At 46.4% G+C, this 69960-nt stretch overlaps 3 protein-coding genes across 5 annotated transcripts in view; 2 read left to right on the top strand and 1 right to left on the bottom strand.

Annotated features, from left to right (window-relative positions):
• The first annotated feature begins 8097 nt into the window (after window positions 1–8097).
• On the top strand, window positions 8098–8949 carry GJB1 (gap junction protein beta 1). The gene has a single exon (XM_047092609.1). It carries the CDS (start codon window positions 8098–8100, stop codon window positions 8947–8949), a length of 852 nt encoding a protein of 283 aa, XP_046948565.1.
• Window positions 8950–23961: 15012 nt separating this feature from the next.
• Window positions 23962–39470, bottom strand: ZMYM3 (zinc finger MYM-type containing 3). Of its 3 annotated transcripts, none has more exons than XM_047092572.1 (25): window positions 39454–39470; window positions 37367–38052; window positions 36330–36373; window positions 35926–35998; window positions 35222–35516; window positions 34831–35008; window positions 34265–34483; window positions 33822–33972; window positions 33466–33581; window positions 33218–33304; window positions 32932–33082; window positions 32469–32641; window positions 32101–32266; window positions 31338–31435; window positions 31093–31255; window positions 30696–30808; window positions 30373–30547; window positions 30042–30188; window positions 29469–29572; window positions 28974–29142; window positions 28439–28590; window positions 27843–27957; window positions 27081–27335; window positions 25559–25676; window positions 23962–25440 (listed from the first exon to the last, which is right to left on the bottom strand). In XM_047092572.1, the coding sequence occupies exons 2-25, from the start codon at window positions 38031–38033 to the stop codon at window positions 25248–25250; spliced, it is 4122 nt and encodes a 1373-aa protein (XP_046948528.1). In that variant the 5' UTR covers window positions 38034–38052; window positions 39454–39470; the 3' UTR covers window positions 23962–25247. The 3 variants fall into 3 exon arrangements, with proteins under 3 accessions (XP_046948528.1, XP_046948527.1, XP_046948529.1); XM_047092571.1 differs by lacking the exon at window positions 39454–39470 and adding an exon at window positions 38810–39229; XM_047092573.1 differs by lacking the exon at window positions 39454–39470 and adding an exon at window positions 38810–39229 and having other exon boundaries at window positions 35926–35992.
• Window positions 39471–54798: 15328 nt separating this feature from the next.
• The window catches only part of NONO (non-POU domain containing octamer binding), a 16150-nt gene continuing 988 nt past the window's right edge, over window positions 54799–69960 (top strand). Inside the window, exons 1-11 of the mRNA XM_047092565.1 lie at window positions 54799–54901; window positions 62119–62278; window positions 63497–63690; window positions 64873–65174; window positions 66194–66289; window positions 66474–66670; window positions 67016–67100; window positions 67754–67856; window positions 68436–68475; window positions 68702–68811; window positions 69923–69960. The exon at window positions 69923–69960 is cut by the window's right edge and continues 988 nt beyond it. Of these exons, the coding sequence (XP_046948521.1) occupies window positions 62128–62278; window positions 63497–63690; window positions 64873–65174; window positions 66194–66289; window positions 66474–66670; window positions 67016–67100; window positions 67754–67856; window positions 68436–68475; window positions 68702–68811; window positions 69923–69960 (1316 nt within the window). The 5' untranslated portion in view covers window positions 54799–54901; window positions 62119–62127. The remainder of the gene's footprint in view (window positions 54902–62118; window positions 62279–63496; window positions 63691–64872; window positions 65175–66193; window positions 66290–66473; window positions 66671–67015; window positions 67101–67753; window positions 67857–68435; window positions 68476–68701; window positions 68812–69922) is intronic.

The raw sequence follows: 69960 nt of genomic DNA, 5'->3' as shown, positions 1-69960 counted from the left end.
GTTCTGGAGCTACACCGCCTGAGTTCAAATCCAGCTCTGTTACTAACTGGATGACCTCAGTTATGTTACTTAACGTCAGTGTACCTCAATCCCCTGTAACATGGGAATGTTAGTAATGCCTAGTGCACAGGGCTATTTTGAGGATCAAACAAAGCAATACTTGCAGAGTACTTTGAACGCTGCCTTTCACACATTATGTACTCAAGAAGTGCTACTCCTCTCCATCCACTCAGCACCACTGTAGACTCATTCAGCAGGAGCTGCCAGGTGCCGAAGAATGGCAGTCAGCCTCACCCCCATGGTGTGTAGCTCAGTTTTGCCTTATACCAAGTTTGCCAGACACTCACTAAAGGAATTCCCTACTTGACTTTAACTGTCCTTCCTACTCTGATCCCCTTAGCTGACTGATCTTATCTTCCACAGCCACCCTACGAAGCCTTGCCTCCTTTCTGTCCCCAGACGTGCCCTACTCATTCCTTCTCATTCCTTCCACTGTGCCTTTACTCACACTCCTCCTCCCTGCAATGCTAATCTTGCCCTTCCCCTTTCAAACTCCCACACGTCCTTTATTTTTGTGCTCAAGCCTCACCTCCTCTAGAAAGCCTTCCCCGATTCCTTCAGTCGACTCTCATCTTCTTCCTCTTCAAACTTCCTCAGCAGTGAAAGTCAGAACCACATAACTGAACATACATGGATAGTTTTCACGGTGACTTCTTGAGTCTTGGTCTTGTCTCCTCAGGAAGTTGATAACTTCCTTAAAAACAGCTGGGACATGGGGCGCCTGGGTGGTTCAGTCGGTTGAGCGTCTGACTTTGGCTCGGGTCATGATCTCACTGTGAGTTCGAGCCCTGCATGGGGCTTGTTGCTGTCAGCGAGAAGCCCACTTCTGATCCTCTGTCCCCCTCTCTCTCTGCTCCTCTCTCTCTCTCTCTCTCAAAACTAAATTTTAAAACACATTGAAAAAACAGCTGGGATGTTTTCCCCTTTTCTGCCACCTACCCCTTCCTTACTTTTCTCAGGCTGAGTGCACAATAGGTGTCCAGTAAAGATTTATTGGTTGGTGTATCCATGTGCCTGGGTTTGCCCAAGGGAAGCTGAGGTTCTGGCACTCTTTCTGGCAGTGAGCTCAGGCTATGTTGAGGAGCAGAAGCCAGGGAGCCGGTTTCTGTTGACCTTACCCATTTCTGCGCAGCCTCTCAGGACACAAAATTAGCAGGGTCTTCAGGTAAATCGTCTTTCAAACTGTACTGACCATTCAGTTAATGGTTGACACTCTCTGTTTACTTTAATGATTGCCAAGATCTGTTCTGCACATGATATACTTTGCAGTTCAATTGCCTTGGCCCTGAGGGTAAAAGGCAATGTTTGAAGAGGTGTTTGGGTTCTAGAATGGGTTTGGAAATCCTTTGGTCCACCTCCAGCCACTCATGACACAGACAATAAGCAAAAGGTGAAAGAACACCATGGTACTGCCATACGGAGGAAGCACCACCATCCCCCATCTTGACCTCAAGGGGTCAGTAAGCACTGCCCATGTCTTTTTTTCTCCCTATGGTCATATCATTTCAGAAGCTGGGATCTGTAAGGGATGGAAGGGATGGTACCCAGTGCAGGAGCCCTCCTTGCAACTTACCCACACACTGGTCTACATATGGCTGGGGGATGGGGGAAGCCTGAGGGCTGTTGATGAGCCTAGGTCGCATTTAGTCTCCCGGATAGACTAAACATGGACACCTGGGTGACAATGATGCCTCTTTCCCCTTGGGATAGGGCAGTAACTCCAGGCTATGTGATCTGTCTCGCCAAACCCATTGGGAGCTCAGGGGATCAATCTTATTTAATGATTGTGTGCGTGAGGAGGCGGGGCTGGTTAATGTTTGTCTGGTTCCTCTTGGGCTGTGGGCCATAATCTGGCTCTGCCCCTGGGCTCTTTGTCCCTCCCCTGGACTGGGCTGACAGTATCTAGTAGCACAGTGCAGACACGCCTGCAGACATTCCCTAGGAAAGGACAGCAGCAGCCAGGTGAGGAAGCTGGGGACTGGGGGAGGTGGGGCTGGGGAGGGAGAGCTGGTGTGGCACAGGAGGGCAGAAATGGGGGCTGGGGAGAGGCTCGGGCTTTGCCTTCTCTTGGCCTCAGCACTAAGCCACTTAGACCCCTTCTGTGCTTCCCTCTGGGCAGAGTGAGGCCCTTCCTGCCAGGTTCCAGGCTTGCTTAGCCTCTCTCTCTAAGTTTCAACTCTTATCCTCTTTCCAAGCTCAGAGCTGCTTCTCCTGTCCCCCTTTATTCCCAGCCATGGATTTCATTCATCCTCACAGGGAGGGCTGAATTCCCAGGAAGACTTGAGGGGTCCCCTCGGTGCGAGGTGGCCAAGTTCGTCTCTTGAAGATGTTTCGTGCCACAGAGGGTTAGGGTTCGGTGGGACCATTGGGCACTGCCAGGTGCTATTTTCCTTCCCTGATTAGAAGGTACACCAGGCGTGCAACCAACCTGGGGTTGCGCTTGGGTGAATACAGTGCACTTAGCAGGTGCAGAGGTACAGCCAGCAGGGCTGGGATACAGGGGCATGGGATTCCATTTTCTTGAGGGGGTAGGCAGACTCAAGCTGAGCTTGAGTAACTGATGATTTGGAGATCTAAAGGAGGGGTGGCTTCCCAGCTGTTTGAAAGTTGTTCCAGCTGTTGGGAATGGCATGGCAGTATGCACAGACTTAGAAAAGGAGGAGAGGAGAGGAGAATACAGACAAGAGGGGCGTGAGTGGAGAGACTTATGGATGAGGATGCCACAGAGCAATGGGGAAGGGACCCACACTTTGGTGAGGGGTCACCATGAGTCCCAGGTTGAGCTCCAGCACTTGCTTACCAGCTGTGTGATAATTTACTCAGTTTCTTTGAGCCTCCTTTGGTCCATCTGTGAACTGCAGACAGCAAGCCACAGCTCACAGGCTTGTTATGAGGATGAGAGTTAATGAACATACAGCTTCTAGAGCACCATAGGCATTCCATAAATGGTGGCTGTTATAATAAGCCCAAGTGGAGAGCAACAGGAAGTCAGATAGTTGACTGAGGAGTAAGAGGGTGTAGTCCACACAGTGAGTAAGGGAGCTGACATTAACAGTTCTATGAAAAGACAATGGCAGAGAGAGAAGGAGAAAACTGGAATGAGCTGGAGTGGCCTTGACCCAAGTGTGGCCACACAATACATATGGCAGGGCGGAGAAGACAGGGAAGTGACGGGTGCTGTGGGGCCACAGGGTGGAGGCAGGGGAGAGAAACAGAAGAGGGAGAAGGCTACAGAGGTCTGGCCTAAACCACACCAAACTGATGAAGGCAGCCTGAGATTCAGAAAGAATTCCCAAAGAAAGCCCCTTGTCCTTTCCCAGCCACAGACTGCTTGTGAACTGGGGGAGGAAGTGTGGAGTCTGGGGCTGAATATAACCTCCTCCAGTCCAGCCAGGGCCCTCCTCCAGAACAAAAAAAAAAACAAAAAAAAAACACACCAGGATTTCCTGTAGTTGGAAAGAGGGACAGGGAAGAAGTGGGGGCAGAAAGAGAGAGAGACACACTCGATGAACGTGTGTGCTGTGCACACTTGCATGTGCGTGTGTGCGCGCATGCCCATGCATGCAAACACATGTGGGAAGGAGTGAAAGTTTTGAGTTATGGGCCTGGTCTCAGTCAGAATGCTGGCCATCAAAGGCGGTGCGATGTACAAAGGCTTTGAGGTCAGGAGAAAATAAATTTGAAACTTGACTCTACCATTGAGCAGAGCTGCCTTTGAGGCAAGTTGTTTAACCTCTCTGAACCTCAACTTCCTTGTCTGAAAAATGGGGATAATATTACAGGACTGTTGTAGGGACTGAGTGTGATCTCCTGATTTTGAACTGTGCTCGAATGCCTGGGCAAATCTGAATCCGAGGACAAGGCCAGGGCCTGACATAGCCGGAGAAGTCTTGTCCAGTTAAACATGAGAGCAAAACATGCCTGGAGCCACACAGAGCTTATCAATACCTGGACTTTAACCCAAAGTCACAAAAACGGTTTGGATTTCAAAACCGGGTCACTCCCTTGGATGTTTTAAAATGAAACCCTTGAGATAAGGGATAAGCTCTCCATCCAAAAGGGAGAGCAAAATTGAGATCCCAGTGCCCACACAAGGGTGCTTAGGGGCCCCCAAATGGAGCTCCTGGTTATGCCCCAGAGAGTGCAAGAAGAGGAGAGGTGGAGAGCTACAAGAACCTAGAAACCCAGGAGAGGCCAGGCTGACTGAGGAGCAGAGAGGAGAGAACAGCTGGCATTTGCTTTGGAGTTGGAGGAGGCAGCTCAAGAAAGGTAAGGAAGGGAAAACAGAACAGATCAGGAGGCAGTGGAAAGCCCTGGGAAGGCAGGAGAGGAAAAGAGTTCCCAGCTGGTAGGAAAAGGAAGGAGCTACAGGAAAATAAAAGCCAGACCCATTTTTAATCCCCCTGGTTCTAAAAACACTCACAGAAAGAAAAATTATAGGGGTGCCCAGCTGGCTCAAACAGTAGGGCACATGACTCTAGATCTCAGGGTCATGAGTTCCAGCCCCACGTTGGGCGTGGAGCTTACTTAAAATTAAAAAAAATAATAATAATAAAAAGAAAGAAAAATTATAATTCTAGCCAAGGTAGTAGAACTTATGGGAAAAGTATGGGCTCTGGAGTTAGCTTGGCCTGGCTCAAAATCCGAGTTCTGTCACATAATAACTGCATGGACCCATGTGACCCTTGGACAAATCCCTTCACCTTTCCTTACCTCAGTTTCCTCATGTGTGACATGAAGATTAAAAAGAATACCTACCTCACAGAGTTGTAGTGAGGTTTATATAAGGTAGTTCACATGCAAGGCCTGGTGTAACAGGTGCTCAGTAAATGGTTATTCTTTTTTTTTTTTTTTGAGAGAGAGAGAGAGAGAGAGAGAGCGCATGAGCAGGGGAAAGGGGCAGAGGAAGAAAGAAAGAGAATCTGAAGCACACCCAGTGTGGAGCCTGACATGGGGCTCGATCCCCTGACCCTGGGATCATGACCTGAGCCAAAATCAAGCTCAACTGACTAAGCCACCCAGGCGCCCCAGTAAATGGTTATTCTTAAGAATGACCACCTGTTGGGGTGCCTGGATGACTCTGTCGGTTAAGCATCTGACTTCGGCTCAGGTCATGATCTCACGGTTTGTGAGTTCGAGCCCGTGTTGGGGCCTGTTTCAGGTTCTGTGTCTCCCTCCCTCCCTCTCTCTGCCCCTCCCCCACTTGTGCTCTGTCTCTCAAAAATAAATAAATGTTAAAAAAATTTTTTTTCAAGAATGACCACCTGTTTGTGAACCTACTGTGTCTCACCAGATGAAGCATTTCTTTACTAACGCATTTTTTTAAAGTTAAATGAAAAAAAAGACAACCTTGTTCAGAGAAGTAATCTCTGTCCCATGGACCATCCCTCCATCCCCTAGTTTCTTTCACCACCTTCCCCAACTTTTCTGTGGCTAATATCTTCCCGCCTCCTTCCTACAACAGAGAAGAGCACCTAGACCTGGATGCAGGCCTTCTGTCACAACCACTGCCCCTGCATTCGGGGGCAGGAAACCCCCTGCATCTCCTACAGATCCAGGCCTGTGTGCTCTCTTCTCACATCCAGTTCCCTGCTCCCAGCATGATCTACTTTCAACTTAATGGCAGAAGTGCTGGTAGGAGGTACAGGGAGGCCTTCTTTGCCTGCCTAAAGCCTAGAGGGGAATTTCTTCCCTAGAGCAACTGGCAAGCTCAGGAAACCAGGAGTTTACAATGTACACTTGATGTTGGGGTAGGACAGCCACGGAACAGTGTGTTCTATCTCAGGACAGATACTACAGGTCAACATCAGCCTTGGGAAGAAAAAGGGGATAATGGGTCTGGCAGACCACCCACTCTCTCAAAACAACATTGCTTTCTCTTTCTGATAAGATGCTTACTTCCCTTGATTATCAGCTATGAAAAACTGGAGCTGAGCTGAAAACCTTTTGAAGGTTGCTTCATTGATCCTCACAATAACCCTGGGTATTAACCCTATTTATAGATGAGCAAGCAGGCTCAGAGAAGTTCAGTAAGTAGCCCACAGTGGTATTAGGCGAAGAACCAGGATTCAAACCCAAAGGTGTATGACTCCTACCTATTCCATCTTCTAACCTTCTGTTTGCTTGGTTAACTTTTGCTTTCTCCCTCTGGTTTGTACTCACCATGTGCCAACCTGTCCACCAGGGGCTCCTTTCCCGGAAGCTCCAGGAGGGATGGTCAGGGTTTGCTCCATGACACTGGACTTGGAAAGTACTCACAGGTCAACAGCTTCCACTCTTCTCGTGATCTTATGGGTCACATTAGTCCTTGCTTTTGTTGTCGTTCTTTTTAAAAAAATTTTTTTTAATGGTTATTTATTTTTGAGAGAGAGACACAACACAAGCAGGGGAAGGGCAGAGAGAGAGAGACACACACACAGAACCTGAAGCAGGCTCCAGGCTCCAAGCTGTCAGCATAGCATAGAGCCTGAAGTGGACGTGGGGCTCAAACTCACAAACCATAAGATCATGACGTGAGCTGAAGTCAGATGCTTAACAGACTGAGCCACCCAGGTACCCCTGTTGTCGTTCTTTAAAAAGAAAGAAAGAAAGAAAGAAAGAAAGAAAGAAAGAAAGAAAGAAAGAAAAGTTTATTTATTTTGAGAGAGAGAGAGAGAGAGAGAGAGAGAAAGGGAGAGAGTGAGCAAGTGGGGAGAGAGAATCCCAAGCAGGCTCCACACTGTCAATGCAGAACCCAATGCAGGGCTCAAACTCATGAACCATAAGATCATGACCTGAGCTGAAGTCAACTGAGTCACCCGGTGCCCCTGTTGTCATTCTTAATGGCTGGCTTTTGCTTTTGCCAACACCATCTATAAAAGCATAAAGAGTATACCGTGGAAAGAGCCTAAACTTCCTCTTCAGATACTGTTGTGTTTCATTCTATTCTAACACTTCTTAGCTGTGTGACCTTGAGTAAGTTACTTAACTCATCTGAGCTTCAGCTTCCTCATCTGGAAAGACTGGGGGAAAGTCCTTAGAGGTTTGCCCAGTGGGTCCAAAGAGAGCACGTATGGGGGAGAGAAAGCTTAACACAGTCCCTGGCTTGAGAAATATGAGCTCCCTTTCCCCCTCAAGAGCTAAGAGAGCTCACCCATACCCTGGAGGGGATCTCAACCTAGGACAAATCTTGCTGACCCTCGGTTTCTACTAGAGTCACAGGGGAGGGCCTCAGCCTAGAGCCTCCTGGTCCCCTTGGGTCCCCTCTTACATGCACCTGTCTTTGTTCCATCTCTTCCCACCCCCCGCCGTAGCCATTCTTCTGGTGGGGCTGTGGGGCGGGTGCGGCGATGGACCGGGCGGGCACAGAACAGGTGGGTGCAGGCTGGGTGTCCGGCGCTGGGACACAAGTGCTCTGTGTGTAGGGTGGGCGGAAGTCAGGGCGTTTGATCTGAATTCTAAAGGGCGTTGTTCAGAGCCCCACAAAGGTCCCATTGTGCAGACACTGGGTATAAAGCAGCATATGACTCCCCAGCACCGGGCGGCGATGAATTGGGACGCAGGCGCGGACCCAGGGACCACTCCCCCTGCACAGACATGAGACCATAGGGGACCTGTCTGGGTGGCCTCAGGGATAGGCGCTCCCCAAGGTAACGGGCTTTGTTGGGTTTGCCCCAGGTCCAGAGCTAAGGAGCTAGGGGGTGGGGAGCTAAAGAGGATGGCTGATGACAGAACAAGATGGGCCTGGCGAAGAAAGGGGCTGGATAAGAAAGAATGTTGGATGAAAGCGAAGAAGGGAGATGGGGCTCAGGGAGGTTAAGTCAAGTGAGGAGGAGGAGGAGGAAGGGGAGGAGGAGGAGGGGGAGTAGAGGCTGGCAAGGGACATGGGGTGATGAGGAAAGCGATGACCATCCTTGTTCCCTTCCTGTCACTGGCTCTTGGAAGGGGTGACAGGGTGGGGGGTGTGTGTCAGGCAGTGTGATGGTGCCCAGCTTTTCTGCCCCAGCTTTCTGCCAGCTTGCTCTGTGGCTCCTGTTTTGCAGGTGTGAATGAGGCAGGATGAACTGGACAGGTTTGTACACCTTGCTCAGTGGCGTGAACCGGCATTCGACTGCCATTGGTCGGGTATGGCTCTCGGTCATCTTCATCTTCAGGATCATGGTGCTGGTGGTGGCTGCAGAGAGTGTGTGGGGTGATGAGAAGTCCTCCTTCATCTGCAACACCCTTCAGCCCGGCTGCAACAGCGTCTGCTACGACCACTTTTTCCCCATCTCCCATGTGCGGCTGTGGTCTCTGCAGCTGATCCTGGTCTCCACCCCGGCTCTTCTCGTAGCCATGCACGTGGCTCACCAGCAGCACATAGAAAAGAAAATGCTGCGACTCGAGGGTCACGGGGACCCCCTCCACCTGGAGGAGGTGAAGAGGCACAAGGTCCACATCTCAGGGACACTGTGGTGGACCTATGTCATCAGCGTGGTCTTCCGGCTGCTGTTCGAGGCCGCCTTCATGTATGTCTTTTATCTGCTCTACCCGGGCTACGCCATGGTGCGGCTTGTCAAGTGTGAGGCCTACCCCTGCCCCAACACTGTGGACTGCTTCGTGTCCCGCCCCACTGAGAAAACCGTCTTCACTGTCTTTATGCTGGCCGCCTCTGGCATCTGCATCATCCTCAACGTGGCCGAGGTGGTGTACCTCATCATCCGGGCCTGCGCCCGCCGAGCCCAGCGCCGCTCCAATCCACCCTCCCGCAAGGGCTCAGGCTTCGGCCACCGCCTGTCACCTGAGTACAAGCAGAACGAGATCAACAAGCTGCTGAGTGAGCAGGACGGCTCCCTGAAAGACATACTGCGCCGCAGCCCGGGCACCGGGGCTGGGCTGGCTGAGAAGAGCGACCGCTGCTCGGCCTGCTGATGCCACGCACCAGGCAACCGCCCATCCCGCCCCCCCAACCCTGCCCTGAGCCTACCCCTCCTTCTCCCCTGCCGGCGTGCAGGCCTCTACCTGCTAGGGACTGCTCCATCAACATCTTCCTGCCCTGCCATCTCCTTTCCTCCCAGGGCCTTCCGTCTGAGGGGCCGAACAGGCTGGGAGCTGGAGGCCACCCACGGCCAGTGCTCAAAGTTGTGGGGGTGTGGGCAGCTCTTCTTGTCCGTCCCCCTTTTCCCTTCCCTCTCCCTCTCCCTGGGGCCGCTGGGGACAAGAGATAGGATGCTCTGACAGCATCTCCAATTGTGAAACTAATCTTAACCCCGTGTTGTCAGATACCCTATTTCTGGAGTCACATCAGTGGGGAGGGACGTGGGCAAAGTGGAATGGAAGGAGGGTGCCGTGCACATGTGGGTGGAGAAGGGAGGGTAGTGCCCGCGAGGGAAGGAGGAACAGCACTTGCCGGCCACAAGGAAAAGCAGGACACATCTGGGGTGGAGGAATTAGGGGAGGGAGACGCAGGCAGATAAGTTGGAGTGGGGGTTGGTCAGGGCCACCTTTGCCTCTGGTTCTCAAGGCCTCTCTCTGCCTGAAATGTTACACATTAAACAGGATTTTACAGTAAATGAAGAGGTGGCTTGCGTGTTTGTCAAGTTCTTTCTCCTGCAACCTCTGACCTCCCCCCACCCTCAGATGAGCTGGCCTTGTTTTTTTGCTGATCTAGAAAGCAACAGGCAACAGAAATAGCAAGACCCCAAGCCATTCTTGCCTTGTTGTTCCTGTTGTTGTTGTTGTTTTGGCTTTTGGGGGGGACCATTTTTTTTATAGCAGCTTCATTGGGATCAAATTCCCTTATGCCCTTCCTTTAATTTTATTTTTTCTTGTCCATTCTAAGTATAGTTTATGGCAGTTTCAGAGTTGCGTGCAGTTTTGTAAACGTGACCACAATATATTATAAAACATTTACATTACCTCAAGAAGTTTCCTTGGGCCCCTTCCTCTGATCAGAAAAACATTAAAATGACAACTCCATCTAGAGAGACAGGAAATGATAGAGAAATTTCGCAAGTCGGAGAGGGGAGCACACATCCCCCTCCCCCCAACTCCTAGGAGAAATATTCACCCCCCCCACCCCAGTCCTCCCGTGAACCTCAGCACTCACTGCAAACTGATGCCCCACAAGCCACCCGTTAGATTGCACAGTGACTTTGACCCCTCTCCTTTAGACATAGCCCCTAATTTTATCCTCTTCCTCTGTTTCCCTACACCAGGAATCAATGCCTCCCACCCCAGAGATGTCTCCAACACAGGTCAGACATTTCCTAGCCAGGTCTCCTCACTCACATCACTCTCCCAAGCAGCAGGTAGCCTCCCTGCCTTGTATCAACTGTGAGGGGAAAAGCCCCAACCTGGGACTTGACACAGCTGGCTTCGAGTTCTAGTTCTGTCACTTACGAGTAACCCATTCCTTTCCCCAAGCCTCAGTTTCCTTGTGAGCAAACAAAGGGTTGGCCTAGCACATCTCTAAGCTCCCTGTAGCACTCTGGACTTCTGGGATCCCTAAAAGGCTTCCCCAGGCTCACAGGATTTTCCCCATGTCAGAGTCACTGTCCTCACCACTGATTTTTCAGAGTAAAAGTTGCCCCCTCAGCAAGTTTCTCACCTCAGCTCCCCTACCTCTTGACAGAAAAAAAAAATGATCTGCCCCTCCCTGTCAGAGTACATTGACTCTGTGTGAGAAGTACATCAGAAAGGAAGAAGGGGCACCTGAGTGGCTCAATCAGTTAAGCATCGACTTCGGCTCAGGTCATGATTTCCCAGTCTGTGAGTTTGAGCCCCATGTGCTGACAACTCAGAGGCTGGAGCCTGCTTCGGATTCTGTGTCTCCCTCTCTCTCTTTGCCTTCACTCTGTCTCAAAATAAACATTTAAAATTTTTAAGAAAATTTTAAAAAAAGGAAGGAAGAGGAAATCAGGCATAATCGTATCAGAATTGTTCTCTAGAAACAAGAAATTTCCTTTCTTGCAAGAAATGTCCTTTCTTTTTAGAAACTGACATCATATCCTGTGAGAAGACAAGCCCCCACCCCTAGGTCCCCCAAGGTGGGAGAGATTCCTTTTCTTATCAAAATCCACCCCCTGTTCCCCGCCCCCACCCCCAGAACAGAGCACAACAAACACAGAGCATTTCTTCTCTATCCGAAAGGCCATCAAGAAAAAGATTCCCATGGGGCACCTGGGTGGCTCAGTTGGTTAAGTGTCCGACTCTTGAGGTTCATGGGTTCAAGCCCCACACTGGGCTCCGTGCTGATGGTACAGAGCCTGCCTGGGATTCTCTCTCTTCCTCTCTCTCTGCCCCTTTCTCCTGCTCTCTCTCTCTCTCTCTCTCAAAAATAAATAAGCTTTAAAAAAAGAAAAAGATATCCTTTTTAAAAATTTCCTCCTGGTTCCACAAAGGAACCTCCTGCCCTACACACATGAAGAAACACTACATCCATCATCACCTCAGATATCTAGTTTCTCTTCAGGAGGTTCTACAAATCTCCCTTGGAAAGAGGCTCCAACTCCAGATCGAGGCTTTCCTCTCCAGGGGGCAGTGGTGGGACAACAAAGCTATGAGCAGGCTCTACAGCCCAAGGGAGGACACTTAGCCTTGTGTCCTGTGAACCAGATGGGAGCAGGGCCAAAGGACCCTGAGGGAAGCTGGAATACACAGTGTTTCAGGGAGGGGAGAGGGTAGGTAGGGCTAACCCAGGATTGACTTTTTATTTGAGGCTTGTTCCCAGAGTGTCTGTAAGGGAGAAACAGGAGGCAAGTGGGCGTAGTACCTGCCACACAAAGTACTAAGTGACCGCAGTAGTGAAGAGGGCTTTGCAATGAAGAGACCTGATTTGGGGGCACCTGGGTGGCTCAGTTCGTTAAGCGTCCGACTTCAGCTCAGGTCACGATCTCATGGTTCCTGGGTTTGAGCCCCACATCAGGCTCTGTGCTGACAGCTCAGAGCCTGGAGCCTGCTTTGGATTCTGTGTCTCCCTCTCTCTCTGCCCTCCCACTCACGCTCTGTCTCTGTCTCTGTCTCTCTCTCAAAAATAAATAACAAAAAAAAATTTAAAAGAGAGAGAGACCTGGTTTGCCATTTATTAGCTCTATCCCCTTGGACACATTAGGCCTACCCTCTCTGAATCTCTGTTTCCTCATCTGCGATATAGGGTTGATAATAACTTCTCTATCTCTTCTTTCACAGAGCTTTGGTGAGAATCAAATAAGATGTGTTCAGAAGCTGGTCATAAACTGTAAAGGGAGGGAAGATAATATGTCAGAAGCTCAGAGACCACAGCCTGAAGGCATGCTAGAACTTGCAGTGAGCCAGGAGGGAGTGAGGGTGCTTCAGCTGGACCAGGGCTAGTGGGAAGAACTTGGCGATAACAGGGTTGGCTCCCCCACAGAGTGGACAGCAGTCCAAACAGCAGAGTCCAAGACATGTTGCAAAGTCAAGGGATCTAATCTGGGAACAGAAAAAGCCAAGTTACAGGAGTTTCTTACCCACTCTTTCTCACGGTACTGGTGCTTTTAGGGACATTTATGGTCTTTTAGAGGCATCCGTGTGTGGAGGTCCTAGGAGTTGGGGGCAAGGACAAGAGTCAGCTCTTGCATGAGGGGAGTGGCCGGCTGCACTAGGAGAATAGTCAAGGCCCCAGCCAGCTGGGTTGGGATTTCAAAGCAGGCTGCAGTATCCACAGAGAATTGGCATGGCAACCACGAACTGATTCAGATACCCAATCAGATAGCCTGGGTGCACACAGTGGTAGCTAGAGGAGAACGCTTGTTCCATTTACTGGTTCTACAATATGCAAACGCAGACATGACCTATGGTACAGAAGGGGCCATAAAGGTCCACCAAGCTGGGCTCCATTGGATTCTTGGATTAGGCAAGGCTGAACCCATCAGGTGGGGAAAGGATTGTGTTATTCTAGGGAGGGGGGAAAAGGTGGGCAAAAAACACTGAAAGGGGGGGTGGCTGGGTGGCTCAGTCGGTTAAGCATCTGACTTAGACTCAGGTCATTATCTTACAGTTCGTGGGTTCAAGCCCCACATCGCGCTCTGTGCTGACAGCTCAGAGGACCCTGCTTTGGATTCTGTGTGTGTGTGTCTCTCTCTCTGCCCCTCCCCTGCTCACGCTCTGTCTCTCTCTCTCTCTCTCTCTCTCTCCCTCCCTCTCTCTCTCTCTCAAAAACAAATAAACATTTTTTAAAAAGCAACACTGAAAGGGTATGGGTGTGATGTTGTCTCGAGTCAGACAAATAGTCTACTGTGGAGAGTTGGAGAAGTGAGGATTGGCTAAAGGGGAGATGGGAAAGAGACAGTATGACCAGCTTATGATGGACCTTGTGTGTCACTATAAGAGGTTAAGACTGTCCCACCAGTGATGGAAACCACTAAAGGTTTTTTTTTTAACTCTTTCTTGTTTTTTAAAAAAATATTTTTTTTGAGAGAGAGAGAGAGAGGTGGGAGGGACAGAGAGAGAGAGAGTGTGTGTCCCAAGCAGGGGTCCCCACTGTCAGCACAGAACCTGACAAGGGGCTTGAACGCACAAACCGCGAGATGGTGACCTGAGCTGAAGTTGAACACTTCACCAACTGAGCCACCCAGGCACCCCCCACTAAGGGCTTTGAGTAGAGGAATGCCACCTTCAGATTTGTGGTTTGGGAGCTGGCTCTGGCAGCCACATGGAGAGCGGACTGGGGATGGGAAGGGTGAGAGGCAGAATGGCCAGTTGCGGGGCTATTGCAACAGCCCACATGGTGCCTGTAGGATCAGGACGGTGGCAGAAGGAATAAGAGGAGACACACGTGAGAGACACTTTGGATGCAGAATATCATAGGACTTAGATTTCCTTCCCCTTCCTTGACTGGCAGACTCCTAATCATCAAGACTCAGTTCAAATGTCATTTCCTGTGTGAACGATTCACCTCTCTTCCCTCCCCGTCCCCTGCCAAGTCCCTCCGAGAGAATGAGTCCTCCCCTCATTCTGAACTGCAGTACATTGTAGTGCTTATCAAATTGTGTGGAAATTGCATGCCTAGCCTTAACACATAGTAGGTGCTTAGCCTGTTGAATTAAGGGCAGTGGGGAAGTGGATATAGGCGGGGGCAAAGGTTCAGAGTCTTGAAAGAGTAGGGTGTGTTCAGTGTGACTAGAGCAGAGAATGTGTGGGATGGGGTTGTAGGTCATAGTAGGAAGTGGAACTGGCAAAGTAGGTTTGGGCCAGTCTGTGAGGGGTCTCATATGCCATAGCTAAAAGTGTGCAGGACCCTAGGCTCTGAACTATCACGTGTAGGAGTCTTAAAGTTAGCCCCTACTAGACTTACAGGCAATTCACTGCTGCCATAGACAGACTGTGAAGATCTTGAGGAGATCCACGTCAGGGCAGATCTTGGCACAAATAGATGCCTTAAGGGTGATGATGAACTATGGAAGAAAGAGCAGAGTGACCTGAGGGTGCCTGAGTGGCTCGGTCATTTAAGCATCCAACTCTTGATTTTGACTCAGGTCATGATCTCAAAGTTTGTGAAATCGAGCCCCAAGTTGGACTCCGTGCTGACAGCACAGAGCCTGCGTGGGATTTTCTCTCTTTCCCTCTCTTTCTGACCCTCCCCCACTCATTCTCTCTCTCTCTCACTCTCTCTCTCTCTCTCTCTCTCTCTCTAAAAATAAATAAACTTTTTTAAAAAGAGTGTAATTAAAAAAAAAAAAAAGAGCAGAGTGGTCTGATAGTGGACCTCACAGAGAAAGGGGTAATTTACACAGGATGGTTCTCCATTTCTTTCTCTTTAAGTTTATTTATTTAAGTAATCTCTACACCCAATGTGGGGCTTGAACTCATGACCCCAAGATGAAGAGTCACATGTTCCTCTGACTGAGTCAGCCAGGCATGTCAGGATGGTTTGCCATTTCAACTGAAACCCCTCTGGAAAGTCAGTATAGCATAGTGATTAAGAGTGTGCTCCACTTCCTTAGCTGTGTGACTTTAGCCAAGTTGCTTGGCCTCTCTGGATCTCAGTTTCCTCATCAGTAAAACAGTGATAATAATTGCACCTGTATCTCAGGGTCGTAGTGGGGATTAGATGTAATGATTATACATAAAGCACTTAGAACAGTGCCTAGTCGGTAGTAAGCCCTATACAAGTATGTGCTATCATTATTTTCTCTCACTACCTGTGCCATCCTTCAACTACTATTGACCCTCGAACAATGTGGGGGTGGGGGCACTGACCCCCTGCACTGTTGAAAATCCATGTATAACTTTTGACTTCCCAAAAAGTTCACTACCAAGAGCCTACTGTTAACTGGAGGCCTCACCAATAACATAATTGAATAACACATATTTTAGATGTGATATGTATCATGTACTGTATTCTTTTAATAAAGTCAGCTAAAAAAAAGAGAATGTTATTATTTTAATGTTATGTATTTTTAAGAGAGAGAGAGAGAGTGTGTGTGAGCAGGGAAGGACAAGACAGAGAGAGAGATATAGAATCTGAAGCAGGCTTCAGGCTCTGAGCTGTCAGCACAGAGCCTGATGCGGGGCTCAAACTCACAAGCTGTGAGATCATGACTTGCACTGAAGTCGGCTGTCCAACCGACTGAGCCACCCAGGTGCCCCAGAAAAGAGAATACTATTAAGAAAAACATAAGGAAGAGAAAATACATTACAGTACTGTGCTGTGTTTATAGGGGAAAAAATCCACATAGAAGTGAACCTGTGTATGCAGTTCAAACTGGTGTTGTTCAAGGGTCAACTGTATTCACTGACTCTCTCAGATATTGAGCTAAATTCTGTTTCACCAAAGTAACATGCTTGCTTGCTTGCTTGCTTCTTTCTTTCTTTCTTTTTTTGACTTTTACATTAAACTTTATTTTTTTCCCCTGGGGTTGTGTGTGTGTGTGTGTGTGTGTGTGTATTTTTTGAAGCATAATTAACATCGTGTTATATTAGTTTCAGGTATACAATATAGTGATTCAATAATTCTATACACATTTTTCAATTCTCATAAAGATAAATGTATTGTTAATCCCCTTTATCTATTTCTCCCCCTCTACCTCCCTTCTGGTACCCACTAGTTTGTGCTCTGTATTTAAGAGTCTGTTTTTCTGTCTCTTTTTTTTATTTTTCATCCATTTTGTTCCTTAAATTCCACATATGAGTGAAATCACATGGTATTCGTCTTTCTCTGACTGACTTATTTCGCTTAGCATTATACCTTCTAGGTCTGTCCATGCTATTGCAACTGGCAAGATCCCATTCTTTTTTGTGGCTGAGTAATATTCCAGTGTGTGTGTTAAACACATCTTCTTTATCCATTCATCTGTGGGTGAACATTTGGGCTGCTTCCGTGTCTTGACTATTACAAATAATGCTGCAATGAACATAGGAGTGCATATATTTTTGGAAATGATATATCCAATAAGGGGTTAATATCCAAAATATATAAAGAACTTATAAAACTCAACACCAGGAAACCCCCAAACGTTCTGAGTAAAAATAGGCAAAGGACCTGAATAGACATTTTTCCAAAGAAGATGTCCAGATGGTCAACAGACACATGAAAATATGCTCAACATTGCTCATCATCAGGGAAATACAAATCAAAACCACAGTGAGATATCACCTTACACCTGTCAGAATGGCTAAAATAAAAAACACAAGAAATAATGTGTCTTGGGTGAGGATGTAGAGAAAAAGGAACCCTCGTGCACTGTTGGTGGGGATACAAATTGGTGCAGCCACTGTGGAAAACACTACGGTGGTTCCTTAGAAAATAAAAATAGAACTACCCTGGGGTGCCTGGGTGGCTCAGTCTGTTGAGCGTTTGACTTCAGCTCAGGTCATGATCTTGCTGTCTGTGAGTTCGAGCCCCGCATGGAGCTCTGTGCGGACAGCTCAGAGCCTGGAGCCTGCTTCAGATTCTGTGTCTCCCTCTCTCTCTGCCCCTCCCCAACTCATGCTCTGTCTGTCTATCTCTGTCAAAAATAAACAAACATTTAAAAAAAGTGTTAAAAAAAAAGAAAAAAATAGAACTACCCTATGATACAGTAATTCCGCTACTGGGGTATATACCCAGAGAAAACAATAACATGCTTTCTTGACTGGCAATTGCCATGTGAGTATTTGTAAGTAAGCAAGTCTGTATGTTTGCATACATATGTCATAGTACATATGACCATATTTACATATATGTCAGTATGTATGATCATATTTACAGATATGTGGGAGAATGGCTGTGAGGGGACTGTACGTATATGTACATATATATATATACATACATATATATATACATACATATATATATATATATATATATACATAAATATATATATATATATATATATTTAAGTAGGCTCCACGCCCAACGTGGAACCCAATGTGGGGCCTAAACTCAGGACCCTGAGATCAAGACCTGAGCTGAAATCAAGAGCCGGATGTTTAACCAACTGAGCCAGCCAGGTGCCCTGGGAGTGTCTTAATTCTTAATGTCACTTAATGAAAAGGATGTGTCTCAATCCTCGATCATAGTCTGAAACTTTAAGCTTTATTACCAGACCTAGAAATAATGTAAGTAGGGGCACCTGGCTAGCTCTGTTGGTAGAGCATGTGACTCTTGATCTCAGGGTTGTGGGTTCAAAGCCCACGTTGGGAAGGGAGTCTATTAAAAAAAAGAAGAAAGAAAAGAAAGGGGCGCACCTGAGTGGCTTGATCGGTTGAGCGTCAGACTTTGGCTCAGGTCACGATCTCATGGTTCATGAGATTGAACCCTGAGATGGGCTCTGCCCTAGCAGTGCAGAGCCTGCTTGGGATTCTGTCTCCATCTCTCTGCCTCTTCCCCATGCTCTCTTTCTCTTTCTCTCTCTCTCTCAAAATACACAAATAAACTTAAAAAATAAAGTTTGCACAACCTAAAACTGCAGAACTAGAATTAAAACTTAGACCTATCCTAATCCAAAATCTAGCTGTCTCCTCTATACCAATGTAACCCTCTATACTGCCTTAGGAAAAGTTTCAGGATACAGGGGTGGGTGGGAGGGCCTCAGTATGATATAAAAATACCCCTAAATGGTAGCCTGCTTGAAAACAATGTGCGTTTGGGAATCCCTAAGGTTGAGAGAGAAATGGTAAAAGTTGAGGAGGAGGCTGTCCTGTGCTCAGACAGAGAAGGGCAGTCTGGAGGGAGAAGGCTTCTCCAGGGATCTCTGCCTGGAACAGGATTCAGAAATTCTCTCCCCAGGAAGCAAGGTAATTTGAAGAGTGCAGGGAAGATGGGGAGAAACAGTTATTCACAACCACTGCCTAAAAAAATAAAATAAAAAATTTAAAAGGAGCGCCTGGTTGGTTCAGTCAGTAGAGCATGTGACTCTTGATCTCAGGGTCGTGAGTTTGCAGCCCACATCGAGCATAGGGAATTACTTAAAAAACAAAACAAAACAAAACAAAAACAAAACAAGGGGAGCCTGGGTGGCTCAGTTATTTGAGCATCCGATTATTGATTTTGGCTCAGGTCATGATCCCAGGGTCATGAGATTGAGCCCCACATTGGGCTATGAGCTAAACATGCAGCCTGCTTAAGATTCTCTCCCTCTCTCTCTGCCCCTCTCCCTAGCTCGTACTGTCTGTCACTAAAATAAATTTAAGGGGCACTTGGGTGTCTCAGTTGTTTGAGCATCCGACTTTGGCTCAGGTCATGATCTCTCGGTTTGTGAGTTCGAGCCCCACGTCAGGCTAACTCACTGCTGTCAGCCTGTCAGTGCAGAAACCACTTCAGATCCTCTGTCCCCCCCTCTCTCTGCCCCTCCCCTGCTGTGCTCTTCAATAAATAAATAAATAAATAAATAAATAAATAAATAAATATTTTAAAATAAAATAAAATAAATTTAAAACAAAATGAAAGCAAAAAAGCCCTACCTGCCCAACCCCTAAATCAAGATAAACTTTTCAAACTTCCACTGTTTCTCTGCCTTAACCTTAGGGATCTCAAAGTCACACTTTGTTTTTCACCAGTCTCCCCTTGCCCCTTTCTGTTTCTCCTCCAGCTTCCCTTCAAGAGACAAAGCCCTTCATTCCAAAGTTAGTCTGAAAATGCAGATTCCCTAGAGAATTCATGCCAACTAAAAATCATTCATGCTAAAATATAATCAGCTAGCCAACAAACAAGGTCTCGGTGATTGTGTTTCCCAAAACTTTCCCAAGCCCCTCTCCTCCTCAGCACTCCCATTGTGCTCTTGCCTTCCTTCAGGCCTTGCAATTATCTCCTAACTGATCATTTGGACAATAAAAGCTAACTTTTATTAAGTGCTTAGTGTGTGCTGGGCACTGTGGTAAACAGTATCTCCTTGGGGTGCCTGGGCGGCTCAGTTGGTTAAGCGTCCGACTTTGGCTCATGTCATGATCTCACGGTTCATGGGTTCAAGCCCCATGTTGGGCTGTGTGCTAACAGCCCAGAGCCTGGAGCCTGCCTTGGCTTCTGTGTCTCCCTCTCTCTCTGCCTTTTGACCCATTCACACTCTGTCTCTCAAAAATAAACATTAAAAAAAATTTTTTTAAGTGTCTCCTTTAATCCTCATCACTTGTTGAGGTAAATACCATTATTATTATTATTTTTTTTTGAGTGACAAAGGGCAGGGCAGAGGGGCATAGGGAGGGGGACAGTGGATCTGAAGTGGGCTCTCTGCTGAGAACGGACAGCCCGACTTGGGGTTTGAACTCACAAAGCGTGAGATCATGACCTGAGCCAAAGTCAGGCACTTAACTGACTGAGCCACCCGGGCACCCTGCCTAGAGAGAGAATCTTAAGCAGGCTCCATGCCCAGTGTGGATCCCAATGTGGGGCTCCATCCCATGACCCTGAGACCATGACCTGAGCTGAAATCAAGAGCTGGACACTCAATTGGCTGAGCCACCCAGGTGCCCCTAAATACCATTATTGTCTCCATTTTACAGAGAGGAAACTGAGGCCTACATAGGTTAAGTAACTTGCCCAGGCCCCACAGCTAGGAAATAAGGGGCTGAGCCAAGGAACTGGAACTCACATCTGCCAGATGTCAAAGGTGAAGCACATAACGACTTCTGTACCACTGCCTCCCTGCAACTGGCTTCCCAGGTTTCCTCAGTACCCAGTCCTCCTCCACGTCATGCCGAGACGCTGGAGTCCCCTTAAAGCTTGAATCTTGCTGATTCTTTGTGAAAATATCTTAATGGCTTTCCACGACTTGGAGGAGAAATGACTGGTCTGCTTTGCCAGCACCAGAGGGTTTCCCAGGATGCTGGCTTTTCATTGCCAAGACTGGGAATGTCCTGGGGCCCCTGGCTGGCTCAGTCAGTAGAGCATACGACTCTTGATCTCAGGGTCATGAGTTCAAGCCCATGTTGGGCTTAGAGATTACTTTTATTTTTTTATTTTTATTTTATTTTATTTTTTATTTTTTTTTAACGTTTATTTACTTTTGAGACAGAGAGAGACAGAGCATGAATGGGGGAGGGTCAGAGAGAGAGAGGGAGACACAGAATCTGAAAGAGGCTCCAGGCTCTGAGCTGTCAGCACAGAGCCCGACGCAGGGATCGAACTCACGAACCGTGAGATCATGACCTGAGCCGAAGTCGGCCGCTTAACTGACTGAGCCACCCAGGCGCCCTGAGATTACTTTTAAAAAATTAGGAAAAAAAAGCAAACAAACTGGGGATTCCCTGGCAAATTAAGATGGTTGGTTACCTTAGCAGGGCATGGCATGGCATTCAATGCCTTTCACACCCTGATCCCCATTTTCCCAGCAACACCTCCCACCACTACTCACCCTTTTTACTGTGCCCTCTCTACCTCTTCTGCAGCCCAACCACCCCTCCCTAAAGACACTGTGTGTTCTCTCATACCTCCGTGCCTTTGGTGCACACTGATCCCTACACATCTACTCTGCCTAAAAAACTATGCTCACTCTTCATGGGAAGTGAGCTCCCAGGTCACCTCAGTGGGCTCTCTCTATTTCTTGGGAGAGAATAAGTAACCATTACATTCCACCTTGGTTATTTTATTGACACGTGAGTCTTCTCCAGGGTCATGACTAGAGTAAGCCAATTGAGGCACCTAAAAGGCAAAGTTTAAGGAGGCAGTCACTCTCGGGTTTGTGCAAATACCTTCCCTGTACTAGTATGACCCTGACAGTGAGGGCCTTCTTATATTTTGCACTTGATTGCCTCACCCTAGTCCAAGCCCCGGTCTTCCCTGTTAGACTAGGGGCTTCGCAAGAGCAGACTCCAAGTTTTTACTCAGCTCTGTATCCCTAATGACTAGCACAAGGCTAGGCACACGATAGAAATCTAGTTGAACTAATGACATCAGACTCTGCTCTGTTCCAGTAGGGAAAGGAAGGAAGAGAGCCAGAAGGTTTTAGGCCGTGTTGCGGTTGGGAGGAGAAGGGAAATTTAATGGACCTCATCTCAGCCTGGGGATGAGGACAACTTTTCATCAGGTGGCATCTGGCAGATTTGGGCTCCTCCTATTTCTCTGGTCCCTCCCTCTCTGTTCCTTTCGCTGGTTAACTGGAGATACTCCCCAAGGTACCTTTTTTTTTTTCTTTTGGTTCTCTTCTTATTCAGTTTCTCCTTTAGCGACCCTGTCCAATCCCAGAGCTTCAGTTAGCTAGTTCTTGGCAGGTGACTTTTAAATTGACATCTCATGCATTATGCTAAGTAAAATAAGTCAGAGAGAAAGACAAATACTGTATGATCTCACTTATATGTGGAATCTAAAAAAGCTGAACTCCTAGGAACAGAGAGTAAAATGGTGGTTTCCAGGGGCTTGGAGGCGGGGGAGATGAGGAGACATTGGTCAAAGGCTCTAAATTTCCAATTATAGGATGAATAAATTCTGGGGATTTTTTAAAAATATTTTTAATGTTTACTTTTGAGAGACAGAGAGCAGGGGAGGGGTAGAGAGAGGGAGACAGAGGATCCAAAGCGGGCTCTGTGCTGATAGCAGAGAGCCCCATTGCAGGGCTTGAACTCATGAACCATGAGATCATTACCTGGGCCAAAGTCAGAGGCCCAACTGGCTGAGTCACCCAGGCACCCCAAGTTCTGGGGATCTAATGTACAGCATGGTTACTATGGTTAACAATATTATATACTTGAAGGTTGCTAAGAGAGTAGATCTTAAACGTTCTCACCCCCCCAAAAAGAGATGGTACTTTGCCACGGGATGGAGGTGTTAGGTAACACTATGGTGGTAATCATTTGCAATGTATAAGCGTATCAAATCGGCACAGCTCTACACCTTAAACCTATACTATGTTATATGTCAAGTGTACCTCAATAAAGCCTAAAAAAGAATAAACACCTCATCTCTTTTCCAAGCCTCAGACCCACATTCCCAACTGCCTAGTATATACGGTAACATCTAGCATCGATTCTGCTCTTTCATATCCATTTTGTCACCTGGCCTTTGCAGCAGTTCTGTGAGAAAGTCAGGGCAGAATATGAATGCATTTTTTTAATGTTTATTTATTTTTGAGAGTGGGAGGCAGAGAGAGAGAGGGAGACAGAATCCGAAGCAGGCTCCAGGCTCTGAGCTGTCAGCAGGGAGCCCGACGCGGTACTCAAACCCACGAGCCATGAGATCATGACCTGAGCCGAAGTTGGAGGCTTAACAGACTGAGCCACCCAGGTGCCTCATGAACGCATTTTTAAGGTGAGGCTCAAAAAGGTAGGCTTGCCCAACTCTCAGTGGCACAGCTAGGATTAGAAACTTCAGTTTGGGTGTTCTTTTTGCTATGTTGCACAGCCCACCACTTGAGTGTTTCAATAGAAACCCAACATGACCCAAACCTCAACTTGTTACCAACCCCCTGTTACCCCTACTCCCTGGCAAAAAACATCAACAAAAATAAAACAGAACAACCTGCTCTTGTTTCCCAACTTGGTGAAAGGCATCTCACTCTCCCTCCCAGTTATCAAGGCTAGAAACCTGGGATTCATGCTCAGCGCTTCCCTCTCCTCCAGATCCTATAGCCTTGACCTTTGAAATATCTGAATCCATCTTCCCTTTTCCTTCTTTATCCCTGCAGCCCCCATCAAGGCCCACAGAATCTATCAGCCACACTTCTTACCTGCCCCCCCCCCATCCTTTATACTGTTGTGAGGATCTCCTCCCTAAAGCTGCAGATTGCCTGGCTGGAAAACTTCAGCCTCACACTTGGCTTACCTATGGCTTTGGTTGTACTGGTCCCCCCAACCCCTCCCACTTATTCCGAGGCCCCGGTTATATGCCATCGCCCCCAGCGAGCTCACTCAGTTGCACATACATCCCTGTAAACTTGAAATGAATTATCTCCCTGTTCTCCCACAGCACTAGATATTTCATTCTGCCTGTCTGACAACTAACTGTGCAGTGGTCTGTCTCCCCTGTAGTCTGGGAGCCTGCTGGGGATAGGACCCTGGTCTCATGAATCTTTGTCTTCTCTGAAGCATGGAATCTTAGGCCCTTCACATAGTAGGTCCTCAACAGATGGCTGTGAAATTGATTTTTCCCCCTCTAAGTATTTGGAAACTTGTTATTAAAAAGGACCGTGGGGCACCTGGGTGGCTCAGTTGGTTGGGCGTCCAACTCTTGGTTACAGCTCAGGTCATGATCTCATGGTTTGTGACTCTAAGCCCCGCATCGGGCTCTGCGCCTACTTGAGATTCTCTCTCCTCTCTCTCTGCCCCTCCCCCACTTGCGCTGTCTCTCTCTCTCTCTCTCTCAAAATAAGTAAATTTTCAAAAAATGAAAGAAAAATAAAAAGACCATATTTCCTAGTGGATTCATTCAGCGAGGCAGGTAAAAATGATTCTTGAAACTGAGGTGGGACATCTCACTTCTTTACCCCCTTGAGAGTTTGAAGTGGTCTAGCACTGGTCCACTAAGGCCCCCACCTCTCCTGATACTGCTCTCCCTCCCCCAGAGAAGGCAAAGGACAATTTTAACTCTTTATTTGAAACAAACAATTCCAGAGACAGAAGGTTAGTTGTGACAACAGCTTCTCACTACAACACAAGGGTGGGCATGGCTCACTGAAGGGACAGGCCAGGCGCCTCAGAACAATATATACAATTTAAACAGTGGCTAAACTGGTAACAGTTATAAAAACACAAAAAGGAGGCTGGGGAACAGCAAAGCCAACAGGGAAAGAACTGGGTACCCCCTTTGCTGGACGCTAATAGTTTTCTGAAACTATGAAGGCAAGATGGGGAAGAGAGATGCAGGCAGTGGGCACAGAACCCATGCCCACAGTTCTTCACCTATCCTTTAACCACACATCCCATCCTGTATGACCCAGGGCCCCCACAGGCTTGGCCTGGCTCTTATGATGGGGGCAGAACACGAGTGGGGAAACCCAGCCCCAATCCAAGTCAGAAGGTAGTTTTTGCCTTGGGAAACTCTGTCCATTGAACTAAAGGGAGGCAGTTACAGAAGGGGGCTAAGCATGTTGACACCATGGCTCATGCCAACCTAAGACGGCAGAGAGTGACAAACACATAAACCAAGGGGACAGGAGTCAGTTCCCCACACTTAGAGTCATCTTCTGCCTTTGAGGGAAAGAAAGCATTTGGAAGTTTTTTAAATGGAGGCACCAAGGGCTGGTGCTTGCAGGGGTGGGGAGGGGGAGTGAGGTGGTGCCGGATTCCAACAACTAGTTATCTCATGGGAGGGGAAGAGCATCTAAGCTCTGTGGTTTAGGTAAATGGTCCCCTCATTACTGCCATACTTTTTTTCCCGTCTTCCATACAAGACCCTCTAGCGTGGTACCGGGGAAGAGCAAAAGGAGGGGATGGGCACAGGGCAGAGAAGGCAGCTGGGTTCTTCCCTTGGCCAAACCTAGGAACAGGGAGCTTTACCTACATAGGATGGGTCAGGAAACCCAAAGCCAACAGGATCACCAGAGCTCTCAACACTTCACCCAGAGTTGGGCCCCCAGGAGAAGGGGTTCACTCTGAAGCATAAAGGAAATGGCCAAGCTGGGTTTTGCCCATCGCTGGGAGACCAGCCCCTGGGTGCAGAGGACTGGGGCCCTGTGGTTGTCAAGTGGTGTGGAAGAAGGTAAGAGCCTGGGGTTCCTAGGGAAGGCAGGGAATGGATGAGTAGAGAAGGGCAGTCAGGGCCCTTCAGGATGAGTAGCATTGGTTCCTGGGCCAGTCACCCTGTGGGACATGGCCCCAGGCCAGATGTTGGTGTGAAAGACAGACACAGATAGCACATGGGCTCAGTCCAGGTCTTCCTCCCCAGGACGACCCAGCTCCTCGTAAATCTCACGCACAGCCAGAATGCGATTGAGCATACTCTCCAACATGCTGCGGTCCATGGGGATCACGGAATACCAGAGAGGTGACTCGGCGATGCAGGACCGCTCGGGTTGCAGGTAGAACACATCGTTGCGAGTCCGGAGGCTTTCAGGGCTATAATAGTGGCGAGGTGGGTGGGGGGAGGGGTGGGAGGACAGAGATCAATTACCAGGGCAAAGTAGATTCCCTGGGTCCCCATGCTAATGCCATGCCTGCAAAGCTTCCAACTCACCATTTTGAGAGATAGAATTCGTAGAACTTGACGGGGCAACGGAGGGGATTCATGCGGTTCTCACGCTGCTCTAAGATAGGAGCTTCTTCTTCTCTCTTCCGTTTCCCAGGGCCTGTGTCTGCAGATGAGGCAAATGACCCAGAGTCATTACAAGCACAGCCTCAATGAACCACCTCCAAGAGCACAGTCCAGGGCATAGGGGGAAGGCCTCAGGACACCAAATACAGTCTCACAGAGAAATAAAGGCAGAAGAAGGGTCGGTCAGTCTTCTCACGTCAAGCAAACAGGTCCTGTGACAGCGGGGGGGGGGGGGGGGGCGGGGAGCTGTTCTGTGGGCCTCCCTGGTTCTCACTGCCAAGGTCTCCCTTTATAATCTCCCCAAAATGATTTCCTGAAGAAGTCATCTCAGAAGCTTTGCATGCATACTGACAAAACAGACCCTATGGCAAGGCTGGGCTAGCCTTCCGGGACAGGGAAACAGCAATGGTCCCAGCCCCCAGTACCTCAGCCCAGGCAGAGGCTCAGGTCCAGAGAAGAGACTTTGGGAACTGCACTCAGATGGCACGGGACTCCAGGGCCAGAATGGAAACCAAGGTGCAGTTTGTCACACCCAGCAGCACAGAACCAGGGAAAGCCTCTTATTCACCCTGTCAACTCTCCCCCACAGTTGAACACACCCAGCAGCTTCCTACTTGTCTACCATCCACCCCAAGAAAGTACATTGCCTTGAAAGGAGGAAAGTCACCAGGCGCCTGGGTGGCTCAGTCAGTTAAGCATCCAACTTCAGCTCAGGTCATGATCTCACAGTTCAGGAGCTGGTGCCCCACGTTAGGCTTTCTGCTGTCAGCCCAGAGCTTACTTCGGATCCTCTGTCTCCCTCTTTCCACCCCTTGACTGCTCACTCTTTCTGTCTCAAAAATAAATAAACCTCTAAAAAAAAGGACTGAGCTTTTAAAAAAAAAAAAAAAAGAGGGGCACCTGGGTGGCTCAGTCAGTTAAGCATCCGACTCTTGGTTTTGGCTCAACTCATGATCTCATGGTTCATGAGTTCGAGCCCCACATTGGCCTCTGCGCTGACAGTGCAGAGCCTGCTTGGGATTCTCTCTCTCCCCCTCTCTCTGCCCCTCTCCCACTCACATTGTCTCTGTCTTTCTCAAAAATAAACAAATAAACTTAAAAAAAGGTCACAAAGAAATATTTCTTTAAAAATAAGTAAATAAAAGAAAGAGAAAGAAAGAGAAAGAGAAAAAAGAAAAAGAAAAAGAAAAAGAAAAAGAAAAAGAAAAAGAAAAAGAAAAAGAAAAAGGAGGGGAGCAGGATACAGGCAGCTGAGTGACCTCCTATTTCTGCAAGAGCCACTGCCTAGCAGATTGCAGGACTGGCTATTTTCACCTTTTTGGCAAACACAGGAATGGAAGGGGTAGGGAAGACAAGGAGAGGGCCAAGCCAGCAGTCATGGAGGGGCCTGAGAGGGGAAAGCAGGGAGGGGGAAAGATAAAGGGGTCGGGGGATAGCCTCGTACCTCGCCCTTTCCTCTGGCGGACGGGGGCATAGTAGCGGATGCTCACCACCTTGGTGGTGCCCCGAGGGGTGGTACACTTGCGGGACTGCCGCACCACGTTGGTGAAGGAGAGCTGCATGTGTTCCTCGGCTGTCTGGAGCCCAAAAAACTTAGTGTTGAAGAACATGAGGGTGTTGAGGAGGACAAAGGGTGAGTAGACCCCGAGCTGCTTACACTCCCACAGGTGCTCTTCCTCCACGCGGGAGAACACCGTATCTGCAATGGTCAAGGGGGAGACGCCAGTCAGGAGCGATCAAACACCCCCACCCAGCCACTTCCGATCCCAGACGCCCCGCTCACGAGCATTTCCCACCCCATCCCTGGCCAGTAAGTGACAACTGCACAGAGAACACAGACACCTTGCTACAGCAGACAGTGAACTGGGCTTTTTAAATGGTTTCCACTTGCACTTGGAGCTTCTCTTACCACCCTCGAGTTACAGGCAGGGAGATGTAAACCCCAAGGAGTCCCACAGTGCCTTCTCTTCTTTCTTCACTCACCACCAAAACCCAAGCCACCTTTTTCAGACCTAGACCTAGGTCGTGTTCAAGGATGGGGGCTCTGGCCCCTCTAGCTCTCAACCCTGAGGCCCCCCCAGGGACGTAACTCCTGCCCTCAGACACTTTGTGGAGAGTGGCAGACCAAACAGCCCAGGACTCTTGGAACGGTGTACTGAAAGCATGGAGAAGAGGGCAGAGGGGTTGCAAGGTCCCTGTCCCTTACTGTTGGGGAGGAGTGTGGGCTGCCAGGTACTCAGAGACTTGTTGAGTTCTTGAACGAAAGTCAGGTAGTAAAGGTCTGTGAAAATGTTCACCATTCGATTGTTTTCCAGCAAGTACTGAAGAAAGAAAAACATGCACAGAAAGCTAGACTCTAGGTTCTGGAGGAAAGACGTGATGCCAAAGGCCCCGAGCACGGCAACCTCGATAATGAGGAGGCAATGGGAAAGCGCTGCTTGATTAGGTGACCCAGAGTGCTTTTCTCCAGGGATACCCCCCCACTCTGAGATACCGGGGCCCTGCTGGAAGAGGAGGAAGTTTGGGGAGCTGTGTTGTCGCTGATTCTTCACAAGCCCAGCCTCCTTCGTCAGACAACATGCGGCCGACCTCTTGCAGGGGAAACTACACATCACCCCGCCACCCAAAGAGTTCAGCTCTACCCATCTTTCCCTTCCTAGAATGGTTCTGGAGGATTACCAAGGGGACCTGCTCAGGGTAGGAGGCAGGGTGAGGAACAGGGGCCGGGACAGAGTCATTTCCGGTGGGATCCTGCCTGCTATGTTGAGAGTGACGGCAAGCGAGGCGGCGTGCCAGGGATACCTGCTGGATGCCGAGACACAGATAGTAGATACTGTCAGGTTCGTATCGTTCACCGTTGGGTCGAGTGATTTCTCTCACAAACTGGGCCAGACCGTAGTTGAGTTCAGCAGCTGAGCAGGCCAGAATATCCTCTTTGATACGCATAGGTTTGGCTGTAGTGATACACAGTGGAGGTAGATGGGATTAAGAGAACTCCACATGGAGAATTTCATTTAGCTCCATCATTAATCCCTTCATCCCTTAGTGCATCCAGCTCCAGAACAAACCCACCCATTACAAAAAAAAAAAAAAAGCCCTCAGCCTTTAAACCTAGACAGCCTCTCCCCTTATTTTGCAACTCCTCCCCATCTTCACAGGACACCCTTCGGTGATCACGGCCTTATCACCCCTAGACATCCTCACATCCTCAGCTGAACTGCAGCCCTGGCCCTCCTCCTCTCCCCACATCGAGGGGGCCCTGTGTTTTAGGTAAATGGGCGGGGGCCCCTCCCCTGAGCACCGGGTACCTTCCTCCCCACCCCCACCCCATACTTACGGCCAAAGCGCAGTTCATCCCCCTTGCTGGTTTCTCCATTGGCATATTTTGACTGCACCCAGCACTTCCAAGCATTGACACCATATGAATAGTTGAGTCCAGTACAGCTAGGCTGGCTGCTCATGGAATCCCGAGAACAGCTCTCCGAAAGCACCAGCCGCTTTTGACCCTGGAGGGGAAGAGAAAGGAAAGGGTTGGCAGAAGCAGGGCCAGGGGCACCACGGAAGCCAGTCAGGATAGTATTGACCACTGGGGAAGCAAGGGCCTGATGTAAGAACGCAGCGAGCTTCCACAGCACAGAGCCCCAGAAATGGCCCTGGTGACCTCGTGAAGAGAGAAAGTGTGGCTATTTCTTGGTACTCACAGTGGCAGACAACGGAGGTTAGGAAAGTCAAACTAAGGCCGCCGGCTTGACTACAAGAGCCGCCCCCACCCCCCCCCAAAAAAACTCTTTGAGCCTCCTCCTTCTGTGGATTTAGCAGCCCTGGCCCTCACCTTCCTCATGGTGCGGGGAAGGTCTTGTTCAGTAGACACATCCTCGGGCCCTACCAGGCCACAATCAAAGAGGAAGTCTACACTTGGGTTAATGTCCAGAGGGTCTGTTAGAGAGGAAAGGAGGAAGAAATCAATTTTTTTAAGATCTCAACCCTGTGGTCCTCACACCCTACCCCTGCCACTTGGCCACTTGACTGGAGATGAGACTCCTATACAGCCTTACTGTACTCGGTAGGAAGCAGCAAAGCTGTACCAAGAACACGCTCCGAGGCACATAAATGCAAAAATTCACAATGATGGGAATGTTCGTAACGCTACTGAACTGCATGCTTAAACACGGTTAAGATGATAAATTTTATGTTATGTGTTCTGCCGCGATTAAACAAAAACTAGACACAACTGCAAAACAGTGCGCCTGTCCCGGTATATCTGGCACTAGTCCCTGTGAGAACCTTCTGTCACAGGGTCACAAGGAACACTGTTTTGGGGTCATGCTCAGATCACAAGGGACACTTCATGCCTCTCGGCACAAATGCTACTGCACCCAGTGGACACACTTCAAGCCCCACTCACTCTTGGGGAAGTCCGCCTCCAAGTCTTGCCCAGGCTCATCCAAGACATTGGCCATCTTGACGGCCATGGCCAGGACATCATCTCTAGCTGGCCCAAACAGGTCACAGTCTTCCAGAAGCCCCTCTGCACTCTGGTTGCTCACGAGATCTGGGGGACAGGGAAGGTGGCTTGGTCACTGCAGCTCCTGCCTAGCACCCTCACAGGCCTTCAGGGGCTAATCCCAACTACTCCCCAGTCCTTCTAAGGCACCAAGATTACCACACTCCTCCCCCTTTGGCTGACACAGGCCAGTATCACCCTGTCTCCCTCATCACCACCCCCCATGGCATACCACAAAGGTCAGATGAGGCCTTGTCTAACTCCTCAGCCTCTGCAATCATTTCTGCCATAGCCAGGATGTCGGCCTCCAAGGGGTTGGAAGGGATCTTCACCTTCAGCTCCTCAATGGTCTCCACAATCTTGTCTGTGCTCTCCAAGGTGGTGGGCAGGAACATGGGCACAGGCACCTGGAGGCAGGAATCCCAACTGAACACCAACAACCACCCCAGCTAATGAGAGGGACAGCTGATGAGAGTAAGGGGGGGAGGCGGGGAGCATGGGTCTCAATCCTGAAAGGGTAAAGGAGACCACACCAGGAAGGGCAGGGAAACTTACCGGGATGGGCATGGAGAAAGGCACCGGGACTTTCTGGCAGTACAGATGCATAGGCACTGGCACAAAGATGGGCACTGGGATGGGCAGCACTATCACCTGTGGCTTCCACTCTTCTGTTGACAAGAAAGGGGTCTTCTCAGAGCCTCTGCTAGATGTACCACATCTGGCCCAGAGCCTGACGCTTGCCTGTCCCCCTCTACCCCAAAAGCTCTAACACGTGCTCAGTGTCACAAAACTGCCCTAGAACCAGAGGTTGAGAGACAACTCAAGGATTCCGGGATAACCATGTGCACAATGCTTCAGCCATCTCATAAACCCCCTGTCCAGCTCCCAGGCACGGGGCTGGAGGCCTAGGACTATGGAATGTAGCCTGGGATGTCTAGGTACCCTGGCTCACCTGTTTGACTCCCTTTGGACTTCATCTCCACCTTGCAGGAGACCCCCCGATTCTGCATCAGTGGTTTACACATGGCCGCTTTGTTTTTGCGGGGTGTTGCTGGGGGTGGCGGGGGTGGAGGAGGGGTGGAAGCAGCGGGAGCCGATCGGGTCTTGGCAGGGATCTGCAGAGACTAAGGAATGTTAGAGCTGCCAACCAGCATACCCTCCTCTGAGGCCATCCACCCCCTTGGCTTCTGCCCTGACCTTGCCCAGATTCCCATTTTCCTCTGGGGTCTTCACTGTACTGCTGTTCTCCACTTTGGTTTGAGATGGTGCCTGGGGCTTCGACTCAGGAGAATGACCTATAGATCAAAACAAATGAATGCTCTCATCTGAGGAACTTGCTCTCCGCTCTCCTCATCCCCGTTCCACAAGAGCTCCATTGAAAGGCACACTAGATGCAAATGGGAGATCTAGAATATCCCCTCCTCACCACCCCCCATCCTTAGATGTAGTCTTCTCTAGGCCCCAGCAACACTGGCCAAGAAGGTTCTTTGCTCCTGGCTGCCAAGAAGATCAAAAGACAGTTCCCCCAATGACGCACAATTGGAGACCTTCCACTCAGATGACCCTCGGAAGTTTGGTACCCCTGAAGCAGTGGAGAGATTGAGGTGACATTCTAGAGACAATAGTCTTCGATCTCCTCAAAGGTAGAGCTTATGCCGACACTTCCAGCTCTCTGAAAATTAACCACAGCCCCCCACATGCCCCATCCCACCTGGGTCAGTGTCCATCCCCTCAAAACACATCCTTTATACAGTTCGAGTAGACTCGAACTCTAAGGACCTTGAAACAAGGCTCCCCCTAGTACCCGCATGGTCCAGAAGCTGAAAAAGAATATAGTACAAGGAGCTCTGTCTGGCCAAGGATGAGGTGAAAGCAAGAGAGAAGGGAGAGAGGGGCTGGGCCTAGGGTGAAAAGGGTCCAGGCCAGTGCTAACAGAGCGTGCCCCCTGCCCAGCACTCACTGTTCAGGAGGCTCTCAGGCCCGCTCTGGGTATCCAAGTTGGGTTGGTTCTGCTGGCTGTAGAAGCGCAGCAGACACTGTTGGTTGCAGAAATGACGGATCTGCCCACGCCAGTGGATGGTCTCCAGCAGCTTCCCCTGGCGCTTACAGGCGTGGCACCGGGCGGCCTGGGGGGCGTCAACAGGACAGTCAGACCTGCCTCCCTAAAGTGGGCTGGGCCCTTTGCCCTGGGAGAGGCCGTGCTGCTCCCTTCAGAAGCCGGGCCAACCAGAGCCCCCTCCCTGGAGATCGGCCCGCACCCTGAAGCCAGTGTAACAGCCTGTGCCCCTTGGCGCCCTTCCTTCCTTTCCAGTGCCCTGCCTCCCTTACCTTGCAGTACCACAGCAGGTACTTGCTCTTACAGTCCTCACTGCAGAAGTCCCAGGTGCTGCCATCCAGCTGCTCGGTGACTCCACGCTGGCAGGTCTGGGAGCAGTAGGTACAAGTGATACAGCACAGCCCCAGCTTCTTGGTGAAGTCCTGTTTGTACAGCAGCACACAGCCTGGGAAGAGGGCAAGAGGAGAGAGTCCAGAGACCCAGAGATCACCATGGCCGGGAGGCCCAACCTTTCCAAGGTGGTCCACCTAAAACCTCCACCAGCCTCTCGTACCTTGAAGCCTCCGGATGGACAGAGAGACGGACGGAGGGGGAGGGGATGGGAGGAGGACAACACAGTGAGCAGAGGACCCCCGGCCGCCCCCCAAGCGCCACATTGCAAACCCTCCTCCTTCCCCCACCACCCTCTCTGGCTGGAAGTTTCAGGCCCTTCTGCACCTTTCCCCACCTCCTTACCTTCGCTGCAGAAGCTCTTCTCCACCCCACTGAACCGGAGTTTCTCATGCAGGAGTTTCTCCTGCCGGCAATGCTCACACTGGGACACCACACCTCGGAGCCGCTTGAAGTCCTCGCAGCAATCGCGGCAGCAGAACTGGAACACCTGGTCCTGAGATGAGGGGCACAGGGCGGGGAGGACAGAGCTGTGACATCCCGATCTGGCGAGAGCCAAGTGGAGGGAAGGCCCCCTTCAGACAGCTGTCCGGTCTATATGGCAGGATGTCGGCGGGGGTGGGGATCTTACCTGCCAGTCCAAGACCTCAGGCTTGCCACTGAAGAGGCTGTGGCAGTAGTGACAGCTCAGGTGAATGCCCCCCTCAGGGCTTGTGCGCTGGAGGGAAGGAAGACAAGTAAGGGAGGTGTGTGGGGGTGGTGGGGAGGGGGGGGGGTCAGGCTCGTTCTTAGTTCTGCCCGGGCCTACCTGCCCCAACTCTCATACCCTCTCTGTGTCACCACACCCTTCTTTCATCCCTGGTCCAGGGTTTGGAGTACCTGGAACTTGGTCCAGCAGCTGGGGCTGCAGAACTGGTAGACTGTGCGATCAACCTTGTTGTAGTAACAGGGGTCAGAGAGGCTGCGGCGGCAGAAGCTGCAGGGTCGGGGAGGGCCTGGGGCACAGAGAGAAAAGGAGAAAGAGAGAGAGAGAAAGAGAGAGAGAGATAGAGAGACAGAAGGAGAGAGAGAGAGAGAGCACACAGAAGGTGTAAGGCAGTGCAGAGATGGAACAGGAAATCCGTGGGAAGATGTGGTCGGGGCTGAGGTTGGGCAGCAGGGATCACTTTAGAAGGGAGTACGGGAGGTAGAAGGAAGGCCAGCAGGGGTCTCAGAGAAGAGGGCTTTGCACCTACCAGTGAGCCCTGCCTGCTTCACTTTGTAAGAGGTGGTACAGCACAGGGTACAGAACAAGCTGGTCTTGCCATTACGATCCACATGTGATAGCATCTCAAAGTTCTTACACAGGGTCTTGCACCAGACACATGGGTACACACGTGTGTTTTTCTGTGAGGATGGGGAAGGAGAGGCTGAGGCTGGATTTGTCCCTTCGCTTTTATTTGTTAAATTTTTTAAAACATGAGATATTTCAGGCATACAAAAAAAGGGTAGATGATGATATAACAAAGACCTGTGTATCCACCAGCCAGCTTCAAAAATAAAACATAACAGATACAATTGAAACCCCCTTTATTTGTTTTATTCTTCCCAACCCTCGACCCGTCAGGCACCTTTATTTGTCACCCAGGAACCGCACCCCCGTCCACAGCCCTCTAATGCACTACTCCCTCGGCCCCACCTTCTTGTACGCCCCCAAGCAGGTTGTGTTGCAGAACCGCTTTTGTTGGCCCTCGTGGAAGAGGAGCTCAGGGCCAGGGCTCCCGGTCTTGGTATAGATGTAAGCCCCGCACTGGTCACAACAGTTGGTTTTCAGTCCCTTGTTGGCCCGGAATTTGGAGAAGCAAGAATCGCTGCAGAGCCGGTGCACCACGCTGCCGTTGCTGACCTCGTGCAGGACCTGCCGTACACACACACACCCTGAGCCAGGGCCTGGGCACCACCACCCACCCTGAAGCAAGGACGGCCCACCCCACCTCACCCTAGACCTTCACAGCACACAGTGGGCCCAGGGACCCCCCAACCTGCACATCGGGCTGCCGACTTGATGGTGAGGTCCCGGGAGGCAAGGAAGGCCGGCTGCATACATCCTGGAGAAGCTCTATCCTTGAATATGCTCCCTCACGATGGCTGCCCTTCCTCCCCACTCCCCTCTTCCACAGGGCCTGGCCCCTGCAGCCCCAGGATGGCAGGGGCAGGTCAGGGCTAGCCAGGCTCTGCAAATCAGCCCCCATCGAGCTTCCTCACCTCTCCAGTCTTCTGGCATATGCTGCAGCGAGTGGCGTCGGCAGGATCCCCAGACTGTGGGATTGGGCGCTGCTGCTGGGCCTCGTACAGGGAGAGACAGACGGACGTGCAGAACTCATGGAAGGAGCCTCCTGAACCAGTCTGTGCCACAACCGAGTCCTTGGTGTTCCAGATCTCCCTGCAGGTGGAAGCAGGTTGGAATGTTCACTCAGTACCATCCTCTTGTTTCATCGGCTCCCACCCCTCTGCAGGGATCGATGACCACAGGGCCGAGTAATCTCGGACCCCCCTCCCAGTTCCACTCTGCTAGCTTCTTGCCCACAGTCCCCGGCTCACTAGTTACTCCCGGCCTGATCTCTGCCCTCCCTGCACCCTGGGGACCTTCACGTACTTCTTGCAGAAGGTACAGGTCTTTTTGCCCGAAGGCTTCTTAGAGAAAGTGGTGAGACAGGATGAAGAGCAGAAGAGCTGAGGCAGCCCCTTGCGCTGGTAGGCGGTCTGCCCCTTCTGCAGTGGCGTCCGGCAGTGAGCACAGGTCATCTTGGTGCCTACCGCAGAGCGCCCGGCCCTTTGTGCCACGCTTGAGCGTAGGGACATGCGAGGGGAGCGCCGGGGCCGGAATGGCACAAAGTCCTCATCATTGGGGTCATCTACCATGGCATCAGAATCCTCATCTGACACTGGAACTGTGGAAGTGGGGGCACGGACCATGAGCAAAAGCTACTGGACCAGCTCTCCTCTGACCAACGGGCAGCTCAGCAGATACTGGCTCCTCGGATGAGCCCCATCCCCCTAGTTATTTCCTCTGCGCCCCCACCCGCATCATGCTGGCATCTTAAGCCACTGGTGGCACTCTCCCTGGGAGGGCCCAGGAGGGCTCTGAGTGAGAAGATTCAGGACAGGGATGGCATGGCTGAAACAGGAAACTCCATTCTCGCTGCTGTTGTTTTCAATTTCCCCCACTGCCCCTGGTTCCCATGCCAACCCACAGCAGAGATAGGCACTTCACACTCTGCAGGGCGCAGCACTATGGGAGCCAGGAGATCTGTGGCCTGCCACATCCCACTCGGTCACACTTCCTCAAGTCCTACTCACTGCTCTCAGTGGAATCCACAACCTCGGGTTTTGGAGGCTCTACTCTTCTAACGCGCTCGCTTCTCTTCTGCACCTTGGAAACATGGGAGGGGAGGAAAGCTGACACCAGGGGCAGGCTAAAGGGCCTGCTGCACTGGTGAAGGGTGTGGGGGGTACAGAGATGGGAGGGGGAAGGGAGAGTAGGGACCCTCAGCCCAGGACTGAGAGGAGGGGAGAAAAGGAGGCTGGACTTTCTCCTTAAGAAGCAGGAGACACAAGAGCTCCCCACCCCCCCTGCCTGCTTCCTCCTAACTCTCCTTGCACAAGCCCTCCCCAGAACAACATCTGGGAGGGAAAATGAAGGGTCTGTCCTTCCCAGAGCTATAGGGGGAACCAGACTCCTTCCAATCCCCTCCCCCCCTCACCCTCTCAGGCGGCTTCTCACTCGCCTTCCCAGTCAGGCCATCTCCTGCAAAGGAAGCAGAAAACAGCCTAAATCTTGAGCTTGCCCTCACCACCCCCTCCCTGGCCCAACCTCCGTGCCTCCATTCCTGGGGAAGAACATACTCAAAACTGAAAGGGAAAACTCAAGTGCCTGTGGCTTCTTGGGGCCCCTCTCAGGGTTACCTCAAGCTCTGTTCTAAGGGAGGGGAGGGGGCAGCTATTCTCCATTAAAAAAAAAAATCTTAGCCTTCCCCCCAGCCTCTGTCCCAATCATTGGGAGTTAAGGAAACACAGATAACAGGTCTTTCATCAGAGAACTTATATAGTTCACTGACAACAAATGCAAGCACCCAAAGGTAGCAAAGGGAAAAGGAAGCATTACGTATGGAGAGGTTCCCCTGGACTCAGGTGGTTATATAAGCCCCAAGACCCTGGTCACAACCTGGGAGAGGCACACCACTAGGCAGAAAGAGGGGGGAAATGAGAGCCTCTCAAGCCCAGGCTCTTCCTCCCCCATCAGAGACACAATTCCAGGCCCTGCATTTCTACCATTCCCCTGAAATCACTATGCTGTTGGTGGCTCCAGAACCTAGTTATCATTCATCCAACCCAGAAACCCCACTCTCTTCTAGAACAAAACAGCTGGAAAGATCTTAGCACCAAGAAGCCTGGTGTCCTCTCCAAATTGTAAAGAAAGGACCCTGGCACAACAGCCCCCTGGGGGTAAGAAAAAGGGAACCTCTCCCAACAAATCCACTCTTCCCAACCCACCCCCTGAAACCTCCCCCCTATTACCCTCCCATAGCCACTGAGCTGCCTCCTTACCCCTACTTTCCTTAATCTTCATCACAGCCCCTCGTCCTCCCTTCCAAGCTCCCAACTCCTTCTCCATACATATCCCTACTCTTGTCTGTCCACCCTCTTCCCCCTCCCTTACGCTTTCCCCAGACACACAACCACCCCTACTTACCCCTACCCTCTCCCCAGCCTGGATTCTCCAGCTGATTAGGTGACCTACCTGGCAAGGATGGGTGTGCAGGAGGGCTAGGGCCCCCAGGTTTGGTCTGAGAACTGTTGATTCCATCCCCCAGAGTCTCTCCCACTGAAGGGCTGGGGGGACCATTTGGGCTCTGTGGCTGCCCTTGGGGAAGCTCCTCCTCCTGCCCAGGGGAGCCCCTTCTCCCTGTAGCTATGTTGGTGGTCTCCTCCTCTTCAATATGGGGGGGCTGCAGTGTTATCGGCGAATCTGGAGCCAAAGGCTCTAGTAACCCCTGTGGTGAAGAGGGATTTGCCCCAGCCTCTGGCTCAGGTGGTACCACCTCAGGGGTCTGGCCCCCTGGTCCAGGCTCTAGGGTCTGATCTCCTGCATCCCAAGCAAGGGTCCCCTCAGGACCATGGTCCACCTCTGGGGGAGAGGGGGCTTTATAGAGCAGTCCCCCCAGCCCCAGCAGCTCAGTGGCTCCATCCAGGACTCCAGGGTCTTTTTCCAGGCCAGCAGGGGCATCAAGCAGGTCCAGGGCTCCTGAGGATGGAGAAGGGCCAGGGGGCGCCCATCCTCGAGTTGGGGCAGTCTGGGATTCCAGTAGATCCTCTCCAAATTCCATGTCTACTGGAAGGTCTCCAGCCAGGGGCTTCTCTGGCAGGGTCAATGGGTCAAACGGACTGGGAAAGTCACTGGGGTCCATCAGGATGACTGGATATGGGCTGTAGATTAGGGGTAGAAGAAGGGGCAAAAGAGGTGGTCTTCGCCAGAATTCCTTCTTATATAGGTTCTGGGACACACCCCATCACCCACTTGGATTTCTCATGAACAGCCCCCACCACACCGACAAGCATTTCCACTGGCTCTAGTCCCAATGACCACTCCCCCCCATACAGCGCCCCCTGTGGGGAGAGGCGTTCCCCGCCCTGGCCCCGTGCCCACACTAGCCAGGCAGTCGGTCGTTCCACCCTCCCGCCTGCCCCCGCCACCCCACTGCAACTCCCAGTTCCCCTCCCCCTCTACCTTTCACTCCCCCCCCAACTCGGGCTGAACGCCCCCCTTAGAGTCTCCTAAGGCTGTTGCCACCAAGAGCCTTTCCCACCCCCGCGATCTCAGTTCTTATCTCCTCCCCTCTCTCCCAGAGCCCCTCAGCTCCCCAGTCTTTACCCACCCTGTCTGGCCCCACCCCCCCTCCCCGCGTTGCAAGGTCCTCCCCTCAGCCCTTCCCTCGCCCCCACAAACTGCCCTTCCTAACCCCTCCCCCCAGTTACCTTTCAGGGTCGCCCACTTCCTCAGCCCCGTTCCCCCTTCCTATTGCTCCCCCAATCCTCCTTCTCCTGTTGCCCACCCCCCACCTCAGGCATTTACAGGAAGACATTTTGGAGCTACGATCTCTCCTTAGACCCCCCCCCCCCCTTCCTGGCTACGGCGAAATCCCGCCTGCAGGTTCGGTTCGGCTTGATCAGGCCCGACCCCTACCTGCGGCAGGGTTAGTGTACCGGCTACAAGCCTAGAACTGCAGACAGCGACGGCCCCGCGCTCCTTCTCCACCTCCCTCCCTAGCAGCCGGGACAGGGGTCGCGGCCCCTTTAAATGGCAGCGCCGCTCACAGCGCCCAGCGCTCTGCACCAGGCGGGCGGGCGGCGCCAGCAACCAACCCCATTGGCTGGCTCGTGGAGGGGGCTCGCGAGACAGCGCCGGCCCCCGGCGCGAGACTCCCAGCCCAGTGGCCGCCTGGAAATTGCGGAGTGGAGCGTAGTCGTTGGAGATGGAGCTTGAGCCCCCGCCCGGGGCCCCGTTAGTTGAGGAGGAAAAGCTAGCCTCTGGAGCTTTGAAGCCCGCCCTCGGGAAAGGCGGCACCCCCTCTCCACGGAACGGCCGAGTACACTAACCCACAAAAAATACATCTACGCACCTGCTTCTCTTACCTGGCTCAAGAGTCTTCTCCCCTTCCCCCCCCCCACCCCGTCACACCCGTGCCCGCCCTACCTCCTGGAGCCCACTCTACCCGTGATCCCCTCCTCTCATTCAAATGGTTCCCGGTCCCCTCCCCCTCCCCGTGTCTCTCCTCGCTTCCCACTCGTGTTCAACTCCCCAGCGTCCGCCCCCCCGACAGTCCCTACCTACGCCATGCAGCAGGCGCCTGCCAAGATTACCCTCCCCCCAACCCCACCTCTCCGGGGCCCGCCCCCTGGGAGACTGTTGGGGTAATGAGTGACAGCGGAGTAGGGGGGGTAGGCAGGGACCCAGCCCTCACGTGCCCCTCCTTCCCTTGTCTGCAGCCTTGGGCTCCCCTAACCATTCTGAATGTCATAGTTGTGGGGTGTCTTAGGCTTGGTTTCCAGCCACCCAGGGCGGGTTAAATGGCTCTGGCTCAGTGACAACGCCTATGCAGTAACCGTTACTGCCTGATGACCCCAAAACCAGGCCCCGCAAAGACACTCCCCCACTCCCTCAACGGTCTTAGGGTAAGTTCTGGGATCTTCTCCCAGAGTCTTCCAGCAGGAGCTCCCTGCCTTATCTCTACAGTAGTTTTCCTCACCAAGGCCGAGAGCTGTGTTTCCTCCTCTCTCTCTCTCTCTCAGCCTCTCTCTTCCTCCCTCCCTCCTTCTGTCCTTGTCAGTCTCTTTCCTCCTCCTCCTTCTCTCTCTTTCTCTCTGGCGCTCGCTCTCTCTCTCTCTGCCAGTCTCTTTTTGTCTCAGTCTCAGTCTCTGTCTCCGGTCCCTCTGCCTCTCGTTTGCACGAGCACGCACGCGCGCGCGCGCACACACACGCTTTTCCCTGTCCCTCCCTCCCTCCACTCCCGGATGGTCCTTAGCGTGTGGGTGTGGCTGAGGGTGAAGCTTGAGAAGTGGGGGAGGGGGAGGGGGCACTAGCGTTAGGCCTACTGGTTTAAAAAAAATATGTGTGTGCCAGGATCCTTCCTCAGTCCCCATTATAGTTAGTGCACTTTGCAGTCTCTGCCCCCTACTTTCCTCCTCCAACCCCTAAGGGCTGGAGAGCTTCTAGTGTCTGAGATACTGGAGGAGGCTTAGGCTGGAGGGGAGTCCTGCCACAGATTTAGGAACGTATAGGCTTGGTGTCCAGTGCCTGCTCTAGCTTGCCTCTGCTCTGGGCCTTCCTTCCCACACTAAGCCTCTCCTAGCCTTCTAGTCCCAGAGAGTTTTATCCTCCCTTGTCTCATTTACTTTCCCAGAAACCTTAATCCTTCCTGGCTCCCCACATGGCCTTGAGATTATCTTTGTTCTCTCCTACATACAGAGATAAAAGCAAGAGTTTTCCCCTTCAGTTTCCCAAACCCAGTGTCCTTTATACTGTAACCAGTATTCTGTGTACCTACCTCCCACATTCTGCTTATTTCTATGTCCCTGTACCTCCCTTCTCATTTTCAATTTGTTCCCTCTCAGTTGGTCCACTTCATTCTTTTGTGTTGCTGGCCCTTCTCAACCCATACTTGGATCCTTGGCTGGTCTGTTTGTGCAGAACACCCAGTTTCAAATTGAAGGGAGACAGTTTAAGGAAGGATTAATGGTGTCAGAGTGGTGGCATAAAAGCGTGTGGGCTGCGGAGACAGAAACAGACCAGGATTCTAATCTCAACTCTGCTTGCATTTTAGTCAGTTGACTTTGGACAAATCACAAGGTCGTCACCAGGTCTTAATTTTCTCATCTTTAAAACAGAGATAAGAAAGCAATCTAAATTCGCAATAATAGGGTATTAGTTAAATCAGTTTTGTCTATATTCATACAATGGATATACTCATTAACATTTTAAAAAAACAATGACTGGGGCACCTGGGTGGGTGACTTCGGCTCAGGTCAGGATCTCACATGTCATGATCAAGCCCCACACTGGCTCACTGCTGTCATCACAGAACCTGCTTTGGATCCTCTCTGTCTCCCTCTCTTGCCCCTTCCCTGCTCTCTCTCTCTCAAAAATAAATAAACATTTAAAAAAACCAATGACAGCATAGCACAGACCATTTTTAGGATACTGAAACTATTCTGTATGCTATTATGATGGAGACATATTTATATCATCAAAACCCATAGAATGTACAACCCCAAAAGCAAACTCCTATGTGAACTATGGGCTTCGAATAATAATGATTCATCATCAATTGTAACTAATGTACAATTCTGGTAAGGAATGTTGATAGTCAAGGGGGGCTGTGCCCTGGGGTGAGTATGGGGTGGGCAGGGAGTATATGGGAACTCTCTGTACTTTCAGCCTGCTCCTGCTGTAAATCTAAAACTGCTCTAAAAATAGACTTCAGTCGGGGCACCTGGCTGGCTCAGTTGGTGAGCGTCTGGCTCTTGGTTTCAGCTCAGGTCATGATCTTGCTGTTCATGAGATCAAATCCCACGTCTGGTTCTGCACTGATGGTATGGAGCCTGCTTGGGAGTCTCTCTGTCTCTCTCTGCCCCTCCTTTGTTTGTGCTCTCTCTCAAAATAAATAAAATAAACTTTTTTTAAAAAGAATCTTTAAAAACATAGACTTTAATCTATTAAAAGAATTAATGACACACAAAAATGCTCCTGTATGTTACATTTTTTTTTTAAATCTGTACACCCAGTGTGGGGCTTGAACTTACAACCCCACAATCAAGAGGCCCATGCTCTACCGACTAAACCAGCCAGGCTCCCCCCCCACCATGTTACATTTTTTTAAAAGGAGTTAAAATACGATGCTAACTTTGTAGAGAAATTCTACATACAGTTGACCTTTGAACAACATGGGTTTGAACTGTGTGGGTACACCCCTATGTGGATTTTTTTAAATAAGTACAGTACTGTAAATGTATTTTATTTATGATTTTTAATAACATTTTCTTTTCTCTAGCTTATTGTACGAGTATGCTATACAATACACATAGCATACAAAATATGTGTTAATCAACTGTTATTAGTAAGGCTTCCAGTCAACAGTAGTAGTTAAGTTTTGGGGGAGTCAAAAGTTATACTTGGATTTTCTTTTTGTAATGTTTATTTTTGAGAGAGAGATAGTATGTGTGCATGTGCAAGTGGGGTAGGGGCAAAGAGAGAGGGGGACAGAGGCTCTGAAGCAGGCTCTGAGCTGACAGCAGAGACCCTGATGTAGGGCTTGAACTCATGAACTGTGAGATCATGACCTGAGCCAAAGTCAGACGCTTAAGTGACTGAGCCACCCAGGAGCCCCTGCTTAGGTTTTCAACTACACAGGGTGGTCACCGCCCCTACCTCCATGTTGTTCAAGGGTCAATTGTACATATATACACAGAAAAACACTGGAAGGAAATACTGGAGATTATACCTCATAGGGATGCACTTAAGTGGGGTGTACAACTGTCTGACTTATAGTAGGTATTTAATAGGTACTGATTAATAGGTTACTATTATAATTTTATTATTTTTTAATGTTTATTCATTTTTGAGAGGGGGGGGGAGAGGTTAAGAGAGAGGGGGACAGAAGATCCAAAGTGGGCTCTGTGCTGACAGCAGAGAGCCCAATGTGGGGCTTGAACTCACAAACTGTGAGATCATGACCTGAGCTGAAGTCGGGAGCTCAACCAACTGAGGCACCCAGGCGCCCCAGTTACTATTGTCATTTTAAGAGAAATAGGGGCACCTGGGTGGCTCAGTCGGTTAAGCGGTTAAACGTCCACCTTCGGCTTAGGTCATGATCTCACAGCTTGTGAGTTTGAGCCCTGCGTCAGGCTCTGTGCTGACAGCTCAGAGCCTGGAGCCTGTTTCAGATTATGTGTCTCCCTCTCTCTCTGCCCCACCCACGCTTGCACTCTGTCTCTCAAAAATGAATAAACCTTAAAAAAATTTAAAAAGAAAGGGAAATATATCTGACCTCATGCATGGTCTGGGACTTTGTATCCTGAAACCTTCATATCATATAAATATTTTTTTTTGTCTTTAAGCCAAGAATGCCCACAGTTGATAGATCTGAATATGTACCAGCCACAGATAAAAGGCTGTAATATAGAACTGGGTGGGGGGGTTGGGTAAGAGTGTGGCCTGCAATTCAACACCGTCATTTTCAGCTTTGTTAGTTACCACAGTTCTCAACTGTGTTACTTGTTAGTCATCATTTACAAAGCACTCCTGAAGTGCTGCAAGCACTATAAGGCAGGTAAAATCTCTATCCCTGTCCTCATGAGAGCTCTTTCATTTTAATTATGTATATATGTGTCTATATATAATATATATACACATGTGTATATACGTAATATATATATTATATATATTATTATATATTATATTATTATATATAATATATAATATATAATATGTTAATATATTATATAATTATATTATAATTATATTATAATTATATAATTATAAAATATATTATAATTATATATAATTATATATATTACATATATATGTAATATATACACATGTGTATATATATGCACATATATATATACTTATATATGTTTTCTGATTACAAAAATACAAATGTTCACTGCAAAAATTTTGGAAAATATGAAAAACCTGAAGAGGAAAGCACTAATCACTTATATTCTACCTATTATACCCGGAGATAACCACTGCTCTATTTGATGTATATCTTTCTGGTCCTTTTTTTGCATACATATTTTTTACAAAATTGGAATTATCTTGTACAATATGTTCTAGAACATATTTGTAATGGCTGTGTATTATTTCATCATTTGGATGTACCATGCTTTAATTAATTACTCCTGGATGTCAAACTTTATTAAAAAAATTTTTTAGGGGCACCTGGGTGGCTCATTTGGTTGAGCGTCCAACTTTGGCTCAGGTCATGATCTCAGCTCGTGAGTTCGAGCCCCACGTCGGGCTCTGTGCTGACAGCTCAAAGCCTGGAGCCTGCTTCTGCTTCTGTGTCTCCCTCTGTCTCTGCCCCTAACCCACTTGCATTCTGTCTCTGTCTCTCTCTCAAAAATAAACATTAAAAAAAATTTAAAAAAAATTTTAATGTTTATTTTTGAGAGAGAGAGAGACAGAATGCAAGCTGGGGAGGGGCGGTGAGAGAGAGACACACAGAATCTGCAGCAGGCTCCAGGCTCTGACTGTCAGCACAGAGCCCAATGTGGGGCTTGTACTCACGAACTGTGAGATCATGACCTGAACTGAAGTCGGATGTTCAACCAACTGAGCCACCCAGGCGCCCCTCAAACTTTTATTTTTTCACCACAGGCAAACCTACATATAACCTGGTCAAATAAATGGAAGTGCTATTTGGCGATCATTTGATTAGAGTGAAGTTCACCCTTTAGAACCAAGTATGGAAACACATGGATTCTTAATGTCTTATACCATTCTGAAATACCCTGGAATGAAGAAAAGGAAATATGTATTTAGGGAGACATTGGGAAATGCTAGACTGTCAGTTCCTCAATAATAGAGACCAGTTTTTACTCATCTCTATCTCCAGCATCTAGCATAGTCCCTGATACTCAGTAAATGTTTATTGGATGAATTGGTGGATGAGTGAATTAAGGACAGAGAGAGGAAAAAAGCCCCCAATGAACTCAAATTGTAGTACTATTTCTATAATGTAAGGCTTAACAAGGAAAAAGATAAGAGTGAAATAAGAGAGGAGCAAAGGCAGGAAGGCAAAAATAAGGAATCTTCATCTTTAAAAAGAAGGATTAGTATAAACCCACAACTATATGGTCAATTAATCTTCAACAAAGCAGGAAAGAATATCCAATGAGAAAAGGACAAATGGTGTTGAGAAAACTGGTCAGCTATATGCAAAAGAATGAAATTTAGCCACTTTCTTACACCATACACAAAAATAAATTCTAAATGGATTAAAGACCTAAATATGAGACCTGAAACTGTAAAAATCCTAGAAGAGAGCACAGGCAGTAATCTCTGACACAGGCTGAGGCAACTTTTTTCTAGATGTGTCTCCTGAGGCACAGGAAACAAGAGCAAAAATAAACTATTGGAACTACATCAAAACAGAAACCTTCTGCACAGAAGAATAAAAGCCTACAGAATGAGGGAAGATATTTGCAAATGACATATCCGATAAAGGGTTAGTATCCAAAATATATAAAGAACTTACAAAACTCAACACCCCCAAAACATAATCCAATTACAAATGGGCAGAAGACACACACATTTTTCTAAAGAAGACATGCAGCTGGCCAACAGACACATGAAAAAATGTCTAACATCACTTACTATCAGGGAAATGCAAATCAGAACAATGAAATAACACCTCATACCTGTCAGAATGGCTAAAATCAACAACACAAGAAACAACAGGTGTTGGCGAGGATGTGGAGAAAAAAGAACACTCGTGCACTATTGGTGGGAATGCAAACTGGTGCAGCCACTGTGTAGAAACAGTATAGAGGTTCCTCAAGAAGTTAAAAAATAGAACTATCCTAGCATGGGACTCAATCTTGAGATTGTAAATTCATGCCTTATGATGGGCATAGAGCTTACTTTAAGAAAAAAAAAAAAAGAACTACCCTATGATCCAGTAATTGCATTACTGGGTATTTACTCAAAGAATACAAAAACGCTAATTCAAGCGATACATGCACCCTATTTTTATAGCAGCATTATTTACAATAGCCAAGATATGGAAGCATCCCAGTGTCCATTGATTGATGAAAGGATAAAGACAAATGTGTTATATATACATATATATATGAATATTAGCCATAAAAAAGAATGAAATCTTGCCAGTTGCAATGACATGGATGGAGCCAGAAAGTATAATGCTAAGCAAAATAAGTCAGAGAAAGACAAATATCATGTGATTTCACTCATATGTGGAATTTAAGAAACAAAACGAATGAGCAAAGGGAAAAAGAGACCAAGAAACAGATTTTTTTTAGAATTTATACATGAGATTTAAAAATTTTTTAAATATTTATTTAATTTTTTATTTATATTTGGGAGAGAGAGACAGACAGACAGAGACAGAGCATGAGCAGCAGATGGGGCAGAGAGAGAGAGAGACAAAGAGAGACACACAGAATCTGAAGCAGGCTCCAGGCTCCAATCTGTCAGCACAGAGTCCTATCGGGGGCTCGAACTGTGAGGTCATGACCTGACCCAAAGTTAGACTTAACCGACTGAGCCAGCCAGGTGCCCCTAATGTTTATTTATTTCTGAGAGAAAGAGAGACAGAGTGTGAGTAGGGGAGAGGCAGAGAAAGAGGGAGAATTGGAAGCAGGCTCCAGGCTCTGAGCTGTCAGCACAGAGCCTGACATGGGGCTCAAACTCACAGACTGCAAGATCATGACCTAAGCCAAAGTCAGACGCTTAACCTACTGAGCCACCCAGGTGCCCCCAAACAGATTTCTAATTATAGAAAGCAAACTGATTGTTACCAGAGGGGAGGGGAAGGGGTTGGGTTAAATAGGTGATGGGGCATTTGTCATGATGAGCACTGGGTGATGTATGGAATTGTTGAATCTCTATATTGTATACCTGAAACTAATATAACACCATATGTTAACTAACTGGAATTAAAATTAGAAAACAGAAGGATTAGTGAAATGCAGTGAAAAATTCCTCCTTAGTAGCAAGTCCATTTGTGGCAATCTGACCTAGTATGCTTCTGACTATACTCCCCTCTTTAACATTCCCTCTGTCCTGTCCAAACATCTCTCCCAACTTTGGAGGCAACATATCCCAATTTACTCCCATAAGATCAACTGACTTTATAAGACACACTCTAGGATATATGTGGGTCCCAAGGTCTCTACAGACTTTTTGCTATGGCACTATCCCTTGGGAAGTCAACTTACATTAATATTACTTCTCTGAGTTCCATTTACACTTTTTTTTAAATGAGAGCTTTATTGAGATAGAATTCATTTACTATACAATTTGCCCATTTAAACTGTATAATTCAATGGATTTTAGTATATTCACGGATGTGTGCAACGATTACCTCAGTTTTACATCGTCATCATTTATTTTTTTATTATTTTAATTCCAGTGTAATCAACACACCATATTATATTAATTTCAGGTGTACAATATGGTGATTCAACAATTTCACATATTATTCAGTGCTCATCAAGATACGTGTACTCTTAAATTTTTTTTTAATGTTTATTTTATTTTTGAGACAGAGAGAGACACAGCACGAGCAGGGAAGGGGCAGAGAGAGAGGGAGACACATAATGTGAAGCAGGCTCCAGGCTCTGAGCTGTCAGCACAGAGCCCGACGCGGGGCTCAAACTCACAAACTGTGAGATCATGACCTGAGCCGAAGTCGGACGCTTAACCGACTGAGCCACCCAGGCGCCCCAAGATACGTGTACTCTTAATCCCCTTCACCTATTTCACCCATGCACCTCCCCTCTGGGAACCATCAGTTCTCCATAATTAAGAGTCCGTTTTTTGTCTCTTTTTTCCCCCTTTGTTCATTTGTTTTGTTTCTTACATTCCACATATGAGTGAAATCATATGGTATTTATCTTTCTCTGACTGGCTTGTTTTATTTATCATTATATTCTCTAGATCCATCCATGTTGTTGCAAATGGTAAGATTTCATTTTTTATGGACAAATGATATTCCATTGTATGTTTATATATGTATACATATATACATATATATGTATCTCACATTTTTTTTATCCATTCATCTATCGACGGACATTTAGGTTGCTTCTGTAATTTGGCTATTGTAAATAATGCTGTTTAAATATAGGGGTGCATGTCTCCTTTTGAATTAGTGTTTTTGTTTTCTTTGGGTAAATACCCAGTAGTGTGATTACCAGATCACAGGGTAGTTCTATTTTTAATTTTTTTAAGGAAACTCCATACTGTTTTCCACAGTGGCTGTACCAGTTTGCATCTCCACCCATTGTTATCATTAAAAAAAATAGAAAACCTGTATGCTTTAGCTATATTCTCCCATCCCTCTATCCCCCATAGCCTTATGCAAGCACCATTCTACTTTCTGTCTCCATAGATTCACCTATTCTGGACATCTCATATAAATGGAATCATATATGTGGTCTTTTGTGACTGGCTTTTTTCAGTTGACATAATGTTTTTAAGGTCCATCCATGTTGTACCATGTGTCAGAATTTATTCCTTGTATGCCTGAATATTATTCCATTGTATGGATATACCATTGTATGGTATATATCCATTGTATGGATATTTCGATTATCCATTTATCAGTTGATGTACCTTTGGGCTATTATGAATAATACTGCTATAAACATTCATATATACAAGTTTTTATGTGAACACACATTTTCATTTCTCTTGGGTATATAACTAGGAGAATTTCTGGATCATGTGGTACATTTATGTTTAATTGAGGAACTGCTACACTATCTTCCAAAGTAGCTGCACTATTTTATATATCCATCAGAAGATTTCTAGTTTCTCACATTCTTTTTTTTTTTTTTTTAATTTTTTTTTCAACGTTTATTTATTTTTGGGACAGAGAGAGACAGAGCATGAACGGGGGAGGGGCAGAGAGAGAGGGAGACACAGAATCGGAAACAGGCTCCAGGCTCCGAGCCATCAGCCCAGAGCCTGACGCGGGGCTCGAACTCAGGGACCGTGAGATCGTGACCTGGCCGAAGTTGGACGCTTAACCGACTGCGCCACCCAGGCGCCCCCCCCTTTTTTTTTTTTAATTTTTTTTAATCTTTATTTATTTTTGAAGGAGAGAGACAGAGTGTGAGTGGGGGAGGGGCAGAGAGAGAGGGAGATACAGAATACGAAGCAGGCTCCGGGCTCCGAGCTGTCAGCACAGAGCCCGACGCGGGGCTCGAACTCCAGACCGCGAGATCATGACCTGAGCCAAAGTCGGACACTCAACCGACTGAGCCACCCAGGAGCCCCTAGTTTCTCACATTCTTGCTAACACTTGTTATCTGCTAATCAAAGTCCATTTATTTAGATGTTCTTGAATTTCTTCCTGCAATGTTTTGTAGTTTTCAGAGTGTAAGTTTTATGCTTTTGTTAAACTTGTTCCTAAGCACTTTATTCCTTTTCATGTTTTTGTAAATGGATTTGTTTAATTTCATTTTCAAATTCTTCACTGTAAGTGTATAGAAATACAATTTACATTTGCATATTGATCTTGTATCCTGCAACCCTGAACTCATTTATTAGTTCTAATAGTTTTTTTCTTCCAAAGTCTCCAAATTTTTATTTACATTCTAGTTAGTTAACATATCGTGTGACATTGGTTTCAGTAGATTTTAGTGATTTATCACTTACATATAACACCCAGTGCTCATATAAAAGTGCCCTCCTTAATACCCATCACCCATTTAGCCCTCCCCCCACCTCCCTCCACCAACTCTCACTTTGTTCTCTTTTTTTAAATGAATTTTTTATTTAATTTTTTTGTTTTTATCTGTTTGTTCTCTATTGTTAACCCTCTTATGGTTTGTTTCCCCCTCTCTCTTATTTTCCCCTTCCCAATTTTTGTTTCCTAAATTCCACATGAGTGAAATCATATGGTATTTGTCTTTCTCTCAGTGACTTATTTTGCTTAGCATAATACACTCTAGTTCCATCCACGCTGTTGCAAATGGCAAGATGTCATTCTTGTTTATGGCTGAGTAATATTCCATTGTGTATATATTTATATATATGAATGGACACTTGGGCTCTTTCCTAGTTCTAATAATTTTTTTAGCAGATTCCTTAGGGTTTTCTATAGACAAGATCATGTCATCTGCAAACAGAGATAGTTTTACTTCTTCCTTTTTATTTTGGACACCTATTATTTTTTTCTTGCCAATTTCCCTGGCTACAACTTCTAGTACAATGTTGAATGCAGGTGATGATCACTTATAGTTCTTAAAACAGTATTGGAGACCAAGCTGTTCACTTTTTTTTCACTTTCTCTTTTAAAATTTTTTAAGTTTTTTTATTCATTCTGAGAGAGAGACAGAGAGAGAGAGTGAGTTCACAAGCAGGGGTGGGGCAAAGAGGAGAGACAGAATGCCAAACAGGCTCCAGACCATCACAGCACAGAGCCGGATGTGGGGCTCAAACTCAAACCATGAGATTGTGACTTAAGCCAAGATCAAGAGTCAGACACTTAACTGACTGCACCACCCAGGCCCCCCTTTTTCCACTTTCTCTTGATTAATGTTTTCTGTTTATTTAGTTACTTGGTAACTTACTGAGGACAGAAATCATACTTAGTACTGATACATCCCATGTTATTATGTTCAATACCTTGAAAGTATTCAATAAATATTATGATTGATAATAATAATTATAAAATATTGACCTCTCAGAGGTCAAACTCTTTTCCTCTGTTGCTTGGCTGGCTCTTCTCACCTTGAACTTGACTTGGCCAAAGTGCACCAATGGACTCCTTGCCCCACCCTCCCAATGGTGCTCTGCCTCCACTGTTTCCTATCTTAGTTAGTGGCATAATCAGATGACCAGGCACCACAAACAGAAACCTGGGAATCATTCTAATCTTCCACTCCTTACCCCTGCATTTAATTGACTATTAAGTCCCCTTTGATCCTGCCTTCTATATATTTGGATTCAGTTTCCTCTTCTCTATGCCTACAACCACTTAGTTCAGGCTTTCATTTTTCACCTGAAACTATTATTGTATTCCAACTGGTGACCTGATCTCCTTTGTTATCTCCTCCAATCTTTTCTACACACTGTTGCAAGGGTGATTGTGGGAAGCTTGATAATGGCCCCCAAAAGATATACATGTCCTAATTCCTGGACATTGTGAATATTACCTCACATGGCAAAAAAGTAGGACTTTGCAGATGTGACTAAGTTAAGGCTCTTAAGATGGGGAAATTATCCAGATGGGCCCTGAATTTAATGACAAGAGTTCTTAGAGAAGCAGAGAGAGATTTGACACACAAAGGAAAAGGCAATGTGACCATGGAGGCAGAAATTGCAGTGATGCAGCCACAAGCCAAGGAATGCCAGCAGCCACCAAGAACTGGAAGTGGAAGAGACAAGACACAGTCTCCCCTAGAGCTTCCTGAGAGATACTGAAGAATCACGGCCCTGCCCACATCTTAATTTCTTCCCAGTGATAGTGATTTCAGACTTCTGGCTTCCAGAACTGTGAGAGAATAAACTTGTTTTTTAAAGCCACCTAATCTGTGGTAATTTTTTACAACAGCTTCAGGACAGTAATACAGTGATCTTTCTGAAGTTCAAACCTATCAGATATAGAAAAAAATTATTGTCTCTCAGTCTCTTTCACTCTCAAATAAATAAATAAATAAATAAGGGGCACCTGGGTGGCTCAGTCAGTTAAGCGTCTGACTCTTGGTTTTGGATCAGGTCATGATCCCATAGTTCATGGATTCGAGCCTGACATGGGGCTCCTCGCTGTTGGCATGGAGCCTGCCTTGCATTTTCTCTCATTCCCTCTCTCTCTGCCCCTCCCCTGCTCACTCTCTCTCAAAATATATAAATAAGCTTTAAAAAATTAAAAAATAAATGAACAAATAAATACACACACACACAGAGGCACGCATGCTCACGTCTGTGGTAATCTGGAAGAAAATATACCAAAATGTTAACAACAATTTCTCCATAATGGGATTATGATGATTTTTGTACTTCTCTTTTCAAGTTTTGCCCTCAAAAAGCATATATTACTTTTATTATCAGAAAAAAACAATATAAATTATTAAAAAAAAAAACTCTTCAAGGAGCGCCTGGGTGGCTCAGTCGGTTGAGCGTCCAACTTCTGTGCAGGTCATGATCTCGCAGTTCGTGACTTCGAGCCCCACATTGGGCTCACTGCTGTCAGCCTGTTATGGCAAAGCCTGCTTCCTACACTCTCTCCTCTCCGCTCTCTGCCCCTCCCCCACTTATTCTCTCTCTCAAAAACAAAACAAAACAAAACTTTTCAATGTCTCCCCATCACCTACAAAGTAAAGTACAAACTTCTAAGCACAGCATGGGCCCTTAATTTGGCCTATGCCTATCTCTCTTGCCTAATTTCCTATGACTTAGCTTCCCTACTTTTCTTCAACTATGCCAAATTACCTAAAACATAGGTCATTCTGCCTCTGATCCATTGCAAATCGGTCTGACTTCAACCTCTTGGTTAAGACCCAATTCAAAAGTGTTCTTTCCTGTGAAACCATTCCTGATCCACTCATGCAGAGCCCTGCTACCTTTGAGTTACCACTAATATGAGCTACCTCTAATATGCTGCTATTATTTGCCTAGAGTATTGCAATTATTTGTTTACATCAACATTTCTGTTTATGTTGTGATTGTCTTGAGGAGATACACAAATGTACAATTTTTCTTTTACTTTGCTACCAAATATTTTCCAATATAAACAGCTGTTGTGATTTTTAACAAAGCATACATTCATTGAAGTGTTACTGGATTCATAGCTTTTTTTATAATTTGTATTTTTCACTCAAGAGACACTAAAAACCATCATTTGGGTGTCTGTAAAATATTTGATATTAAAAATTCCTCATAGATCTTGATACACTTATATGCAAAGAAAGCTAAATTATTTTTTAGAGTGAGAAAGTCATGGCTCAGAAAAGTATGTATAGTTTAGCTTAATCCTATGTATATAAAAAAGTATGAACATTTGTTGACCAAGTCAGTACAAATATAGAAAATAGAAACATAGGGGCGCCTGGGGTAGCTCAGTGGGTTGAGTGTCCGACTCTTGATTTCGGTTTCGGCTTAGGTCATGATACCAAGGGCATGGTATTGAGTTCCTTGTTGGGCTCCGCCTGCTTAAGATTCTCTCTCTCTCTCTCTCTCTCTCTCTCCCTCCCTCTGCCCCTCTCTCTTGCCTGCATGTGCACATACTCTCTCTCTCAAAAGAAAGCATTTAAATTTTAGCTAATTAAAATTAAATACAATTAACAATTCAGTACCTGGGTGCCTGGATGACTCAGTTGGTTAAGCATCTGACTTCCGTTCCGGTCATGATCTCACGGTTCGAGGGTTCAAGCCCCACATTGGGCTCCTTGCAGGCAGTGCAGACCCTGCTTGGGATTCTCTCCCTCCCTCTCTCTCTATGCCCCTCCCCTACTCATGCTTTTTTTTCTCTCTTCCTCTCAAAACAAATAAAAATAAACTTAAAAAATAAAATCTTAAGGGGTGCCTGGGTGTCTCAGTTAAGTGTCCCACTTCAGCTCAGGTAATGATCTCACGGTTTGTGAGTTAACTGCTCCACGTGTTGGGTTCTGTGCTGACAGCACAGAGCCTGTAGCCTTCTGCAGATTCTCTCTCTCTCTGCCCTCCCCCGCTCATACTCTCTCTCTCTCAAAAATAAATAAACATTAAAAAAATAAGAGAATCTTTCTTTAAAAAAATAAAATATTTTAAAAGACACAATTCAGTTCCTCAGTCACACAAATCATATCTCAAGCCCTCAGTGGCCACATTATGTATAGCCAGTAGTTACTGCATTGAACAGAGCAAATAACCTTTCTATACTTGCATTAGTTCCCATTGGACAGTGCAGATCTAGATCACTGACCCCACATAAGGTGACGCCAGTTTGGGCACCCTGAAACCCTGAGTGTGAAATAGTTAACTAGTGAGAACTAACTACAAACACCGATCAGTTGAGCCTTATTCTCTTGATTAACTTGAATCCTGAAAAATGAAAAGTGCCTACCTGATTGGCATCCTAGAGAATAGAGAATCAGTCTGTACCTGTACATGGATACAATGTATCCATGGCAATGAAGACACCTGTTGAATCTCTGTAAATTGCAGGGACAATAGTGGTGTTTGGATTGCTGGGTTGCCTGGTTACCATGGAAATAGGTGCTGGTTACAATTATGTGCAATCACAGAGACTGAAGTGTCAACCCGCCCCCCCCGTCCTCTCCCCCATCCCTTTCAAGAACCATAACCATAATCATAACCATAACCATAGTGATGACTGTTTCAGTTGGGCTTCACGAGTAGACCTGGCAGCAGAAGCAACTAGAAACCTGATTAAGTATGGAGTGTCAGAGTGCAAGCCCTAATGAGGAAGTGTGAAAAAAGAAACATGGCGGGGCATTTTTTCAGAAGGAAAAGGCTAGATCTACCAGGCTGAATACAATGACATTGTTACTCCCGCTTTTTGCACAGGCGCAGTGCAAGATTTCTCAGAGCACGCCTACGCGCATGTTTTCTCCCCTTCTCTTTCCACTTTCCTCTCTCTCCCTTTTTTCCGCTTTCCTTTGCCGCTCCCATCACTGGGTCTTTCAGTCTTTCCGTCAGCCCGCTTATGTCTCTCCTTCCGACCCTCCATCCCCCTCCTTACCTATCCCCCTCCCCCTTCCTTTTCCGTCTGGAGCAGGCGGCAGTTTGCGCATGCGAATTAAGTGGACAGCCCCGCTCTTTGTCCCCATCTGTCGTTCACACGAACTCAAACCTTTCGCATTCAGTAGCCAATACGGTTGAAGAAATGGCGGAAAACCGATTCCGCCTTTGGAGATAAACCTTGATTGGCAACTCAGGTAACCAATGAAGAACACCATTTTGTACCCCTTGGGAGGCACCGAGCTCCGTCGTCTCGTTTCCGGCGGTCGCGCGCTCTTTTCTCGGGACGGTAGAGGCCGTGTAGCGTCGCCGTTACTCTGAGGAGAGAACAGTCGGTAGAGGGTGAGTTTTGGGACGACTTAGTTCTTCTTTGGGTGGGGAGTAGGATTTCCTGCGACAAGAGGCTAGGGCGAGGCTAGGTTTGGAGGGAGGTTGGCCGTTCGTTCCAAGGCCCCTTGAGGCCTTGTCCCCGCCGCCACACGGCGTCCTCAGCCCACCCGCGGGGGCCCATCGCTCTCAGCTCGCTTTGCTTTCTTGTTTGACTGGCTCCCGTTGCCTTTCCCGCTCCGTTTCTTTATGCGACTCGTCTTCGAATCCGAGTTCTGTCAGTAAGTTCCCCGGCCTTTTACCCGCCCTGGGCCTGAGGGTGTGGGGTCTATTATCCGAGAGCCCTGAAGTCGCTGCTGGAGGAGGAGGCGCTTTGCCGGCGCTCCTCCTCTCAGCCTCGCGAGGCCATTAATTCAGAATGAGAAGTGCCGTCCCCCCCACCCCCAGCGATGTTTCTTTGTCAAAACTCTAAGCTGGGAAGTTCATCTGCTAGTCCAGACCCCGCGGTTTTCCTAATCAGGTTCTTTTTTTTTTCTTTTTTTTTTTTTTCTTTTTAAGTCTTGTTTCCTAGCTACTCGACCCGTTTACAGCATCACTTTTTAAAAATGAAAATTAATTTCATGGATTTCCTATTGGGTATTTTCCCCTTGGGGGAACTTGTTGTCCCCTGAAACCTTTCTTTGTGTTCTTAACAGAGAAATTGAGATTAGGGAGGACTTGGGAGGCACTTTATCTTCAGCCGAAGTTGAGGTAGGTGTAGGGGGTAGGATTGCCAGCTAAAACACAGGACGCCCCGTTAAATTTGGATTTCACATAGGAAACAAATTCTTTTTAGCATGCGTTGCTTGGGCTTTATACTAAAAGATCATTTTTTTATCTGAAATTCAAATTTAACTGTATATTGTGTATCTTTATATTGTAAATCTGGCTAGATTTATACTGTGTGTTTGTCCAACTTCCTTGTTAATAAATGAAAGGTCCTAAGAAACACTTAGAAAAGTACCTTACCCTGTCAGTGCATTGTACAGCTTTCAGGCAAGTTCATGTCCATGCAGCCAGCTAGGTCAGTAGATGTTTACCAGTTTTCCCCCACAGGTTCCACTTACAAAGTTAATCCTTTTCCTGAAAATGGATTTCAGATATGTATGGTGTAGTGTTTGGTCTTATACCTAAACCACATTTGTGCAACTGTACTGTGTCCAATAGCCCCAAGTCTTTCTAAATCAGCAGTACATATTTTCTCTCAAAAGTCCTTATCTGAGTTAGTCATCGGGACAGGTAAGTAGACAAATCCTTGATGCTGATCTTTGTGCTTAGTTCTCAGAGGCCCAATGGTTAGGGGACAGTGAATTTATTGCTCACAAGAGATTTTTGCAGTTAATTCCAAATTCTGTTGGTGGTCATCATCAGAAATAAGTGACAGGGCCAGTACTTACCTGAGTACTTGGTACTTTCCAGGCACTGTTTTAAGTGATTTATACGATATTATTTAGTCTTCACCATTGAATGCCTTCTTGGGAAAGAATAAACTGGAGGGAAAATTATAAAGATTAGCATTGTGGAGACATTTATTCAAAAACACTAAGGTAAGCACTTTGGTTGTAAAAAATGATTTTTCCTAGAATCCAAAAGAGAGGAGGAAGCATGTAAATTAATGACATTTGTCTAACTAGAGCACCAATCAAATGTAGGAATAGGGATAGTGGTTCCCAGCAGGAACAAATGCTTGCTGTGGTCAGGATCTCATTTTAGTCCTTAAAGGAACTAGCCCTGTGAAGTTGCTGTTGTTACCTTCTTCTTATAGGTGAGTAAACTGAGGCTCAGAAGTTAGGTGACATGGCTAGTCAGTTTGTTGGACCCTAAACTTTGAAATCAAGCTTTGATTAGTAAGCTTGCATCATTGTGCTGAGTATGAGCTTTAGAGTTAAATAGATGTGAGTTCCACTCCTTGCTCCACATTTGAGTGACCTTAGATGGGCATCAGTTTTCTTATCCGGGAGAGTAATAGTTTTGAGCATTAAGTGAGATAATGCAGACTTAGCACAGTGCCTGGCATATAGTGGTTAGTAAATATCTGGTATTATCATCTCAACTACCAGGCTCCACTTTCTAAAACCAAAAATAATCTCCCTTGAAGTTTAATCTTAAGTGGTTTAGAACGTGCTAGCATTTTATCCTCAAGGAAGCAGATCATTTCTTAGAAGTTGTAAAATGGTTTTTCTGAAATGGAGTGGTGAGGTTTGGTTAGGATGTAAATACAAATACAGAGTTTTTAATATTTGTTTTGAATAGATCTCTATGAGAATTTTTATTGATGTGTAATATAAATCCATAATGTAAATTGTGTAATATTATGTATATATAATGTAATGTGTAATTTAATCCACAATATAGTGGATTTCTGAATGGGATGCAAGATACTGAGGTTGGGGCCACTGACTCCCAAACTAAAGACTGGAAGGGGAAAAAAAAAAACAGTTTCCTTGCATTCTAGCCAGGGGTAAGAAGGTAAGAGGACCTAGTTGGAGAAACGGCTGTGAAGATAACTCAAGTTTCTGCGATAGGCCAATTTGCAGTCGGGGAAGAGGGAGGTGTTTAATAGCTGGGACTCAAATAGAGATCTGATTCTAATGCCCACCTAACCCAAACCCCAACTGTTGCTGGAGTAGACTTTATAAATTTTTATGTTATAATCTCCTATTTTTACAAACATGATGTCCCTTTTTTAGAGGAAACAGTGCTGCACTATGCGGTAAGAGTCACAAAAATAGGTTCAATTCTAATTTTAAGAATTTATTATAAGGAAATAATTTAGAAAGGCAATAAGAAGATACTGCAGCATTATAATAGGAAAAAGCTGAAAACAATCTAAATGTCTCATAGTTTAGTAAATTAGTGTATATCCACATGGACTTTGTATAGCTGTTAAAAATTATACTGACACACTAAAAGTGAAGAAAAACTGAATATACAATGGTAAATTATAACTGCATTATATTGAAATGATACTGTATGTTTTGGAAGGTAAATAAGTAAAAATTGAAATTGTAGGAGGAATATTTACTCATGGATGTGTTCCAAGATTTAGCTATGAACATGGTTTATATGTAATGTTGAAAAACTAGGAACAGGGGTCCCTGGGTGGCGCAGTCGGTTAAGCGTCCGACTTCAGCTCGGGTCACGATCTCGCGGTCCATGAGTTCGAGCCCCGTGTCAGGCTCTGGGCTGATGGCTCAGAGCCTGGAGCCTGTTTCCGATTCTGTGTCTCCCTCTCTCTCTGCCCCTCCCCCGTTCATGCTCTGTCTCTCTCTGTCCCAAAAATAAATAAACGTTAAAAAAAATTAAAAAAAAAAAGAAAAACTAGGAACAACCCAAGTGTCCAACACAATAGGTGCTTGGTTGATGGCTAAATACTATGTCCATTAAAAATTAATGTATAAGATTTGGGGGTGCCTGGGTGGCTCAGTTGGTTAAGTGTCCCGCTTCGGCTCAGGTCATCATCTTACACACAGTTGGTGTGTTCAAGCTCCACGTCGGGCTCTGTGCCGACAGCATGGAGCCTGGAACCTGCTTTGGATTCTGTGTCTCCCTCTCTCTCTGCCCCTCCCCCGCTTGCACTCTGTCTCTGTCTCAAAAATAAACATTAAAAACTTTTTTTTAATTAATGTAGAAGATTTAGTGATATAAAAGTTGTTTATCGTGTAATAAAGTAGAAAAGGCAGGTTGCAAAATAGTCTATAATATACAAATATGTATATGTACAATGACTGGAAGGGTAAATGTTGACTATTTTCTAGTGGTGGGTCTTTGGATTTTTTTCTTTATTTCTAAGTTTTCTATATTAAAGTTATGTTTTGTAATAGATGCCTTATTAATGAGAAACATAAGATTGATGAAATGATATAAATAAGATTCAAGTCTTGGCTTAAATGTCAACTTTCCAGTTAGACTTCTCTCACAGATGTATTTAAAATTTCAGTCTAGGAGTGCCTGGGTGGCTCAGTTAACCGGGTTAAGTGTCCAACTCAAGATTTTGGCTCAGGTCATGATCTCACAGTTGGTGAGTTGGGCTCCACGCTGGCAGTGGGGAGCCTGCTTGGGTTCTCTCTCTCTCTGCCCTTTCCCAGTTCACTTTCTCTTTCAAAGTAAATAAACTTTCAAAAAAGTAAATAAAATTGCAGCCTTACTTCCTTTTTAAAATGTTTACTTTGAGAGAGTTCACACTCATGCAGGCAAGCAGGGGAGGGGAGAGAGCGGGAGAGAGAATCCCAAGCAGGCTCCACCCTGTTGGGCAGAGCCCAACTAGGGGCTCAATCTCAGGATTTGTGAGTTCATGACCTGAGCCAAGATCAGGAGTCAGATGAAATCAAGAGTCAGACACTTAACTGACCGAGCCACCCAGGCACCCTGCAGTCTTATCCTTTTCACTTCCTATCCACTCCCCCCTCTCATTTTTCTTTATTTTCCAGTAGTACTTATTTTTTATTAAGTACTATATAATTATGTGTATTTTGTCTTACTAGAAGGTAAGCACAACTGAAGTCAAGAATCTTTGCTTTTATTCATTGATGCATCCCAAGCACCTATAATAGTGCCTAGCAAATAGTAAACATTCAGTGAATATTTGTCGGGTGAGTTAGTGAAATATATTTCAAAATGTGTGTGTGTGTATACATATATATATGTATATGTGAAAACTGGTCAATAACGTATAAACAGGACAGTTTTCATTTTTGCTTGCCTTCTGTTCTTGTCTACATTCATGTATGTATGTATTTATTTATTTATTTATTTATTTATTTATTTATTTTTAATTTAGAGAGTGGGAGCAGGAGAGAGGGGCAGGGGAAGGAGGGAGAGAGAAAGAATGAGAATCCTACGCAGGCTCCACACAAAGCATGGAGCCCAACATGAGACTCGATCCCACAACCTGGGATCATGACCTGAGCTGAAATCAAGAGCTACCCAGGTTTCTCATTCATATCTTTTTGAAAAAAAAATACCCTTTTCCTCTTTATTAAACCTTTCCCTTTTAAAACATCAAAATTTTTCTTGTTTACATACATACTCTTCATTATTTTTAATGCTGTATAACATTCCATTGAATAGATGTACCATAATTTTTTAAAAACCATACCTCTAATTTTTTTTTTTGATTTTGGGTATTTTAAGTCATTTTGTTACTGTAAAGGTCATTGGAGTGACTATTTCATGGATGTGGTTTTTAAATTTTAAAATTATATTCTTGGGATAAATTTCTAGGAGTACAACTTCTTAAGTTACAGAATATTAACATCTTGATAGCTCTTTTTTTTAATGTTTATTCATTTTTGAAAGAGAGAGAGAGCAGGGGAGGGGCAGAGAGAAAGGGAGACAGTTTCCAAAGATGGCTCTGTGCTGACGACAGAAGGCCCAATGGGGGGCTTGAACTCACAAACTGAGAGATCATGACCTGAGCTGAAGTTGGACGCTTAACCGACTGAGCCACCCAGACACCCCAACATCTTGATAGCTCTTATTAATTGTCTTACAAAACAATTTGTGGATATAGAATTTGATAATTGTTGTTTCTAGTTTTGGCGGGATATGATGAAATGTATCAGGAAAGTTTTTATATACATAAAGTATTGTCATGTATCCATCATCCAAAATCAATAGTTATCAAGACATTGTCACATTTTCTTTGAGAAATAGTTTTCTTTATTTTATTTTTTTCAACGTTTTTTTTTTTTTTTTTTTTTTTTTATTTTTGGGACAGACAGAGACAGAGCATGAGCGGGGGAGGGGCAGAGAGAGAGGGACACACAGAATCGGAAACAGGCTCCAGGCTCTGAGCCATCAGCCCAGAGCCTGACGCGGGGCTCGAACTCACGGACCGCGAGATCATGACCTGGCTGAAGTCGGACGCTTAACCGACTGCGCCACCCAGGCGCCCCATATTTTAAAGGATTCATATAATGGAAACAACAAGTATTCATGACAAGGTCCTTCTCCACATCTTTCCTTCAGCTAAACTCTGACTAGAAGGTCTTGTGTTTAGGGGGAAGGATTGAGGATTGGCTTTTTCCTTTAATTACTGGAGAACTGTCCTCGAATGAGGAAGATGGTTCTCAGCTTGTTAACTAGATCAATTAGAAAATTTCCATTTTGGGGCGCCTGGGTGGCGCAGTCGGTTAAGCGTCCGACTTCAGCCAGGTCACGATCTCGCGGTCCGTGAGTTCGAGCCCCGCGTCAGGCTCTGGGCTGATGGCTCAGAGCCTGGAGCCTGTTTCCGATTCTGTGTCTCCCTCTCTCTCTGCCCCTCCCCCGTTCATGCTCTGTCTCTCTCTGTCCCAAAAATAAGTAAACGTTGAAAAAAAAAAATTTAAAAAAAAAAAAAAAGAAAATTTCCATTTTAAAACCAACTTGTGAATTCAGTCTGGATTGTACCAGGAATTTTCATTTTGTTTTCTTTTTTATCTTACATTGATTTTTTAGATGAGATTTAAAATTACAATTGTATATTCATCTTTTTGTATTGCTTTCATTGCTTTAGTAGTCCTTTATCTTTCTATTGTGATTAATAACAGTAATTACTGAGTGCTTACCAAATTCCAGTACTGAACTAGTGTTTTCACATATTTATGAATGCTCCTAGCCATCTTGAGAGGTAGGTATTTTTATTATCCCCTTTATAACAGCTTAAGGAATTTGTGAAGAAGTAATTTACTAAGTAGTACATAGCTGTTAAGTATTAGGACCATGCTTCAAATCTAAGTCTAACTCCACAGTTCATACTTTTTCTGCTGTTGATTCCACAATATCTACTATAGGCTAGGACTGTGCAGTGTGCTGGAGAACAAGATTTACTACTAGTTCTTGTCCTTGTGGTAACTAGAATCTATTTCATTGTGTTTTACTATTATGATAGGGCCGTTTTTTAGGGGATGGCTTCTTTGAGGAAAGTAGCTTCCAATTAATGTATAGAATTAGTGAACTGGAAGTTTCCTCCAGTTACTCTTCGTGAACCTGTTCTCATTCAGTATTTGTCTAGTTTCTGTGTGCAACATAACTGCTAATGTCTGGTTGTTCTTAGATTTTTGAATGGTACTCCTTTGCCATACTTGTTCAACATACCCGGTTGTTTGACTCTGGCAAAAGCCAGGACGTCAGAGATGATTTGTGACATTATGTCATCAGGAAGGTGACTGATAAGCCCTGATAATGTTTGATGGTCCACATTTTCCTTTTAGGGTGCAAAAATGCAGAGCAATAAAACCTTTAACTTGGAGAAGCAAAACCATACTCCAAGGAAGCATCATCAGCATCACCACCAGCAGCACCACCAACAGCAACAGCAACAGCCACCACCGCCACCAATACCTGCAAATGGGCAACAAGCCAGCAGCCAAAGTGAGTTCACACTTGTAAGTGGGTAGTTTTAGATTAGTGTCTTGAGATTATAAGAATAAGCCTTTGTGGCACACCTTTGTTCTTCTTTTCCCTATTTATCTTCTAATACTTCTTAGGATAGAAAAAGGGTGATTCTCTGAAACAAGGAGCAGACATGTTGGATAGCAGATAGTACAAGTTGCTGTGCTGTGTTGGCATAGTCTACTGCCAAACAGATGTGTCTGTATTTTACCTCAGAGCTTGGTTCTTAGAGGTAATCATCAGATGACTGGTAGTTAGAAAATATAGAGCAAGCCTTTAATGGAAAAGAAGGGTGGTACTGAGTGTTATACTTTTAGCCTGAGGTCTGTACCAGCCTGTTTTTAATCAGAGTAAACATTCTTTAAAGGCACGTCCCCACTCATTTAGCCGACTTTGAGCACCTATTGTGTGCCTCTAACACTAAAACCAACCTACCCGTCTTTTATTTCCAGAGATCCCTACAAAGAATACTGTTTCCTAACTCATTTCCTTTCATTCCATTAACCTAAGCATAAAAGAATGGGAGCTGTTAAGGTTATGAAGATTGGTTAAAAAAAAAAAAAAGGTTATGAAGATTGGTGAGAGATTGGGAAAATGGAGCAATTATGTTTTAAATTTAAAAAGCTGATCCCGGGGCGCCTCGGTGGCTCAGTCAGTTAAGCGTCTGACTTCAGCTCAGGTCATGATCTCACAGTCTGTGAGTTCGAGCCCCGCGTCGGGCTCTGTGCTGACAGCTCAGAGCCTGGAGACTGCTTCAGATTCTGTGTCTCCCTCTCTCTCTGCCCCTCCCCTGCTCATACTCTGTCTCTCTCTGTCTAAAAAATAAATTAAAAAAGCATTAAAAAATTAAAAAAAATAAAAAAATAAAAAGCTGATCCCTACTGACATAAGTCTCCTTGACTTGCTTAATTTTCCCTTTGACCAATAGATCCTGTATTGTCTTTCTGTCTCTGACTTAATCTGGGTGGCTCCTGGCCCATAGTAGTGCCATTGAGTCCTCTCAGATGTCTGCATACTGCTTTCACATTTTAAGGTACAATTTACTGATGAGTGGTTAGTGGATACATTGCATTGGGAAATGGTGTTTGACTTCTCTACAGCAGTTAGGTTTAGTAATCTGGGAGCAGTTGTAGCTCTGAGAAAGTGACTGTAGATCTCTTTGTCTAATCCTTTGAGTGACTGTATGTCTTCTCTCAGATGAAGGCTTGACTATTGACCTGAAGAATTTTAGGAAACCAGGAGAGAAGACCTTCACCCAACGTAGCCGGCTCTTTGTGGGCAATCTTCCTCCTGACATCACTGAGGAGGAGATGAGGAAACTATTTGAGAAATATGGGAAGGCAGGCGAAGTCTTCATTCATAAGGATAAGGGCTTTGGCTTTATCCGCTTGGTGAGCAACCATGGGTTTTTAGAATGTGTGCTCTAAAAGGTGGGGAAACTGGGGAATGATGGGCTTGGAAAATTAGACAGTGGAAACAATTCTCAGATGGTCTGTTTGTTAAATGTTTATAGTTGGAGTTGGTAGCACAGGACAGAAAATGCAGATTTTGTTTTTATTTTTCCTCAGGTTTTTGCTTTGTTTCAAGGACAACATAGGTTTATTTGCCTTGGACGCTAAAACTAAAGTATGCCTGTTGGAACTTTTTAATTGGTAAATTTCAAACATATAGAAGTAGACAGAGTAGTATATGAACCTATACATACTTAATGCCCAGCTTCAATAATTATCAACTCATAGTTTATTTTATCTTATTAATGATTAGGGTTTATATAATTTATTTGAAAAGTTCTTACATAGGACTTTTTAAAATCATGAGGGGACAATTTTATTTGTATCTTATTTTTAAAAAATTTTTAAGTTGTGCTAAAAAAGGTTATCGTAACCATTTTTAACTGTAGATCTTTTTTCATAAAATCTGATTTAATTAGGAAACATGTTTAAGTGTATAGGGGGGAATCTTTTCTAGACATTATCTACATAAACAAGGAACATGATATGCTAGCAAGGTTATTAGAAGTGGCGGTTAGAACTAATTTCCATTCCAGATCTACCACTAACAAGAGTATATGGGCAAGTCATTTTCTCTGGGGCTCAAGCTTCCTCTTTAGTAATATAAGAGGGGGTTCCTATTAGGGTTTGTGGTTCTAAAAAGGTCTTGTAGAGGTCATACATGATTCTCATTAAACTTGTATGTAGCTAGCTGAAATTAAAATATTCTGGCTACAATTTTAAGGGTAGGTTTTAGGCTCATCATTGTCCCACTGATCTATTCCCACTTGGGAGAATAACCTATGATACTGATGACCATGTAAGTAGTATTTACTTCTAGAATTCCCAATCGATTTATTGCAAGGCTATCAGAACAGTTAGGTTTATCTATTTATTATCCAAAGATTTATCTGAAACCTAGCTCTATTCTTTCAGTACTATCAAGGTTCCTTTATATGTGTGTTGTCAAGCTTTTGGCGGGGGGGAGGCATTTTGTTTTGAGCTATGCTACTTTAGACTCTCGATGGCTGTGATGTGGTCTTTGTCAAAACTGAGTTATTCTGATTTCTGTCTGCTTCCTAGGAAACACGAACCCTAGCAGAGATTGCCAAAGTAGAGCTGGACAACATGCCACTTCGTGGAAAGCAGCTGCGTGTGCGCTTTGCCTGCCATAGTGCATCGCTCACGGTCCGAAACCTTCCTCAGTATGTTTCTAACGAACTGCTGGAGGAAGCTTTTTCTGTGTTTGGCCAAGTGGAAAGGGCTGTAGTCATCGTGGATGATAGAGGAAGGCCCTCAGGAAAAGGCATTGTTGAATTCTCAGGGAAGCCAGCTGCTCGGAAAGCTCTGGACAGGTGCAGTGAAGGCTCCTTCCTGTTAACCACGTAAGTAGGGGTTGCTTTTAGAAATAGAATTTAGATTGCTACTTCTTTCAGTGGTATGGAGAGTTAGCCCCTAGGAACCATGTTCTTATGTTCACTTAAAGACTTGGATACTACTTCAGCTCTCTAGTAGGGTTTTCAGTGTAAAATTAATGAAAATAGTATGAGGATTAAGAAACCTTTCAGGGGAGCCTGGGTGGCTCAGTCAGTTAAGTGCCCAACTCTTGATTTTGGCTCAGGTTATGATCTCCTGGTTCATGAGATGAAGTCCCATGTCCACGCAGAGCCTGCTTGGGATTCTTTCTCCCGTTCTCTGCCCCTTCCCCCTACACATTCTCTTTGTCTCTCAAAATAAATAAATATTTAAAAAAACCTTTTAGTCTTTTAGTAGGTTGTCATTTAGTCAGCGTTAAATCTCCCTTTACCTTGAAGTCTTAGAACTCTGAAAAGTTGGGGCACCTGGGTGGCTCAGTCGGTTAAGCATCCAACTTTGGCTCAGGTCATGATCTCACTGCTTGTGGGTTTGAGCCCCGTGTCAGGCTTTGTGCTGACAGCTCAGACCCTGGAGCCGGCTTCAGATTCTGTCTCCGTCTTTCTGCACTTCCCCTGCTTGCTCTCTGTCTCTGTCTCTCTCTCAAAAATAAAATTTAAAAAGTAATAAAAAGAATTCTGAAAAGTTGTTTTGTCCATGCAAAACACATGTGCGTGTATTTATTCCAAGTGATTGTCTGGTATTCTCTAGATACTGGATATTTAGGCTGTACTTAAGTATCCTATTTACTTTGAACATCTTTGAGGCTATATTCAGAGATCTAAAGCTTGACCCCATCCTTTCAACCCCAGATTCCACATAATGCCATCAAAAGACCTTGGTTACTTGGGGCTTGGTGTAAAAACCTCTTCAGAAATATGTTTAATTGTTCAGTCCTGACCCCTGACTGGTTTGCTGTACCAGTGACCGGTGTAGAGAGGAAGCCTGGTATAGGGTATAATTTGATTAATGCTGAGCTGCTTGCTTCCAGATTTCCTCGGCCTGTGACTGTGGAGCCCATGGACCAGTTGGATGATGAAGAGGGACTTCCAGAGAAGCTGGTTATAAAGAACCAGCAATTTCATAAGTATGTGGTCCCATCACTTCCGTGTTAGGTGTTTGTCTATTCTTAAGGAAGCTTGTAAAGGGATGTATAAAAGAGGCAGGTCTTTGCTATATGTATTCACTGGCAATGGCCCTCAGGAGGAATGCAGTGCTTAGTTGGGGGAATCTTTGACAGAGTTTTAATAGCCCAGGAACTTTGTCTATAGGGAGCGAGAACAGCCACCCAGATTTGCACAGCCTGGCTCCTTTGAGTATGAGTATGCCATGCGCTGGAAGGCACTCATTGAGATGGAGAAGCAGCAGCAGGACCAAGTGGACCGCAACATCAAGGAAGCTCGTGAGAAGCTGGAGATGGAGATGGAGGCTGCTCGCCATGAGCACCAAGTCATGTTAATGAGACAGGGTGAGTATAGGCCTGTAAGTCTTAAACCTAGAACAAGAACAAAATGGCTTTTTTCAGAAGGGTCTTTGTATCATTCAGTAGAAAAAGGCCTAAACCTCTGCTTTTATTCTCTGAAATATTTTGTTGATCTTGGTAGTCAAATGAGCTTGGAGATGTGGCAGAGAATACTGGATTCTATGGAGAAAGAAATCATACGTTTGACTTCATTTTTGGAATCTGGATAACTCAGATGACCACTCAGGGATTATATATCCCCTTTGCTTTCTGGATCTTTATTTATGGAAAATTATTGGGTCTGTATGAGGAGAATGAAGAATACTCTAAATTAGTCCATTGTTTTTCTAGATTTGATGAGGCGTCAAGAAGAACTCCGGAGGATGGAAGAGCTGCACAACCAAGAGGTGCAAAAACGAAAGCAACTGGAGCTCAGGTAACTAACTCTCAAACCCTTTTTTTCTGATCCCTCTAAAAGGTAATGTCTCGGGGCGCCTGGGTGGCGCAGTTGGTTAAGCGTCCGACTTCAGCCAGGTCACGATCTCGCGGTCCGGGAGTTCGAGCCCCGCGTCAGGCTCTGGGCTGATGGCTCAGAGCCTGGAGCCTGTTTCCGATTCTGTGTCTCCCTCTCTCTCTGCCCCTCCCCCGTTCATGCTCTGTCTCTCTCTGTCCCAAAAATAAATAAACGTTGAAAAAAATTAAAAAATTAAAAAATTAAAAAAAAATAAAATAAAAGGTAATGTCTCATTACTGATTCCTACCACCGTGCTACCTCATGCATTTATAAATGTGTTGGCAAATATTTCCTGGCTGCTTCTCAAGTTCTCCCTTTGGATGGGAAATGTTTTGGCTGCCCATGGTTCTAGGAATTATCCAGAGCTGCACTAAAGGTAAAGCAGCTGAGTGCTGATCTCATGAGGCTCCTTTGTGAAAGAACTTGCTTTAGGGCTGGACACATTTACAGTGAATTTTTTGGAAAGCTATGATAGTTTTCAGTAGGCTCTTAATTTCCTTGGCTGAGTCCCTGTTAAGATAATCTGCTCAAGTTCTGGAATGTCTCTGCCTAAATATCTTGGTGACTCTCTGTAGGCAGGAGGAAGAGCGCAGGCGCCGTGAAGAAGAGATGCGGCGGCAGCAGGAAGAAATGATGCGGCGACAGCAGGAAGGATTCAAGGGAACATTCCCTGATGCGGTATATCTCCCGTGTGCCCATGATGTGCCAGGGCAGTCCTGATATGACAGAACCACCAAATGTCCACTTGGACTTTAAAACATTACAGGTTATGAGCAGTTTTTGTATTCTATGAAACTCCTCTTTTAGAAGAATTCATAGGAAGGAAAGATAAGGTTTGAAGAGGAGTTCTTGTCTCATAGGCAATTTAGGATGAAGAGCTGGGGCCAGTGTATACTGTTTAGACTCAGTGACTGCCCAGTGAGACCTGTCCAGTCCTATAGCAGCCTTGACTAGCTCTCTGGTGTCCTTGGAGTTGTTGCACATACTGGGGTCCTAGAAGAAATCAACTGTCTTTCCCCTTGGCTTTTACCTCTCCTTTTGTTCCTAATAGGGGACTCTGACTTGAGTCCTTGTAGGTCTAACCTTGAACCCACTGCACAACTAGCAAGGAGATGTTGGTTTTCCTCAGCTTGGTCTCCGTGTACTTGGAACGTGTTGATCACTCTATCTGCTTCCCTTAGTGTGTGTCTTCAGTATATTGTGAATGGTAGAATGCAGTGCTGTCTTGGACTGTCTTGAGTATTTCTTATTTTTCAGAGAGAACAGGAGATACGGATGGGCCAGATGGCCATGGGAGGTAAGGACTTACAAGATTAATGGTTCTGATTTCCTTTTTTGTTTCATTTCTGGTAAACTGTGTAGCTTCTCGGACATTGTCCAGATTTAAGGGGCTGAGATTTCTGGGAGCATCGTTTTTGGGTGGGGTAATGTGTCCTTAGCTCAGAGGTCTTGTTGAATTGTTTCCTCTCGCACAGAGATTGACAATCTCTGTCTCCTGTACTGATCACACTGCTCTGCTTTAGGTGCTATGGGCATAAACAACAGAGGTGCCATGCCCCCTGCTCCAGTGCCAGCTGGTACCCCAGCTCCTCCAGGACCTGCCACTATGATGCCAGATGGAACCTTGGGATTGGTAATAAACTGTGGAGCCTTACAGTAATTCTAAATGATGACAGGAGAAAGGACTTTGCTTTCAAAGTCCCTGTCTGCCACAGTTTTGCTATAGTTTTTAAGACCACTGTTTTCCATTAAATGTAATCTCAAGGTCTTGATTTGAACAAACCCATTCTCAAACTATACTTTGTCTAGGAGTTAAGTAAATGCCTTCTGTTTAGTTGCTACCTTGGGTTAATGGGTTTTTTTTTTTTGGAGGGAAGGCAATGAAACTTAGGTATTATCACATAAAATAGATGTAAATCCACAAGGCTTTATGGCTCATACAATCCTGAATTAATAGTCATAGCATCAGAATTTTAAAACTGGATGGCTTAATGTTGCCGAAGAGTGATGGCATGTCCTTGTTCATATACTTAGTTCAGAAGAAAAGACTTAACTAGAAATTATTCAACCTGGGAATTCAGGATGTAATATTTAATCAATAGGAATAGGGATAAAAAGATAAGGGTAGGATAGTTGGGTGGGTCTGTAATTCAGACAGCCTTCTTTTCAGGGATATCCACTTGAGTTCTTTATTTTTTAATGTTTATTTTGAGAGAGTGCATGAGCAGGGGAAGGGCAGAGAGAGAGAGAGCATCCCAAGCAGGCTCTGCATGGCGCAGATCTAGACATGGGGCTCCATCCCACAAACCGGGAGATTATGACCTGAGGTGAAACCAAGAGTTGGAAACTTAACCGGCTCAGCCACCTAGGTGCCCCAAGGATGTCCACTGGGATTTTAAACAGGCTTAGTCACCCCTAGCACATCAAGAGCTTTGAGTAGTTGGGGTGCCTGGGTGGCTCAGTTGGTTGAGCATCGACTTCGGCTCAGGTCACAATCTCACGGTTCATGAGTTCAAGCCCCACATCAGGCTTGCTGCTGTCAGTGCAGAGCCTGCTTTGGATCCTCTCCCCTTCTCTCTCTGTACCTCCCCCACTTGTGCTCTCTCTCTCTCTCAAAAATAAACATTTAAAAAAAGAGCTTTGAATAGTTGAGTGGAAATGGCCTTCAGGGGAGGTATTACAGATGAGTGGGAAGCTTGGGGCATAGGTTCTATTGTAACATTGCTCTCTTTTTCTCTTAAAAGACCCCACCAACAACTGAACGCTTTGGCCAGGCTGCTAC

Source organism: Lynx rufus, unplaced genomic scaffold (assembly GCF_022079265.1).
Source record: "Lynx rufus isolate CCGP_SWC_20201006 ecotype Redwood Valley unplaced genomic scaffold, mLynRuf1.p SCAF_30, whole genome shotgun sequence".
Taxonomy (NCBI): Eukaryota; Metazoa; Chordata; class Mammalia; order Carnivora; family Felidae; genus Lynx; species Lynx rufus.
The sequence above is the reverse complement of the archived record's forward strand: the minus strand, read 5'-3'. Positions and strand labels throughout refer to the sequence as shown.

What these genes read in the sequence shown, in the direction of transcription:
- GJB1 (XM_047092609.1), top strand. Translation starts at nt 8,098, where the DNA reads ATGAACTGGACAGGTTTGTACACCTTGCTCAGTGGCGTGAACCGGCAT.
- ZMYM3 (XM_047092572.1), bottom strand. Translation starts at nt 38,033, where the DNA reads ATGGACCCCAGTGACTTTCCCAGTCCGTTTGACCCATTGACCCTGCCA. An exon ending in GGAGGCGGACTTCCCCAAGA is followed by an intron (nt 29,573 to 30,041) that starts GTGAGTGGGGCT and finishes CCTCTCTAACAG; the next exon opens with ACCCTCTGGACATTAACCCA. An exon ending in GCCCACACTCCTCCCCAACA is followed by an intron (nt 27,336 to 27,842) that starts GTAAGGGACAGG and finishes TGACCATTGCAG; the next exon opens with ATACGGTGTTCTCCCGCGTG.